Below are 62,207 nucleotides of genomic sequence, written 5' to 3' on the forward strand. Positions count from 1 at the left end.
CTAGACTCAGCCTAGACCTCTGTTGTAACACTCCACAGCACTGCTGGCCCAATCTCTCTCCCCTCTAACCTGGTCTCAGTCTCAGGCACTGAACCATACAAAATATTTTCCGGCACACTGCAGAGTGACATTACAGCGCAATGTTAAAGTGGAACTATGGTTTTAGACAGTCGCCATTAAGTGGACTCAAGAGCTCGATTCCATCTGCTCAGCTCAGAGATGAGAGTGCTTTCATTTGAGACACAGCTGAAACCCACAGCTGAAAGAAAGGTGGCAAAAGGCAGATTCTCTTCGTATCCAAATCGGCAAGGATGCCCTGGTCAACTTCACCCGAAGCAATGCATCAGTCACTTTTCTCACTCGTGTTTTTTAGTTAGTTTCTGCACACAGGTTGGTTACCAGATTCCCTCAACAATTACATTTCAAAACGTAAAACATTTTGGAGCTTTCAAAAATCTATAAAAGTTTGTTTTCTATCTAAAAGACCTCACTTCCTACAGAAGTCAGTCTGAAGAAGGGTCTCGACCCGAAACGTCACCCATTCCTTCTCTCCCGAGATGCTGCCTGACCTGCTGAGTTACTCCAGCATTTTGTGAATAAATCACTTCCTAAAGCATTCCTCCCCTCAGTCAAACTGCCCAATATAACTGGTCTGTGCAGGGACTCAGAGACAGAACGGCGATATGCATGAGCAGGGAGTGGCCAATACCAACAGCATCATGTTCCACCTCTTCTGGAGAGCAAAGGAATGTAACAAAACTGAAGACATTATACAGGTATATCTCCTAGTCACTGCATTGCACACAATTAGGTTGGAGTTAAGTGTAATTGAAATCCGACATTAATCCTGAAAAGACCCATTTTCAATGATTGCAAAGTACTGGTGTTCCAGAAAGCAGGAAGAATCCGTACAAAAACATCATTTAAATTACCTTTGGTAATATTTGCCAAAGAAGCACTTATATCCATTTTAATAACTATTACCCTTTTTGTTTTAATTAGTTTAACATTTCCATTAAAAATAAAACTAAGAGATCAAATAATTTTTAAATATGACAATTGTATTTCCTACCAAAGAACATAAAGGTTACAAATTTAAATGTCTCAAAAAGTTATTTCCCAAAATGTTCTTTTTGTTTTAAGGCTATAACTATCAGTAGTAATGTGAATGAATTACCTGCTTAAGTACACGCTAAGTTTCAGTCCTTGCAAAGTAACTGGTTTATCTCCTTCCTTTATCGTGGCTAAAACCACAGTGTGTATTTTCTCCAGAGACTGCATCAGATTGTTTGTCATTAGAATCTTCTAATGAAAGGGAAGAAATCATTATTTTTTCTGTTTCTTTAGGACATTGTTCGTCTTCATTTCATTTATATTCCTCAATATGAAAGAGTCAGTTAGAAAATTATTTCTCTCCCTAATGCCTATAACAATGATATTACAGAAGCAAACTCTTTTAAGAAAATATGGGATAGTAAATGTGTAACGGGTAGAGTGGGAGAAGAACTTCTTGGATGTATCTAGGAGAACTATTTCCATCAGCACATTCGCAGGCTGACTCAGACATATGCACTACTGGCGGGAAGGAAGTGCAGACGTTGGTTTACACCAAGATAGCCACAAAATGCCGGAGTAAATCAGCGGGACAGGCAGCATCTCTGGAGAGAAGGAATGGGTGACGTTTCGGGTCGAGACCCTTCTTCAAACTTTCTCCTCCAGAGATCCTACTCTGCAGAGATGCTGCCTGTTCCGCTGAGTTGAGTTACTCCAGCATTTTGTGTTTATCTTCGGTTTAAACCAGCATCTGCAGTCCCTTCCCACCACTAATCACTTACATGCAGCAGGCAGTGAAGAAAGCGAATGGTATGTTGGCATTCATAGCAAGAGGATTTGAGTTTAGGAGCAGGGAGGTTCTGCTGCAGTTTTACAGGGCCTTGGTGAGACCGCACCTGGAGTATTGTGTGCAGTTTTGGTCTCCTAACCTGAGGAAAGATGTTCTTGCCTTAGAGGGAGTACAGAGAAGGTTCACCAGATTGATCCCTGGGATGGCGGGACTTTCATATGAAGAAAGACTGGATAGACAAGGCTTGTACTCGATGGAATTTAGAAGACTGAGGGGGGATCTTATAGAAACATATAAAATTCTTAAGGGGTTGGAGAGGCTAGATGCGGGAAGATTGTTCCCGATGTTGGGGGAGTCCAGAACCAGGGGTCACAGCTTAAGGATAAGGGGGAAGTCTTTTAGGACCGAGATGAGAAAACATTTCTTCACACAGAGAGTGGTGAGTCTGTGGAATTCTCTGCCACAGAAGGTAGTTGAGGCCAGTTCATTGGCTATATTTAAGAGGGAGTTAGATGTGGCCCTTTTTGCTAAAGGGATCAGGGGGTATGGAGAGAAGGCAGGTACAGGCTACTGAGCTGGATGATCAGCCATGATCATATTGAATGGCGGTGCAGGCTCGAAGGGCCGAATGGCCTACTCCTGCACCTATTTTCTATGTTTCTATGTTTCTATCCTATTTCCACAGCTGCATGCAGCTAACTGTACACAAAGTCAGACAGAATTTCAATAAATGCATCTGAACATTTTACCAATTTTATAAATGCATCCAAACTTTGTTTACCCCCACGTCATTATGGTTCCTATCACTCTCCATTTAACAGAATAATATTTGAAGAAATTATAATTCTTTGAGAAGCCACAGACTAAAGTGCTGATAGACACAAAATGCTGGAGAAGCTAATGGGTGGCGGTCGAGGCCCTTCTTCAGGCTCCATTATTGGGTCAGGTTCTGATGAAAGAGGAAGGCCAAGTGAAGTATGTACCAGTGGGGGAACATTCGGGGAACAGTCTTCATAGTATCCTGGAATGTAGAATAATCATGGAAAGGATCAAGGAGCAATTTAGAGTAAGAATCTATATTAAAAAGAATCATAATATCAATGGGTTGAAAATGGAACCAACCAGGGTGCAACCAGAGTCTAAGATTGAGAGACAAGACTCTGCCTCACTAATGAATGACAGGCTAAACTCTGAAGAATCAAGAGTCAAGAGTGTGTTATCGTCATACTGTACGTCCCAGACAGAACAATGAAATTCTTACTTGCAGCAGCACAACAGAATATGTAAACATAGTAGTACTCTGTAAAAGATATAATGGCTGTAGGGAAGAAACTGTGTCTAAACCTGAATGTTAAGAGTTCTGCACGCTCTTTCAGAAGTGGAATGAGAGCGTGACCAGGGTGGTGGGGGTCTCTGATGATGCCGGCTGCCATTTTGAGGCAGCGACTCCTGCAAATCCCTTCGATGAAGGGGAGGTCAGAACCCGTGATGAACAGGACAGTGTTCACTCTCCACACACATCCCGGTACATCCCTATGAGGGAAGGGAAGCACAAGCAAAGCCAGATATTCCAATCCACCCCAGTTACTGTGGACATTGCTGTGGAGGATTGCAAATTTCACACCTCGTTTGAAAAATTACTTTAAAAATAAACCCATTATACTTCAACGAGAAGCATTAACCCAATTTCTCTTTCCATAGATGCTTCCTGCCCTCCTGAGTGGTTTCCAGTATTTTTCTACTTTTATTTCTGATTTCCAGCATCTCCAGTTTCTCGCATTCAATTGAATCTCATCAAAGGGGATCCAGCAAGAAATGATAATCGGGGAGACATTATTATTCACTGATTTGTTAATGGCAATTTATGTGCGACTAACTTGATCTGAGAAGGTTCATGAGGACAAGTAAGTGATGTCTAGGTGAACATTCAAAAGGTGTTTGGTAATGTGATAATAAACTTCTGTGGAAAAGTAAAGTTCAATGGAGAGGCACTGACAACATGGCTCCAAAATTAACTAAAGAACAGAGCAATTGTACCATAGCTATGGTTACATTTTGGGCTGGATGAAGAAGATATATAGTGGTATTTAGCCAAAGATTATTATGAGGATTGTTGCTTTTCTTTGCATGATTAGATGAATATTGGGTTCTGTATAAAAATGAAACGGTGTTAAGCCACAAAATGATTATTGAGCAACAGGTAGTATTTATAAAGATTACCTCAGCCAATCTACTCAACAACAATAATTTTATTCTGCATATTACACTTTATCTTGTAGTTAAGATACTGAACATTTGTAATGCTTTTTAAATAATCAATTTGTTGACATCATAAATAAAATAGATATTTTTAGCTCTTGCATTTTCACAAATATTGGTCTCTGCTTTTCAAAAATAGTTCACACTGTTAATCATTCTGAGACATTTCAATGTGAAACAAAAGCACTGTAAAATGAATGTTACATCTTCATGTATTCCACTTTCAAATCTTCTGGTCTAAGTTATACACAGTATGATAATTTACCATGTCCCTTGTGGAGGTGTTTATTGCAGGTTCCAGCTCCATTGTTGCAAACAATTGGTCCACTGCATGAAACAAAGAATTGGCAACTAAGTCTATTTTTTCAAGAGAGTTATTGGCGTTATCTTGTAGGTGCAGCAACTGCGTACTCAGGGACAGAAGCACTTCACTGGCTTTAACCTACAATGGAAGTTGAAGAGTTCAAATGGAATCAGAAAAGGGCATGCTACAGTAAGCACATATTTCGATCATGCTCTCCTTTTATTTTCCAAATTAATGGTTGACATTTTGGAACTTGACTCAATCTGGGAGGAGGGGGAGCAAAGAACAGAACTATGGGACACAGAGGAGACACAGGTGGGGTGGGGGTCTACCTAGAGCAGCAAGCGACAAACCACATTTACTAAAGAAAAAGGACATCTTGGATGTCTTAGAATGGAAAGCCTCATCTTGGGGCCAGGTGCGGTGGAGACAGAGGGGTTGAGAGTAAGGGTCAGGGTGGGAGGAGGAGCCCAGATCACTGTGGGAGTCAGTGGATTTGTAGCAGATATCAGTCAATAGTCTGTCCCCTGTGTTGGAGACAGGGAGATTAAGAAAAGGGAGAGAGGTGTCGGAGATAGTCCTAGTGAATTTGAGTGGAGGGTGGAAGTCGGTGGTTAGTTAATGACATCAGTGGGTTCTGCATGGGTGCAGGGGGCAGTCCTGATGCAGTCGTCGATGTGGCGGGGAGAGAGTTGGGGGATGGTGCCACTGTATGCCTGGAACAAGGCCTATTCAATGTGACCAACAAAAGGGCAGGCACAGCTGGGGACCATGCACCTTTAACTTGGAGAAAGCGAGAGAAATCAAAAGAGAAGTTGTTGAGGGTGAAGACAAATTCTGCCAGACGTAGGAGAGTTGTTATAAGGTCAAAAGGGATAGGAGAATTATGCCATTCGGCCCATCAAGTCTATTCCGCCATTAAATCATGGCTGATCTATCTCTCCCTTCTAACCCCATTCTCCTGCCTTCTCCCCATAACCCTTGACACCCGTACTAATCAAGAATCTATTGATCTCTGCCTTCAAAATATCCAAAGAATTCCACAGATTCATCACCCTTATCTCTCTAAACCTGTCCTATCCATGTACCTGTCTAAATGTTTCTTAAACGTTGCGATAGTACCTGCCTCAACTACCTCCCCTGGCAGCCCGTTCCATACACCTACCACCTTTTGCGTGAAAAAGTTAAGCCTCAGATTCTTATTAAATCTTTCCCCCCCTCACCTTGAACCTATGTCCTCTGGTTCTCGATTCCCCTACTCAGGGCAAGACACTGTGCATCTGCCCGATCTACTCCTCTAATGAGAGTGGTAGTAGAGGTCTCTGTTTGCGGAAGAACCAGAGGGCCTTGCAACCTCCCAGGTGGGGGATGGTGACGTACAAGGACTGGACGTCCATGGTAAAGATGGGGCAACGGGGGCCTAGAATAGACATTAGACAACAGGCAATAGGTGCAGGAGGAGGCCATTCGGCCTTTCGAGCCAGCACCGCCATTCATAGAAACATAGAAACATAGAAAATAGGTGCAGGAGTAGGCCATTCGGCCCTTCGAGCCTGCACCGCCATTCAATATGATCATGGCTGATCAGCCAGCTCAGTAGCCTGTACCTGCCTTCTCTCCATACCCCCTGATCCCTTTAGCAAAAAGGGCCACATCTAACTCCCTCTTAAATATAGCCAATGAACTGGCCTCAACTACCTTCTGTGGCAGAGAATTCCACAGACTCACCACTCTCTGTGTGAAGAAATTCAATGTGATCATGGCTGATCATTCTCAATCAGTACCCCGTTCCTGACTTCTCCCCATACCCCCTGACTCCGCTATCTTTAAGAGCTCTATCTAGCTCTCTCTTGAATGCATTCAGAGAATTGGCCTCCACTGCCTTCTGAGGCAGAGAATTCCACAGATTTACAACTCTCTGACGGAAAAAGTTTTTCCTCATCTCAGTTCTAAATGGCCTACCCGTTATTCTTAAACTGTGGCCCCTTGTTCTGGACTCCCCCAACATTGGGAACATGTTTCCTGCCTCTAACGTGTCCAACCCCTTAATAATCTTATACGTTTCGATAAGATCCCCTCTCATCCTTCAAAATTCCAGTGTATACAAGCCTAGTCGATCCAGTCTTTCAACATATGACAGTCCCGCCATTCCGGGAATTAACCTAGTAAGCCTACGCTGCACGCCCTCAATAGCAAGAAAACTTATTGATGAGTTGAAGGACTTGTGACATTTCACGATGTTTGCAGGATTTTCTATTACATCCATTTTGTCCACAAGCTTATACAAAGTGCATGATTTACGGGAGGCACAAGGTGCCTTTACTTCAGATACACACATACAAGAGCACAGCACCGGGCAGCCCCTTCGACCCATAATGTCAATGCCGACCATGGCACCAAGTTACCCAAATCTCCTCTACTTGCATAATATTCATATCCATAACCCACCACAAGGGCGGCATGGTGGCACATCAGTAGGGTTGCTGCCTTGCAGCGCTTGCAGTGCCAGGGACCCAGGGTCAATCTCGAATACAGTGCTGTCTGTACGGAGTTTGTACGTTCTCCCCGTGACCGTGTGGGTTTTCTCCGAGATCTACGATTTCCTCCCACAATCCAAAGACGTACAAGTTTGTGGGTAAATTGGCTTGGTATGTATAAATTGTTCCCAGAGTGTGTAAGAATAGTGTTACTGTGCGGGAATCGCTGGTCGGTGCGAACTCAGTGGGCCGAAGGGCCCGTTTTCCCGACGGTATCTCTAAACTAAACTAAACATTCTCTGCTTATCCATGTGCCTTTCAAAAACCTCTTAACTGCCCCTATTGTTTCTGCCTCCACCACCATCCCTGGAAGCATTTTCCTGGTACACTCTGCTCACTGTGAAAAAGACTTACCCGAAACTTCCCTTTTAAGCTTTGCCCCTCTCAACTTAAAGCTGTGTCCTCTAATCTTTGGCATTTCCAAGACTGGGAAAGAATATTCTGAATAAAACATAATATGTTTCTACTTAAATTCTATGAGTTACAACAAACAAATGCTCTGCGTCCTTACTTGTGCTGTTGACGTCAGATTGCTGCCGGTTTTGATCAAGCCATCTAGAAATGCTGATGCCTCTTCTACCTTGATCAAGTTATCCGCACTTCTCATTAGGCAGTGGAAATACAGCCTTTTCTCTTCTGCCGTCTTGCCAAGATCCAGGCGAGTGTAGGAGAAACAACAGATTCATGAGAAATCATGTCATCTTACCCAGATTTCTACCATTTCTCCACATCCCTTGTTCTGTATTTGGAGGTGGTGTGTGCAAATGCGATTCTCCTACCGGCTCTATCAGTGGCCCTTGTCATCAGGTGTGTGAAGCTTCGAATGTCCTTCTCCGTGGCAGTGCCAGCAACTCCGTGTCGATTTAAGAGACAGAATCCATCACAACTGATGTTGAGATTTGTATGTTATGCAGTTCACTAGTTTTGATACGGAAATCCCAATTTAGAAGCAACGTTACAAAATAAAATCTATGCATGGGCTTGCACCTAAATTATTGCTGAATTCTCATTTAGGTATTATTTTCCGTTTGCTACCTATTCCAATCTGGTAAGGGGGAAGAGAGGTTCGACCTAGACACAAAATGCTGGAGTAACTCAGTGGGACAGGCAGCATCTCTGGAGAGAAGGAATGGGTGACGTTTCGGGTCGAGACCCTTCTTCAGACTGATGTCAGGGGAGGGGGCGGGACACAGATAGAATGTAGTTGGAGACAGGAAGACTGATGGGAGAACTGGGAAGGGGGAGGGGATAGAGAGGGAAAGCAGGGTCTATCTGAAGTTAGAGAAGTCAATGTTCATACCGCTGGGGTGTAAACTACCCAAGGTTTGACCGAGCCAGCTGAGAACGCAGGAGGGGGCAGGGACATCTCTTGCTGGGACAATGTTTTTGCAAACCATGGGCAGTCCTGCTTCCACACATGTTCATGAAATGAACGCTGAAGAGGGTCTATTTATTGCCTCTACCAAATCTCAATTTATGAGATTATCTGACAACTTATCAGGTCATAAGGTCATAAGTGATCGGATCAGCATTAAGCCCATTCGGCCCATCAAGTCTACTCCGCCATTCAATCGTGGCTGATCCATCTCTCCCCCCTAACCCCATTCTCCCGCCTTCTCCCCATAACCACTGACACCCGTACTAATCAAAAATCTATCTCTCTCTACCTTAAAAATATCCATTGAGTTGTGCGGTTGTGATGAATTCTGTCTCTTAAATCAACATCGAGTTGCTTGCACAGCCAAGGACGGGGACACTTGCAGCTTCATGGATCTGTTGCTTCTGCCACTTTCCGGTTTCATTTGCCAGATTTGGGGATAATGCTCGTGGCTGATTTTGTGACTTCAGTCTATTAAATGCACAGCAGGATTTGGATTCCCCTTCAAACATATGCAGCAATGAGTGAAGCCATTTACTGTGACAAATTTACTGAACCCCACTTCCATACAGCACTGCTTAATCTGTCCAAATAGGAATGGCTGTGTGGAGATTTGTGGAACATAGTCCCATTGGTTGAGGCGCTATAAGCAGACAACGATTGGCTAACTGAGGAAATCAGCCATGATATCTGATGGATACACACAAAAAGCTGGAGTAACTCAGCGGGACAGGCAGCGTCTCTGGAGAAAAGGAATGGGTGACATTTCGGGTTGAGATCCTTTTTCAGACAGAGAGTCAGCGGAATGGGAAAGGAGAGATATATAGTCGGTGATATAGACAAATGTTTATCATTTATATATGCACCCCTCAATAGCAAACAATAGATCAACTTAAATGAACAAAATTGTCATTTAAAATTTGATCTTCCCAACTAGGGTTTTGTGAGGGCTAGCTAAATTAGCAAGTATTTAGCTTCTGAAACACTTGAGTCTTCTAAAGCCCTTTAGACAATATATTGTTTGTTTTCAGATTTACTTTAAATATTGTCTTATTAAATCTTTGTTGGGGAAAATCTGTAATTGGAACACTTGGTTTAACTCTCCATATCCTAGTCTGATGGATAAAGCCAGAAAGGAGTTTAATCTTCCTAACTAAGTGTGGTCGTGGTGGTGGCTGGGTGGTTAAGGTGGCTAAGGTGATGGACTAGAAATCCATTAGGGATTCACCGCGCAAGTTCGAATCCAGCTGACTACAAGAACAGCAGCTCTGGAGGGGATTTTTCAGAAGGCTTTTGATAAGGTGCCACATGTGTGGCTGCTAAAGAAGATGCGAGCCCATGGTGGAAGAGGGCAGATACGAGCATGGATAGCAAGTCAAGTCAAGTTTATTTGTCACATGCACATACACGATGTGCAGTGCAAAAAAAGAATTACAGTTACAGCATATAAATTAAAATTAATACAGAAAAGAAAAATTTAGTCCCATGAGTTATAATAGTTAACAGTCCTGATGGCCTGTGGGAAGAAACTCCGTCTCATCCTCTCTGTTTTCACAGCGTGACAGCGGAGGCTTTTGCCTGACCGTAGCAGCTGGATCAGTCCGTTGCTGGGGTGGTAGGGGTCCCCCATGATCTTGCTTGCTCTCGATCTACACCTCCTGATGTATAGGTCCTGCAGGGGGGCGAGTGTAGTTCCCATAATGCGTTCTGCCGAACGCACTACTCTCTGCAGGGCCTTCCTGTCCTGGGCAGAGCTGTTCCCAAACCAGACTGTGATGTTGCCAGACAGGATGCTCTCTACAGCCCCAGAGTAGAAGCAATGAAGGATCCTCAGAGAGACTCTGAATTTCCTCAGCTGTCTAAGGTGGTAAAGGCGCTGCTTTGCCTTACCCACCAGTGCGGCAATGTGTGTTGTCCATGTCAGATCCTCTTTGATGTGGACTCCCAGGTATTTAAAGCTGCTCACCCTATCCACAGTAGACCCATTTATTTCCAGGTTGGCTGAATGGCAGAAGGCAACGAGTGGTAATAAAGGGGGCTTTTTCTGGTTGCCTGCCAGTGCCTAGCGGTGATCTGCAGGGGTCGGTGCTGGGGCCGCTACTCTTCACGTTGCATATCAAAGATGTGTTCAAGGGAATTGAAGGCTTTGTGGCCAAGTTTGCAGATGGTACAACGATAGGTGGAGTGGCAAGTAGTGTAGTCAAAGCATAGACTCTGCAGAAGGACTTGGACAGGTTGGGAGAGTGGCCAAGAGGTTTCAGATGGAATACTGCATGGCAAAGTGTGGAGTGGTGCATTCTGGAAGTAGGAATAAAGGCGCAGACTACTTTCTATATGGGGAGAGAATTCAGAAATTGGAGGTGGAAAGAGTCCTGCACAGGATTCCCAAAAAGTTAACTTACAAGTCGAATCGGTAGCAAGGAAGGCTAATGCAATGCTAACATTTATTTCAAGAGGATCAGAATATTTAAAAATATGAATGTAATGTTGAGGCTTTCTAAGGCACTGGTCAGACTGCATTTGGAGTATTGTGAGCAGTTTTGGGCCCCATATCTGAGGGAGGACGTGGTGGCATTGGAGAGGGTCCAGAGGAGGGGGTTTACGAGACTGATCCCAGGAATGATTGGGTTATCATATGATGAGCGTTTGACAGCACTGGGATTGCACTCGCTGGAGTTCAGAAGGATGAGGGGGACCTCACTGAAAATTATCTTCTTAATAGTGAAAGGCTTGGACAGAGTGGGTGTGGAGAGGATGTTTCCACTTGTGGAAGAGTATAGGACCACAGGCCATATCCTCAGAATAAAAGGACATACCTTTAGAAAAGGTGATGAGGGGGAATTTCTTTAGTTAGAGGGTGATAATTCTGTGGAAATGGCTGTGGAGACCAAGTCAATTGCTATTTTAAAGGCAGAGATTCTCCACTGGTAAGAGTACCAGGGGTTATAGGGAGATGGCTGGAGAATGGGGTTGTGAGGGAAAGATAGATCAGCCATGATTGAATGGTGGAGTGGAGACGTGATGGACAGAATGGCCCAATTCTGCTCCTATCACTTATGAGCATATGAACCTTCCCTTTTCCATGATCAGTAAGGGTACCACTCTGTCAGAGTTGGCAAGCACACAAGACACATTACACAGCTTCAGTAACCAAATTGTAATTCAGCCATTAACACTGCCTCCAAAGGAAATGGCGCATGGCATGAATTAAAACATCTTACCATATTTGGACTTTGCTCCCTTATGGTTGGATCTGTAAAAGTAAATGGAAGCATTGAAAAACAGTGTCAAAATATATATCTTTCAAAAAAAGAACGATCTTGTTGTTTTCATTCATTTACACAACACGGATTTCATTGGCAAGCCCAGCATTCGTGGCCAATCTGAAGTTAACTTCTGCACCTTCTTGAATAGCTACAGTCTAATGCAGATAATTTCACAACGTTATTGGGCAGGATTTACCTGTGCGTCCAGCTACAACACAAGACTGATAATAAATGACCAGATCATTGTGAGCTCGGCTGGTGGTATTCCCAAATGCCAGTTGTCTTATCCTTCTGAGTGATAAATGTTTGCAGGTTTGGAAGGTGCTATCAGAGTAGCCCAAGAAAGTTAATGTAGTGCATTTTATGGATGGTGTATACTACATCCATGGTACAATGATGGTGTCAGGAATGAATATTTGGGTTAGTAGATAGGGTGCCAAACAAACATTTGACAGCACTGGGCATCTACTCGCTGGTGTTCAGAAGGTTGAGGGGGAACCTCATTGAAACCTACAGAATAATGAAAGGCATAGATAGAGTGGATGTGGAAAGGATGTTTCCACTGGTGGGAGAGTCTAGTACCAGAGGCCATAGCCTCAGAATTAAAGGGCGCTCTTTCAGAAAAGAGGTGAGGAGGAACTTCTTTAGTCAGAGGGTAGTTAATCTGTGGAACCCATTGCCACAGATAGCTGTGGATATTTGTAAGGCAGAGATTTAGAAAAATTATTGATTTGAACGGGTGTCAAGGGCTATGGGGAGAAGGCAGGAAAATAGGATTAGGAGGCAGAGATCAGCCATGATTGAATGGCGGAGTAGACTCGATGGGCCGAATGGCCTTATTCTACTCCTGTAACTTGTGAGAGCTCTGTGGGGGGAGGACCACATTGCATGTAATTTTTATTCTGAATAAAGTTCACCTTAAAAATATAAAGAAAATCAACAACAGTGCTGACCCTTTCAGCCAGACTGTTTCCGTGCTGTGAAGTTATTAGAGCTTAACAGAGCCAGTATGCCTCCATATTGGAAAGTATCACAAAAAGCTGGAGTAACTCAGCGGGTCAGGCAGCACCTCAGGAGAGAAGGAATGGGTGACGTTTCTTCAGACTGAAGAAGGGTCTCGACCCGAAACGTCACCCATTCCTTCTCTCCTGAGATGTTGCCTGACCCGCTGAGTTACTCCAGCTTTTTGTATAAGAAAATAACTGCAGATGCTGGTACAAATCGAAGGTATTTATTCACAAAATGCTGGAGTAACTCAGCGGGTCAGGCAGCATCTCAGGATAGAAGGAATGGGTGATGTTTCGGGTCGAGACCCTTCCTCAGTCTAGACCCGAAACGTCACCCAGCTTTTTGTGATACCTTCGGTTTGTACCAGCATCTGCAGTTATTTTCCTACACTCCTATCCATATTGGAAAGGTTGTATATCGCTGAAAATATCAAGAAAACTAACCAATTAAATATGAAAAATAAAAATCTGACTATTCCAATGATTTGTTGACCTTTAGATTTAGAACTTAGGCCTTCTGCAGCGAGGAGCAAAACAGCAGCTACCTTCAGGGAACCTGCTGCTTCACTGCTCCGCAGTTCACCTGTGGACTTTGCCTATGTGGATCACTTTCACAATGGGTGAAACAGATGGTGCTCTCAAGGGAAAAATAGCTGGCTAAATGTTTAATTGTGACAAACATCTGTAAACAATGGTGCAGGAGAACAGCTGTTCTTAATAAAGCCCTTTTGTAGTATCAATTTGTAAAATAGCTTTTTTAACTAAGGCTGTTACCTCAAATGAATAGGTAGGAAAGTATGTGAACAACATACGATTGAATGCTTAATCAAACAGGAGATTCTCCAGTTACCATTCTCAAAGAATACATTATGTGTTTAATGCTTCTGTTCTTTTGTAAGTGGCATTGAATTGTGCCGTCAGTCAATTTCCATTTAATTTAGGAAATATACGTTGTCATTATTAACAATGAATCATTTATATACATCTTAGTGGCCAGACAAAGTGAAGATTTATTTGTAAATCATAATATTAAATGTGTGCTTTATCAAGTTCCTGAAAAGTGAAGTGGAGTGTGTTTTGTTCCATGCCGCGTTATTTAACCCATTTACTTTTTAGTGGCCTGATTATTTAAACAATTTGCACAATACTGTGCAATAAAGTGAAGGAAAATTAATGATATTGATGCATTTTTCATTAGCTTGGACTGCTCTGATACTAATCTCTTCATTGATCATGGGCGGCACTGTGGTGCAGCGGTAGAGTTGATGCCTTACAGTGCCAGAGGCTCGGGTTCGATCCTGACCACGGGCGCCATCTGTATGGAGTTTGTATGTTCTCCCCGTGACCTGTGTGGGTTTTCTCCGGGTGTTCCAGTTTCCTCCCACGCTCCAATGATGTGCAGATTTCTTGGTTAATTGGCTTTGGTAAAATTGTTAATTTCCCTAGAGTGTGCTGGATAGCGTTAGTGTACGGGGATCCCTGGTCAGCACGGACTCGGTGAGCCAAATGGCCTGTTTCCGCGCTGTATCTCAGTCAGGGGGTATGGGGAGAAGACAGGAACGGGGTACTGATTGAGAATGATCAGCCATGATCACATTGAATGGCGGTGCTAGCTCGAAGGGCCGAATGGCCTCCTCCTGCACCTATTGTCTATTGTCTATCTCCTAAAACTAAACTAAAATTGCAATGGTCTTGCTTTAGTTGTCAAAGCAAGCGATGTCCCATTGCAGCCACATCTTAAACCTGGAAAAATGTTCTGTCAATGGACTTTGGAGATGGTGACACGCAGTTTGATGCAATTGAGCTCCACTGTTCTGTTCTCTTGAGGATAGGGTTGCCAACTGTCCCATATTGGCCGGGACATCCCGTATTTTGGGCTAAATTGGTTTGTCCCGTACGGGATCGCCCTTGCCCTGTATTAGGCCCGGGGAGCGCTGTCGGCCCGGATGCTGTAGGCCCGGACGCTGTAGGCCCGGACGCTGTAGGCCCGGATGCTACAGGTCCCGCCAGTGTAGGTCCCGACAATGTAGGCTAAACTAACTGAGATTTCTGAATGGTGCTTCTTCCTGCATCAGAATAATACGCCATTCCCTTTTCTAAAAAATCCATACAAAATGTTTTTTTAATTGAAACTATAGTCAGTGCCTTATGTAAACTGAATATAAAATGTCAGTGATATGAAAGTGTTCTATTGAAGCTTGATTTTGAATAATAATATCTTTCCACTCCCCCACTCAGATTATAATCAATGGGTAAAATCTGTTGTGTGTCTGCTCAGGTACTACACCACCTCACCACAACACCTTGCCCCTACCCCCTCCGCTGCCCCCTGCCATCCCTCCTCTAGTCTGACCTAGGTCCACCTTGCACAACCTCCCTGCCCAGCAAACACTTTCTGGAGAATATTCTTTCCTTGTTAACAAAAATATATTTAACAAATCATTCTTTTCAAAGGCAAATAGGAAACAGGATTACCCTCTGGGACCAGTGCTGAGTCCACTATTGTTCTCAGCAAATATTGATGAGTTATTTTTGGACTTTGGGTCAAAAACTTCAAATTCGACTGAAAATGTCAGTGTAAATTGATTATCCAATAGTAGCTGGGATGAGAATATCTTGGGGCAGTGTGTGAAATTATTGGACTAGCCATGTGTTGCAACAAACTGGGTCTTGGTGCCGAGTAAAGTCTTGCACCAATGGGCACAGGGTGCTGTGTTACGAAATACTTGCTCTGAGTAGCTTTGCAATTCCACAAGTAGGGTTGCCAACTATCTCACTCCCAAATAAGGGACAAGGTGACTTCACCACCCCGCGCCCCACGTGACCTCACCTAGCCAGCGGCCACGTGCTCCCGCTCCACCAATGGCGGCCGCCCGGGCTGGGAGGCGTGTTGCCACGCAACCTCCATTAGGTGGCGCCCGAGCCTCCGAGCCTACACTGTCGGGACCTACACTGTCGGGACCTACATCGTCTGGGCCTACAGCATCCGGGCCTATAGCGCCCCCCGGGCCTAATATGGGACAAGGGCGGTCCCATATGGGACAAACCAATTTAGCCCAAAATACGGGATGTCCCGGCTAATACGGGACAGTTGGCAACCCTATCCTCAAGAGACCAGAACAGTGGAGCTCAATTGCATCAAACTGCAGTACCAGTACTATGGCTGGAAATAAGATTTGGTGAAAGTGTACAATGTTTCTAAAATATCTCAATATCAGTTCATAGTAAAACATAGGCTTTGAGGAAATGCACAGCAGAATATTCCTACTGCTCAATAAGGCCCTGAAAAAGACCCAGAGGAACATTCCTTAATGAGAACCCACAAGGTTATGGAGAAACAGGCCTCACAAATGGTGTGCTGGTCGACATCTCTACAAAAAAGCAGTCAATGGCAGAGGCCATTCAAGTATGAATGGAAATCTCAGATTAGTTTCTAACTGGGAGCTGCTTGTCATTTGACACTTCTGTGCAGGCCTATTTTCCTCCATTTATCTGTATAAAAGACTGAAAGACTAAGGAAAGTCTCAGACTTTGTGCAACTTGCAGTCCATTCCCATTTTTCCATTAAATCTTACTTCTTACTGAAATTAACTGTGGAGCATCAAAAGCATCTTGCTGGATGACTATTTCAAGGCAGATCAATTTAAGTATTTTGAGACTGTGGCCGTTTTCGTTTAAGAACCTCAACCAACTAGTTGTATCTCATGTTAATATTAATGATCTGCAAACATAAAACCCATGCCCCTCTGACTACCAAGATCTTTAAAACTTTCACCACTTAAAAAGTACTCCATATTTCAATTTGACATCACATATTTAAGACCCTGTATTCCATCGGCCATGTCCTTCTCATTCACTTCACTGCTTGTGCCTTTCTTTAAATCCTCCTCATAACTCCTGTCTCTACCTAGTCTTACATCATGGAATGTTGGCCTTCATAACAAGAGGAGTTGAGTATAGGAGCAAAGAGGTCCTTCTGCAGTTGTACAGGGCCCTAGTGAGACCGCACCTGGAGTAGTGTGTGCAGTTTTGGTCTCCAAATTTGAGGAAGGATATTCTTGCTATTGAGGGCGTGCAGCGTAGGTTTACTAGGTTAATTCCCGGAATGGCGGGACTGTCATAGGTTGAAAGACTGGAGCGACTAGGCTTATATACACTGGAATTTAGAAGGATGAGAGGAGATCTTATCGAAACGTATAAGATTATTAAGGGGTTGGACACGTTAGAGGCAGGAAACATGTTCCCAATGTTGTGGGAGTCCAGAACAAGGGGCCACAGTTTAAGAATAAGGGGTAGGCCATTTAGAACTGAGATGAGGAAAAACTTTTTCAGTCAGAGAGTTATGAATCTGTGGAATTCTCTGCCTCAGAAGGCAGTGGAGGCCAATTATCTGAATGCATTCAAGAGAGAGCTAGATAGAGCTCTTAAGGATAGCGGAGTCAGAGGGGATGGGGAGAAGTCAGGAACGGGGTACTGATTGAGAATGATCAGCCATGATCACATTGAATGGCGGTGCTGGCTCGAAAGGCCGAATGGCCTACTCCTGCACCTATTGTCTATCATGTTATGTACTATACGTGATCCCCGCATCCAAATCATTGATGTAGATGAGGGGCACCCAAGACCCTGGTTTTAGTCCTTCCAGCACCCACTGATCACAACCTTCCAATTTGTGTAAGAAAATAACTGCAGATGCTGGTACAAATCGAAGGTATTTATTCACAAAATGCTGGAGTAACTCAGCAAGGTCAGGCAGCATCTCAGGAGAGAAGGAATGGGCGACGTCTCCCGAAACGTCACCCATTCCCTCTCTCCTGAGATGCTGCCTGACCTGCTGAGTTACTCCAGCATTTTGTGAATAAACAACCTTCCAATTTGATAATTCATTGATTACATGTCTCTATTTTCTATCCATTAAACAATCCTTCATCTAAGACAGTGCACTGATAATAATACAATATGCTTCAATATTATTCAACAACCTCTTGTTAGCATCATATCAAAGACTTTCTGAAAGTCAGCTAGTCAATCCTTATCTATCCAGCTGGTTACAACCTAGGCAAACTACAACAGATTTGTTAAAGACCTGCGTGGGTTTTCTCCGAGATCTTCGGTTTCCTCCCACACTCCAAAGACGTACAGGTATGTAGGCTAATTGGCTGGGTAAATGTAAAAAATGTCCCTAGTGGGTGTAGGATAGTGTAAATGTGCGGGGATCACTGGGCGGCACGGACTTGGAGGGCCGAAAAGGCCTGTTTCCGGCTGTATATATATATATATGATATATATGATATATGATATGATTTCCCTCTGATAATTCCACCTTGACTCTGTCCAGTTGTTTTGTTCTTAGTGTCCCGTTCCCACTTTCTCATGAATGGATTCTGGCAATATCCCCAACTACTGATATTAGGCTACTGGCATAATTTTAAACTCTGCTACTTCTAGACTTATTTACTCGGATATTTATTAAAGTAACCTCAAAGGAGTCTTACTGAGATTCTAAACCTTAACAGAACAAAATAATGTTACAAACCTGTCATTATTTCATAAAGCACAACGACCTTAGGACCCTAAAAGCTTATAAATGTTTGTGTTTGTGCAAAAGGTCTTTGGGCTAAAAACAACATTGCATGATTCAGATATGTTTCTAAATAAAGGAATGAACTAGCACTCCTTTGCGGTTTTATTGCATTTTGAAATTTACCATTTGTTCCTGAATCCCCGAATTACTTCATCTATTTTTATTGACGACATGCTCAAAAACATTTACTATTATGCATTTCTTAAGATATTTTCATTTTGGGAGGAAAGTGTTTCTTACCAAATTGACAGATAGAGAAAAGTTTCCTGCTGCATCTGGTCGCAGCCGACTGCTGATGGCCTTTCTTCCGTGAAATGTATTTACACTTGGATGATTGATCTGTGTCCCGTGTAGAATCCTCATCACTCTGTGTTTGTTCCAATCCATCCGGGCTGGATTCCGCTGAGAGTAGAAATGATAGTATCGTACAGTTCCAAGATACTCGCATTCAGCCGTGCAAACCTCAGCTAATAATCGATGACCCAGAAACTACTGTACTACATTTTAGGGGCATTGAATGATATTTGTAAAATCTCCATGCACTGTGCAATCCTCTATTGCAATATTCCCTGAACAATGGTGTTAGATTTTGCCGCACTGGATCAGATTCAACATATGAAAGCGTTTTGATCTGTTGCAATTTCTTGAAGCTGCTGGCATTTAACTATGCAGTATGCCAACCAATAAAAACAGCAGTCTTCAGGTTATCTATATACTAAAACTCTCGTTTGTTTGTTTGTTTGTTCCTGAACTACAGCCAAAACGGTACACGATGGAGCGACATTTTTAGGCCCAACTTACTCACCGTCGTCCCTTTGGTGCTAATGGAAGAAGTTTCATTGAAATCGGTGTTATATTTTTTAAGTTATTCACATTTTAAAGTTTAAATCTATCTCCTAGAGAGGGAGGAGGGAGGGAGGGAGGGAGGAGGGGGAGGGGGAGGGGGGAGGGAGGGGGTGGAAGGAGGGGGGAGGAGGGAGGGAGGAGGATAAGGGGGGTTGAGGGGGATGGAGTGGGGGAGGGGAAGGGGGTGAGGGGAAGGCGGGAGGGGGAGGGGAAGGCAGGAGGGGGAGGGGAGGGGGGAGGAGAGGGGGAGGGGAGGAGGAGGGGGTGGAAGGGGGAGAGTGGGAGAGGGGGAGGGAGAGGGGAGGGAGGGGGTAGGTAGGGAGGGAGGTAGGGAGGGGGAGAGGAGAGGGTGCTGCACCAATGCAAGAGAGGTTTGGGCCCAACGGGTCCACTTGGTCTAGTCTGGAACTATTACTGCACAATGAAGGGAAACTACAATGACGAGAGGGTGCTCCCAGATGACAGGGGTTTATGATGACCATCCATTGTTAGAACTGAATGATCCTAACAGTAGAAATATCTTAGCAAGAAGTAATATCACTTGAGTGCAGTCCACGAATATCTGCACCTTATGAAAGACAGATCCACAGGTCCTCTCCATCTGCTCCGATAGATTAAGTCTTCCCCCCTTGATTATGAAGCTTGGGCAACTCCCCCAATGGAGCAAGCCAAATGATATTGCAGAGATCTGAATTAGCAACCTTGAACTTTCCAGAAAATCACTGCAATTGAAGCTTTCTTTGATTGCCGCTAGAACAAGAGGCATTCGTGTGAGCTTGTAGCTGAGATCACAGGAGCTCACCGATCGAAGTGAGGACAAAGCTTGCATGTTGTTATTTTAACTAGCAAGCTTTAAGGGCAAACAAGGTTGGTAAAACCAGGTTGTCCTGTGGGTTAATAAGAACTTTTGGACCAGTGAGATTGAAGATCAGAAGACAGAGGGTGGTGGTGGAGGAGTGTTTGCTCGGCTGGAGGTTTATGATCAGTGGTCTTCCACAAGGGCGGGTCCCGCCCCCTCCCCTGACATCAATCGAAGAAGGGTCTCGACCCGAAACGTCACCCATTCCTTCTCTCCTGAGATGCTGCCTGACCCGCTGAGTTACTCCAGCATTTTGTATCTACCTTCTATTCTGGATGAAAACCTGGTGTGATAAGTACGTTTGCAGATAGCACAGGGGTTGATGGAGTTGTGGATGGTGAGGAAGGTCGCCAAAGGATAGAGTGGGATATAGACCAGTTGGAAATTTGACCAGAGAAAGGGGCAGGTGGAGTTTAATTCAGACAAGTGTGAGATGATGCTTTTTTGGAGGCCAAGTGCAAGATGAACGTATAAAGTAAATGACGGGATTCTTCGAGGCATTGATGCACAGAGGGATCTTGGGATGTGAGCCCATTGTTCAGTGAAAGTAACAACACAAGTGACGGGTAGTAAAGAAGGTGTATGGCATGCTTGCCTTCATTGGACTGGGCACTAAGTGTAAAAGTCAGGAAGTCATGTTCCAGCTGTTAAAAAACAAAATGAATATGACCACATTTGGAGTATTGTGTGCAGTTCTGGCCACCATATACCTACTGGAAGGATGTGGAGAGGGTTTGGAGAAATGTCCACCAGGACCTTGCCTGGATTGGAGAGCAAACCTCCCAACATTTGATTTTACAAATTCAGAATTTTGATTTTACAAATTCAGAATTTTGATGTCCAAAATTCAGAATTTTACATCAAAATTTAGAATTTTACATCAAAATTCATAATATGGCACATAATGCAACTTTTCAGCAAAAAAAGTATGCACGCCAAATGTGCGTACGCGTTGCGCTACATTCATGTGTGAAAAACGACTATTATTTCCAACAGTCTGTAGTTCTTGAACTACATGTACAATGTCAGGTCTATCATGAGTATATTCTGCTATTTATAGAAAGGTTATTGAACAGAAATACTTTTTACAACACAAAGAAAAAGTTGTTTAGTTTTGTTTTCTCTATTTTGCTTTTTCCTTACACAAAAATATATGACTAAGTTATGAAGAAAGGGTTTCATTTAAAAATGCACATACCTAAATTTTTCATTGAAGACATACTTGCTCCAGTGGTCTTCAACAGCAAATCACAACACTCCATGTCCCCCCCACTCCTCCCCACCACCCTCCCCCCCACCCCCCCCCCCCACTCTACCCCCACCCCCGACTCCCCCTACTCCCCTCCCCCCCACTCCTGACTCCCGCCCCCCACTCCCGCCTACCCCCCTACTCCCCTCCCCCCCCCACTCCTGACTCCCGCCCCCTACTCCCTTCTCCCCCCACTCCCGCCCTCCCCTCCCCACCTTTCCCCACACCTCCACTCCCCCTCCCCCCTTCCCCCTCCCCCCTTCCCCCTCCCCCACCCCCCTCCCACCCCCACTTCCCTCCTACCCCCACTCCTCCCTCCCTTCCTCCACCCTCCCACCCCCCTCCCATCCCCCCCCTCCCTCCTTCCTTCCTCCAACCCCCCAACCCCCACTCCCCCTCCCCTGCCCCCCTCCCCCGCCCTCCTCCTCCGCACCCCATCCCCTCTCAACATCAACGGGCCTCGCACTACGCAGCAAGGCGAGGCCAGTGGCGAGGTGAGTCGAGGCCAGCGGCGAGTCGGGGCCAGTGGCGAGAGGAGGCCAGTGGCAAGGTGAGTCAAGGCCAGTGGCAAGATGAGGCAAGCCCAGTGGTGAGTCGGGGCCGGGCCAACGGCGAGGCGAGGCCGGGCCAGCGGCGAGGCGAGGCCGGGCCAGCGGCGAGTCGAGTCGGGACCAGCGGCGTGAGGCGAGCAGAGGGGCGGGGCGAGAGGCAGGGCGAGCGGCGAGGTATGTGTTTTGCACAAAAATGTGAGTTGAAATCGGAATCGCGGAAATGAAATAAGAAAGCGGAAACTTTCCACCAAATTCGGAAGGGTTGGGAGGTCTGGGAGAGTATCGGCTATAAGGAGAGGTTAGTGGGCTTGGATTGTTGTCTCTGGCATATTGGAGGCTGAGGGAGACACGTGATAGAAATATATAAAATGATGAGAGGCATAGATAGGATAGATAGTCTTTATCCAAGGGTGGAAATGTCAAATACTAGAGGACACAGGTCGTGAGTGAGGGAAAATTTAGAGGACAATTGAGAGGCAGGTTTTTATAGCGTAGAGTGGTAGGTGCCCGGATCACAATGTCAGGAGAGGTCACAGGACCAGATCCAACAGAAACGACGTTTAAGAGGCATTTAGTCAGACATATGAACAGACAGGGCTTTGAGAAGTACTGGTCTTGTGCAGGCAGATGGGGTTAGTTAGTTTGTCACCAAGGTCAATGCAGACACGATGGGCTGAAAGGCCTGTTCCTGGGTTCTAATGTTCTTTTAAAATATCTGACTCAGTCCCACCTAAAAGTCAGTGGTCAAACTGTTTTAACTAGTGAAACTAGTGAAACTTAAAATATGTTAATCCCTAAAATGCAAAGAACATGGTTAACTCACAGGAATACATAATGAGTAAATACAATTGGTGGTAAAAAACAATGCCAACTTGTAGTTTTGTGGTCTGGAAAGCAATAAATAAGACTTTTAAGGTAATATATAAAACAGATTGCTCGAGGAACTCAGCAAGGCAGGCAGCGGCTGTGGAGGGAAATGAACAGATGATTTCAGGTCAGGACCTTTCTTCACCCTAGCAGCATTCACAGTCTCTTGTGCCTCCATTGACCTGCTCAGTTCCTCCAGCATTCTGTTTTTGCTCAAGGTTCCATCGCCTGCTGTCTCTTGTGTCTCTGAATAAGAATTGTAATTTTAATTTACTCAAATGAAACTTATTTACAAAATACGCTCATTTCACAGTCCAGAGGATCGCATTTCATTCTTTAGCTTGTCCTGGTGTCAAATAGATGAGAGAAAAGTACTTTTGTTTCACATGTGACATTCCCTCTTCCGTATCTTAAAAAATGGCTACTGCCTTCTGGCTGTCGTTCGTTCTCAAGCTGAACAGAACCTGATCTCAAATAAGGCTTGTTCTTCAAACAGAAGATAGACACAAAAACTGGAGTCAGACAGTGTCTATGGAGAGAAGGAACAGGTGACATTTCGAGTCGAGACCCTTCTTCAGACTGAGAGTCAGGAGAAAGGAGAATGAGAGATATATACACTACTTAGGAGTTCCTCCAAACATGTCCTCTCACTGCTTATCATGTTGATCTCTCTCAAGCTGAACATAACCGAAGGGCGGCACGGTGGCGCAGCGGTAGAGTTGCTGCCTTACAGTGAATGCAGCGCCGTCGACTCAGGTTCTATCCTGACTATGGGTGCTGTCTGTACGGAGTTTGTACGTTCTCCCCGTGACCTGCGTGGGTTTTCTCCGAGATCTTCGGTTTCCTCCCACACTCCAAAGACGTACAGGTTTGTAGGTTAATTGGCTGGGCAAATGTAAAAATTGTCCCTAGTGGGTGCAGGATAGTGTAAATGTGCGGGGATCACTGGGCGGCGCGGACCCGGTGGGCCGAAGGGCCTGTTTCTGCGCTGTATCTCTAAATCTAAAAAAAAATATCTAACCTAATCTCAATTAAGACTCGATCTTCAAACAGTTCCTCTAAACATGTCTCCTCACTGCTTATCAAGTTGATCTCTTACCTGAGGCATCTTGTCTCTGACTTGATTTCACTTCAGATAAAATGAGGCCAATCCACCACTTCTTATCGTTTGGCATCTGTTTCTGCAGAAGGTGGAACATTTTCTCATTCTGGATAATGGCAAGATGTCCCCCCGCTCGCTCACACTGCCTCTGAGCATTCTCAAAGCTCATCCGCTCTTCCACAAACTCATAGCACAAATCCTGGGATTCCTTCTGTTGCTGCAAGCGCAGTGTTGCCTCAATATGACATAGAGAACAAAACATAAGAATTAATTGTAGACTCATTTTAAGGCACCTAAGAGCAGATCCTGATTTGGTTCATCTGACATCTACTGAACCCAACACTGAACGATTTAGAGTAGGAAGCGATTTTTATAACGTGTGGTCATCAGTTTGCAATAGATCAAATTTCAACATCAAAACAGATAGGATTGCAAGACTATATTAGTCCTTAATTGATTTTTGTGAGGAATAATAGAATCCTCAGGAATAATTATATCTAGGAGACATCTCATGTTTCATTGAAATTTTAAAAATGCGAGGTAAAGATGAATTGGTTAAAATTAATGAGAATTTAACAATTATAATGACTATTCATTTTGCAGTGTGCTTGTCTGTTTTTGTAACTTTTGTAGCTGCACAAAGAATGGTGGAGGAAAGCAAGGATGAAGAAGGAACAAAACTGAGGAACAAAAAAACATTCCTATTGTATACTAGTCCCATGTATTAATTAATTGGCAAATCTCAGTAATTCCATGGTTATTATGACAGAAATGTTCTAAAGTAGCCAGCTTTTATATTCCCTCTATGAAATATCCTCTTATCACACATATAATTGGTTATAGATAGAAACTTGGCTTCATGGAAGGAAGCAGAGGGTGATCATGGGAGGTTGCTTCTCGGACTGGAGGCCTGTGACTAGTGGTGTGCCTCAGGGTTTGGTGCTGGGCCCGTTACTGTTTGTCATCTATATCAATGATTTGGATGAGAACATACATGGCAAGATTAACAAGTTTGCGGATAATACAAAAGTGGGTAGTTTCTTAGATAGTGAAGAAGATTGTGAAAAATTGCAGCAGGATCTTGATCGATTTGCCAGGTGGGCTGAGGAATGGCTGATGGGATTTAATACAGAGAAATGTGAGGTGTTGCATTTTGGGAAGTCTAACATGGGCAGGACTTACACAGTGAATGGAAGGGGTCTGGGGAGTGTGTAGGAGTACAGGTGCACAGTGAATGGAAGGGGTCTGGGGAGGGGTCTAGGAGTACAGGTGCATGATTCCTTGAAGGTGGAGTCACAGGTAGATAGGGTGGTCAAAAAGGTTTTTGGCATATTGGCCTTCATCAGTCAGAGTACTGAGGATAGAAGTTGGGAGGTCATGTTGCATTTATATAAGACGTTGGTGAGGCCGCATTTAGAGTATTGTGATCAGTTCTGAGCACCATGTTATAGGAAAGATGTTGTCAAGTTGGAAAGGGTGCAGAGAAGATTTACGAGGATGTTGCCAGGATAGAGAGTCTGGGCTATAGGGAGAGGTTGAGTAGGCTGGGACTCTCTTTCTTAGAGAGCAGGAGGATGAGGGATGATCTTTCTTGAGGTGCAAAAAAACATGAGAGGAATAGATTGGGTAGATGCACAGTCTATTGCCCAGCGTAGGTGAATCGAGGACAAGAGAGCATAGGTTTATGGTGAAGGGGAAAAGATTTAACAGGAATCTGAGGGGAAACTTTTTCACATAAAGGGTGGTGGGTGTATGTAACAAGCTGCCAGAGGAAGTAGTTGAGGCTGGGACTATCCCAACGTTTAAGAAACAGTTAGGACAAGGATAGGACAGGTTTGGAGGGATATGGGCCAAACACGGGCAGGTGGGACTAGTGTAGCTGGGACATGTGGGCAAGTGTACCACACTGTATCACTCTATGACTCCAATAACCATAAAAAGAAAATAACTTTGACTTGGGGCAAAAGCAGGAAAGGTACTTTACAGATATTGTAAAAATAGCAGCTGGTTTATCAGAAATAATTTGTGGCAAAACTCAAAACATAATAGGGTGTCATAGTGGCATAGCAGTAAACCTGCTGCCTCACAGCGCCAGAGACTCGGGTTCAATCCTGACTATGAGTGCTGTCTGTGTGGAGTTTTTACGTTCTCCCTGTGACCGCGTGGGTTTTCTCCAGAAGCGCAGGTTTCCTCCCACACTCCAAAGATGTGCAGGCTTTTAGGTTAATTGGTTTCTGTAAATGGTCCCCAGTGTTTAGGATAGAACTAGTTACAGGATAACAGGATTACAGGACCAGTAACAGCTGGTCAGCGTTTACTCAGTGGGTCGAAAGGCCTGTTTCCACACTGTATCTCCAAACAAAACATAACGGTTGCAGCTACTCTCCAAAGCTGTCCAGTCATCTCAAGCTCATCTGCACCAAGTTGGTTACAATTATTAGCAAGAGAAAAGAATGCCTTGGAAGGTTTCTTGCAAGAAATAAATTTATGTTTGCTCATAGATCACTGTTGAGCTGACAAAAGAGGTGAGAAATCAATGGTTCTTTTCTAAGATGTGCAGGCTTGTAGATTAATCGCCTTCTGTATATTGTCCATAGTGTGTTGGATAGAACTAACGCATGGTGATTGCTGGTCGGTGTGGACTTGATAGGCTGAGGGACCTGTTTCCACGCTGTATCTCTAAACTAAACTACACTAAACTAAACTAAATTAAGCCAAATAGAGTACACTGTTTCTCGTGGTACTGTCTCATGGAGAAGAGGAATGCTGATTCACCCATTAATATTTTAAAGGGAAAAAATAGACACTTTGGTCATTGTCTTCTTTGGGAAACTCGAGACGCACAGAATGGCTAGGAAGGTTCTGATATTACTAGCACCTCGGTATCTCCGTCTCAGCTTTTCCCTAAAAGACTAAACAAGAGTTGGCGCTTCAAACTAATGGAAGGGGTACTTTATTGAATAAAGAAAAGCTTCCAATGTCAGGAAACAATTTTAATGTGACTTTCTCCATGGAAACAAACAATATCTGGCTTTCCCACCGCTGATTAGGCAGGGATTGCAACATTTTATACACTTCATTTGCTACAAAATCCATTGAAGGTATGAAACTGTTGTCAACTTGTTTTTTTTAAACAGTGACCCAACCTCTGTTTACCAAATCAGCTCTGGGGCTAAATAATGAATGTTGTGTTCAATGCTCTGTGAAAACAGCAACAGATGAGCCTGTGAAGAAGCATTGAAGCATTGCCAGCAGCTGTCTTACTGCACTTGTACAGGAAAAAAATCACAAGGACATTGCCTGGACCAGAGGGGTTGAGTTGTAAGGGACGATTAGATCGGCTGGGACTGTTACACTGGGAGCAAAGAAGACCAAGGGATGACCTGACAGAGGTTTATAAAATCATGAGGCGCATAAATAGGATAAACTCACAGTCTTTTCCCCAGGGTGGGGGAGTCTATGCATGCAGGTACAGCAGGCAGTGAAGAAAGCCAATGGAATGTTGGCCTTCATAACAAGAGGAGTTGAGTATAGGAGCAAAGAGGTCCTTCTGCAGTTGTGCAGGGCCCTAGTGAGACCGCACCTGGAGTACTGTGTGCAGTTTTGGTCTCCAAATTTGAGGAAGGATATTCTTGCTATTGAGGGTGTGCAGCATAGGTTTACCAGGTTAATTCCCGGAATGGTGGGGCTGTCGTATGTTGAAAGATTGGAGCGGCTACACTGGAATTTAGAAGATGAGAAGGGATCTTATCGAAACATATAAGATTATTAAGGGGTTGGACACGTTAGAGGCAGGAAACATGTTCCCAATGTTGGGGGAGTCCAGAACAAGGGGCCACAGTTTAAGAATAAGGGGTAGGCCATTTAGAACTGAGATGAGGAAAAACGTTTTCAGTCAGAGAGTTGTAAATCTGTGGAATTCTCTGCCTCAGAAGGCAGTGGAGGCCAATTCTCTGAATGCATTCAAGAGAGAGCTTGATAGAGCTCTTAAGGATAGCGGAGTCAGGGGGTATGGGGAGAAGGCAGGAACGGGGTACTGATTGAGAATGATCAGCCATGATCATATTGAATGGTGGTGCTGGCTCATAGGGCCGAATGGCCTACTCCTGCACCTATTGTCTATTGTCTAAATCTAGAGGGCATAGGTTTAATGTCAGAGGGGAAAAACTTAAGGTGGACCTGATGGGGAAGCACTTCATGGTGGGTATATTGGAATGAACTACCAGATGAAGTGGAGGAGGCAGTTGCAATAACAACAGTTAATGGATTTTTAGACAGGGACATGGATAGAAAAAGCTTGAGAGGGATAAGGGCTAAATGCAGGCTAATTGAATTCAGGACATCTTGATTGGTAAGGACAAGTTGGGCTGAAGCTCTGTTTTTGTGCTACACAATTCTATGACTATAATCATATCCACTTTCAAGAAAGGAGCCAAATCTGACCAAAGTAACTAGAGGCATTTCTCCATGATGTCTGCCACTGGGAAAATAATCACCAGGATCCTCTTTGAGTACCTCCTTCCTGTGGCCATGTCGATGGCTTCCTTCCATCCCGTGGCTCGGATGGACATGATCTTCACCGCACAACAACTGCCAACGAAATGCAGGAGATAGCACCAACTATTACATGACTTATTTCCGACCTCACTAAGGCCTTTGACTCTGTCAGCTGGGGGAGAAAGTGGAACCGTCCTCAAGTCCATCTTACTGTTGCATTATGAAGGCAGGCAGGTGGGCGTTGGAGTTGCTGCCGTACAACGCCAGACACCCGGATTCGATCCTGACTACGGGTGCTTGTCTGTACGGAGTTTGTACGTTCTCCCCATGACCTACCCGGGTTTTCTCCAGGATCTCCAGTTTCTTCCCACACTCCAAAGACGTACAGGTTTGTAGATTGATTGGCTTGATATAATTGTAATTGTCCCTAGTATGTGTAGGTTAGTGTAAGTGTACAGGGATCGTTGGTCTGCGCAGACTCGTGGGCTGAAGGGCCTGTTTCCGCGCTGTATCCCTAAGCTAAACTAAGACATAATCCTAACCAATAGGCCCACCATAGTCCCAATGCTGACCGCTGTCAAGCATGCCTCCATTGCCACAAACTCACCACATTGCTGCCCTTCACCAGTCTTCATTCTGGAGTGCAATCTCCTCTTCGCAATGAAAGAAAACTGCTGACCATGTCACTTCTGCTCAAAACTAAAGTTACCCCAATTTGAGCTACTGTGCACACATGAAGTTTTGCACACGCTCAGAAGCAGATCTTCAAGCCATATCCAAACTCCATCACCGAAGCACATGAGAGGATGAGTTTTGCGTTCAACATTCAACAAAGGTCTTCTACCAATTCACAAGATTAATTAATGGTTATAAGGAGAAACAGGAAAAAGCACAACATTTCTCCAATCTCAGGTACCACATCCCAAGAGCCAATACTGAGAAAAAGATTGTTTAAATTTAAAGACACGGCACAAAACTCGAGGCCTACTGAGCAGCAGTGATGCCTGCCCAATAATAATGTCTGCTTCTGAAATTTGAACTGCCTTCAGTAGTCACCTCAAGATAATGGGGAGATACCACCAACAATCTTTCTGCAAAACCTCCAAATGCACTGCAGAATAAGTCAGCTTACAGCAGCGTCCTCTCCCAGGCCAGGAACCTACGCCAAGTGACTGGAAGGGATCCTAGAGGGTGGTGCTCGCAAAGATCCAATTTAGGTGACGAGCAATAGATAATAGACAATAGGTGCAGGAGGAGGCCATTCGGCCCTTCGAGCCAGCACCGCCATTCAATGTGATCATGGCTGATCATTCTCAATCAGTACCCCGTTCCTGCCTTCTCCCCATACCCCCTGACTCCGCTATCCTTAAGAGCTCTATCCAGCTCTCTCTTGAATGCATTCAGAGAATTGGCCTCCACTGCCTTCTGATGCAGAGAATTCCACAGATTCACAACTCTCTGACTGAAAAAGTTTTTCCTCATCTCAGTTCTAAATGGCCTACCCCTTATTCTTAAACTGTGGCCCCTTGTTCTGGACTCCCCCAACATTGGGAACATGTTTCCTGCCTCTAACGTGTCGAACCCCTTAATAATCTTATACGTTTCGATAAGATAGAGCTCTTAAGGATAGCGGAGTCAGAGGGTATGGGGAGAAGGCAGGAACGGGGTACTGATTGAGAATGATCAGCCATGATCACAACTTGCCCACATGTCCCATCTACACTAGTCCCACCTGCTGCGTTTGGCCCATATCCCTCTAAACCTGTCCTACCCATGTATCTGTCTACATTTTTCTGAAACCTTGCGATAATACCTGCCTCAACTATCTCCTCTGGCAGCTCGTTCCATACACCCACCACTCTTTGTGTGAGCAGGGTAGGACAAGCTGGGGAATGCGGGCAGGGTGGGGAGTGCGGGCAGGGTGGGCAATGTGGGGAGTGCGGGACAATGTGGGCAGGATTGGCAATGTGGGCAGGGTGGGCAATGTGGGGAGTGTGGGGCAATGTGGGGAGTGTGGGGCAGTGTGGGGCAATGTGGGGAGTGTGGGTCAATGTGGGGAGTGTGGGGCAATGTGGGGAGTGTGGGACAATGTGGGGCAATGTGGGGAGTGTGGGACAATGTGGGGCAATGTGGGACAATGTGGGGCAATGTGGGACAATGTGGGGCAATGTGGGGAGTGTGGGACAATGTGGGGAGTGTGGGGCAATGTGGGGAGTGTGGGGCAATGTGGGACAATGTGGGGAGTGTGGGGCAATGTGGGGAGTGTGGGGCAATGTGGGGAGTGTGGGGCAATGTGGGACAATGTGGGGAGTGTGGGGCAATGTGGGGAGTGTGGGGCAATGTGGGGAGTGTGGGGCAATGTGGGGAGTGTGGGGCAATGTGGGACAATGTGGGGAGTGTGGGGCAATGTTGGGAGTGTGGGGCAATGTGGGGAGTGTGGGGCAATGTGGGGAGTGTGGGGCAATGTGGGGAGTGTGGGGCAATGTGGGGAGTGTGGGACAATGTGGGGCAATGTGGGGAGTGTGGGACAATGTGGGGCAATGTGGGGAGTGTGGGACAATGTGGGGCAATGTGGGGAGTGTGGGGCAATGTGGGGAGTGTGGGGCAATGTGGGGAGTGTGGGACAATGTGGGGCAATGTGGGGAGTGTGGGGCAATGTGGGGAGTGTGGGGCAATGTGGGGAGTGTGGGGCAATGTGGGGAGTGTGGGACAATGTGGGGAGTGTGGGGCAATGTGGGGAGTGTGGGACAATGTGGGGAGTGTGGGGCAATGTGGGGAGTGTGGGGCAATGTGGGGAGTGTGGGGCAATGTGGGGAGTGTGGGACAATGTGGGGCAATGTGGGGAGTGTGGGGCAATGTGGGGAGTGTGGGGCAATGTGGGGAGTGTGGGACAATGTGGGGCAATGTGGGGAGTGTGGGACAGTGTGGGGAGTGTGGGACAGTGTGGGGAGTGTGGGACAGTGTGGGGAGTGTGGGACAATGGGGGCAATGTGGGGCAGTGTGGGATAACCTGGGGAGGGTGGGCAATGTGGGTGGGCCGGACTAACTCAGCCTGTGCGCCATGTCCTGGGCGTGTGATAGTGCGAGCCCGCCCGTTCCGGGGCTGCAGGAAGCCTTGCCTTGGTGCCTTTGCCTTGGGGGCGGTGGGATGGCTGGAAGCGCGTTGAAGGTGAGTGAGGGGGAGGGGGGGGGGGGGGTGGGAGCACTGCCCGACACTGCCCTGTGTACCCCCACCCACCCCGGGCCGCTGCCACGTTACTGGCCGGCCGGGGCCGAACAACGCGTTGGTGCCGCGGACTCCCGGGAGTCTCGACCTCTGTGAGGGTTTGAACACAAAGTTTCAAGGTGCTCCCCGCCTTACGATGCTCCGACTTACGATATCTCGACGTTGCAATGGTACAGACGGCGGCGGCGGCGCGTACATGATCGCGCCTACTCGATACACTCGCACTTACGATATGTTCGGCTTGCGATGGGTTTCTCGGGACGGACCCCCATCGTAAGTTGAGGAGCACCTGGGGCCAGCGGAGGTGTAACATTTTTCACAGGAGCTTTGAAACAATTGCCTGGCGCGAATGTGTGAAAGGATCGTGGAGTTAACACGGGTGTCTTTGCGAATGTTTTGCACTGCATGACACATGATGATCTCGTCCGCTTTCCAAACACTGGGGGTGGTGAATCTTGCTGTGTCTGTGGTTGGGGCTTCTGCACCTCCTGGACCAGGGCTTCCCAACCAATTACCCCAGGCAACCTTTCCAAAGTAAATTTACCCCCACCCTGTTTTGTTCAGCCATTTGAGTTTACACTTCTACCAATGTGCAAGGTACATCTTCTGGATGCACTGGGACGCATCCTCAGTGATGGGACCTGGGGTCATGGGGTGTTTCGGGTCTCACAACATCAGACCCCCTCGCCCAGGTGACCCAGCCGGGGTTGATCAGTCCCCAACTTGCATCCCAGCAGCAACTGCCCACGGATCAGCCCTCTTAATCCAAAGCCATCTAGTGGCTTTCTCTGCGGCTTCGCTTGCGGATTGAATGGCCCTCTTCTTTGCCAGCCCCGTAATGCCCAGTTGGTTGAGGACTTTGCAGAGTGAACGTCCTGCAAAGCCTCTACCGCCCACCTCTATGGGTTCATAGCATGTCATCCAGCCTCTGTGCCGGCACACCTCCACCAGCTCCTGGTACTTTGCACGTTTCCTCTCATTTGCTTCTTCCATACGTTCTTCCCAGGGTAATAAAGCGACCGACAAAGGGGAAATTTTAAAATAGTTTTAAAACATTATTATTGTAAGTTCACAAATGGCAATAATGGTAGGCAAAATGTACCACCTGGGGGTAATTTACCCCAGGTTGGGAACCCTTGCCCTAGACCGTAAAGTATTCAGGAAAAAGAGATGGAGCTGGTGTTGCAAAAATAACGTTTTTAAATTGTATCAATGATACCTTGAAAAAAATGCAGTTGACACAGCATGTCAGGCAGCATCTCTGGAGAAGGTGATGTTTCAACCTTTCTCAGACTAGTGCTGGGTGGGGGGTGAGGAAGGAAGCTGGAAGAGAGAGTTAGGGGAGGGACAAAGCCTGGAAAGTAATAGATGAACATAGACATAACTCAGCGGGACAGGCAGCATCTCTGGAGAGAAGGAATGGGTGATGTTTTGGGTCGAGGCCCTTTTTCAGACTGAGAGTCCGGGGAGAGGGATACTAGTGATATGGAAGGGTACAAACTCTCAGTCTGAAGAAGGGTATCGACGTGAAATGCCCCCTATTCCTTCTCTCCAGAGATGCTGCCTGTTTCGCTGAGTTGCTCCAACATTTTGTGACTATCTTTGGTGTAAACCAGCATCAGCAGTTCCGCCCTACACAAGTAAGAGATGAATACCAAAATGCTCACCGACTTAAACTGGGACTCCCTTGAAAGCAGACAGCAGATGCTCAGATTGACTGCCCTTCACAAGATCATCAACAAGGACATCCACGTCCACGATGACTTGCACGTCAAAGAGAAAACAACAAGATCCAAAAGAAGCCACAACAAGTAACTTGTAGAACACACATCACACATCTATTCCCTACATCCAGTCTTTATTCCCTGAAGCAATTTCCCTCTGGAATGCCCTCCCACAATCCTCTGTTGACATGCCCAGCTACGCAACCTTCAAGACCTCCATCCAGGCCCGCAGACGGCAAAGCCCCCGCAAGACCAGACCCACTCTCACCAACGTCCAGTATAGTCCCTGGTAGACGCTTCGGAGGTGATGACTACAAGATACAAGAGAGAGGGTGTGGGGGAGAAGGGGGGTACTGATAGCCAGTGGTTGGACAAAGGCCAGAGATGAGACAAAGAGTGTGAGTTAGGAGAGAAGAGTTGCAAATAGTGAAGCCAGAGAAAGGAATGTAGGTGTATGGGGTCGGGGAGTGGGGGAAAACAATCACATTTGACTGTAGGGTTTACCATTCGCCAATTGTTTTGTAGAAGTAGGCAGTAAATAATAGATCCCTCTATTGTTAACTTTATCTAGTTAGCCTTTGATTTATGCCAAGAGAGGTGAAATGAGTGTTGAAAGATCAACATGGAGATTAATTTTGACAATGTATTGTAATCACTTTTAAGGCCCCTACAGCATCTCACGATCTCCATCCCTTCAAAGACTGGTGTGGATTTTGTAGAGAAATGCTGGTGAAACTGCCAGCATTCATCACTATTCTGGTTTCTGAATTTCCGTGGATGCGTGAGCGTTCTGACCCTGGAAGTTAACACGGAAAAATAAATAAGCCAATTGCTGGACAGTCATGAAATGAACATGTCTGAATATATCTGCTGGGTTCTGTGGATTTGAATGTGAGTGTCTCAGGCCCAAAGAGAAGTTTGGTCATTTAAAAATTAAATTACCAAGCTCTCTTTTCAGATATGTCATTAGATCTAATGATATATCCGAAAAGAGTTTTCAGAAATGTCTCTTTTAGATCTTTCTAAGTTTTATTTAAATCTCTAATCACTATTAAATTTTAATTAATTTTTTTAAAGTGTACATGTCGTTGAGAACCATTTTGGATTTTTCTTCACATTTTGAGTTCATTTGCAACTTAAGATTGTAATGTTTGTTTTTAGAAGCATTCAAGGTGTTATAAGATTCAGGTTCTGGCTAAGTGGGGCTGTGACTTAGCTGACAATAATATTTTTCTCTTCTGGGCAAGGGTTGTGGTTGTGCTGTACGATGTTCCTTTGCAATTTCAGGCCTTTACAACCTAAGATCCTGTCAGCTCTTTATCTAAGTTTGTGCTGGAAGACTGGTAAAAGTTCAAGGTTGTATTTATGCCAAGCTGAACCATGCTAAATTCTTCTCTTTCTGCTTAATTTTAGTGTCTTCACTTTGTGAAGTTCTCTGCAATATTCATCCATGTGCTGTGTAAATGTAGGGCGTGTGCAGAAACTGGAGGCATACTCTGTTACTAGCATACTCTTTTGTCACCAGCTTTCGTTTTAATTTCGATTTTTGTTATCCTGCAGAGACGTTTGCGAGAGGCTGTTCGGGTGCTGGGCAGTGGTACTTGTCTGTTTTTTGCCTATTGCACTGCAGTTGGGGATGAGAAGTTTTATGCTAACCACCTGATGCCTACACTGCAGAGATTTCTGGATCCAGAAGTGGCACATACGTTTGCTGTGCGTTTTATTTCCTGGGGAGTAATCCCTCGTTCAGAACGCAAGGATTCTTCAGTCCTGGTAAGCGCCCCCAGGAAACCACGAAACGGCAATCTGTGCAATATGTGAAGCGCAGCCGTGGCTTTGCAAAAGCCATTTAAAGTTTACTAAATATGGTTTTGTTGTGGCGTCCATTTTGTTGTGGTAATCCAATAAAATATCATGAAATAAGTGGGGAAAATGCAAATGCTCCGAAAGTCAACTGTGACTCGAAGGGCCAAATGGACCCGTAATTTGTTAGAAAAAAAACATAGGGAATTACAGCACTGCTTTTTATCCAGTTCATTGCTGCATTATTAGAACTCGCAGGTAATCTGGGGGAACATTTCTTTTTATGGGGAAAATGTGTTCTTGATTGATCTCACAGGCTTGCATCTGAGGGTATTTTGTTGAGAGAACTATGCTGTTTAAGGAATAGGAAGTTAGACTGCTGAGCAAGTGCACACATTTTTCTGAAAATTCTGCGTTATTGCCTGTTACAGGAGCTGACAATGAGTGGTGGTAGAACAAGGGGGACAGAGTGAGAATCAGTGCCCTTGGATGTATCTAAACCAGAAGCAATGATTGCTACAGGTTATTGGTGAGGGCATCCTACCTATAATCCCAGGGAAAATAACAATGGAGAGCTGCCAAGTGTTGTTTGCAATACTAGAGAGTTTCATCACTTTATCTCCACCCTAACCACCACTTTGTTTTCACAGCTCCGTTAGGTTTATAACTGCATTCAAGAGAGAGCTAGATAGAGCTCTTAAGGATAGCGGAGTCAGGGGGTATGGGGAGAAGGCAGGAACGGGGTATTGATTGAGAATGATCAGCCATGATTACATTGAATGGCGGTGCTGGCTCGAAGGGCTGAATGGCCTCCTTCTGCACCTATTGTCTATTGTCTGACTAATAAGTTGAAGAGTTTCTAGAACATGCAGAGAAAAACTCTGTTTATTTTAATGCCCCAGCAGCAGCTTTCAGAAGAAAAGTTTTTGAAGAGGTTACCAGGGAAATTGATAAGGGCAAGGCTGTGGATGTTGTCTATATGGACTTCAGTAGTCAAGTCAAGTCAAATTTATTTGTCACATACACATACACGATGTGCAGTGAAATGAAAGTGGCAATGCCTGCGGATTGTGCACAAAAAAGAATTACAGTTACAGCATATAAATAAAGTTAATAAGTTACTATAGTGACAAAAATTTAGTCTCTGGGGTTATAAAAGTTGACAGTCCTGATGGCCTGTGGGAAGAAACTCCGTCTCATTCTCTCCGTTTTCACAGCGTGACAGCGGAGGCGTTTGCCTGATCGTAGCATCTGGAACAGTCCGTTAATGGGGTGGTAGGGGTCCCTCATGATCTTGCTTGCTCTGGATCTGCACCTCCTGATGAATAGGTCCTGCAGGGGGACGAGTGTAGTTCCCATGGTGCGTTCTGCCGAACGCACTACTCTCTGCAGGGCCATCCTGTCCTGGGCAGTGCTGTTCCCAAACCAGACTGTAATGTTGCCGGACAGGATGCTCTCTACAGCCTCAGAGTAGAAGCAATGAAGGATCCTCAGAGACACTCTGAATTTCCTCAGTTGTCTAAGGTGGTAAAAGCGCTGCTTTGCCTTACCCACCAGTGCGGCAATGTGCATTGCCCACGTCAGATCCTCTGTGATGCGGACTCCCAAGTATTTAAAACTGTTCACCCTATCCACAGTAGACCCATTTATCTCCAGTGGCGTGTACGTCCTTGGATGTTTAGCCCTTCTGAAGTCCACAATCAGCTCCTTCGTTTTAGTGACATTCAAGAGGAGGCTATTGTCCTGACACCAGAGTGCCAGATCAGCCACCTCCTCCTGGTAGGCCTTCTCATTGTTGTTGGAGATCCGGCCCACCACCACAGTGTCATCAGCAAACTTGATGATGGAGTTTGAGCTGAACCTGGCCCCACAGTCATGTGTGTACAGGGAGTACAGTAGGGGGCTAAGGACGCAACCCTGGGGGGATCCTATGTTCAGGGTGAGGGAGCTAGATGTGTGTTCCCCCATCCTGACCACTTGGGGCCTGGCCGTGAGAAAGTCCAGGACCCAGGCACACAGAGGGGTGCTAAGCCCCAGTTCCATCAGCTTCTCAACCAGTCTGCTGGGGACTATTGTATTGAAAGCTGAACTAAAGTCAATGAACAGCATCCTCACATAGCCCCCCTTCTGGCTGTCCAGATGAGAGAGAGCGGTGTGCAGAACCTGGGAGACCGCATAATCCGTGGACCTGTTCGGACGGTATGCGAACTGTAGTGGGTCCATGTTGCGAGGAAGGAGGGCGCAGATGTGCTTCTTGATTAGCCTCTCGAAGCATTTCATGACAACCGAGGTGAGGACCACCGGTCGGTAGTCATTTAAACACGCTGGAGAGGCATTCTTTGGCACCGGTACAATAATGGATCTTTTGAAGCATGCAGGGACCACGGACTTGGCCAAGGAGAGGTTGAATATTGTGGTGAGCACTGGAGCAAGCTGAGTAGCACAAGACTTTAGTACTCGCCCAGATATACCATCTGGGCCTCCAGCTTTCCAGTAAGGCATTTGACAAGGTTCCACATGGAAGATTGATTAAAAAGGTTAAATCGTTGGGTATTAATAGTGAGGTTGCAAGATGGATTCAACAATGGCTGAATGGGAGATACCAGAGGGTAATGGTTGACAACTGTATGTCAGGTTGGAGGCAAGTGTCTAGTGGAGTACCCCAAGGATCTGTGTTGGGTCTACTGTTGTTTGTCATTTACATTAATGATCTGGATGATGGTGTGGCAAATTGGATTAGTAAGTATGCAGATGATACTAAAATAAGTGGTGTAGTTAATAATGAAGTAGATTTTCAAAGTCTACAGAGAGACTTGGGCCTTTTGGAAGGGTGGGCTGAAAGATGGCAGATGGAGTTTAATGCTGATAAGTGTGAGGTGCTGCATTTTGGTAGGACAAATCAAAATAGGACGTACAGGGTAAATGGTAGGGAATTGAGGAATGCAGTGGAACAGAGGGATCTGGGAATAACTGTGCATTGTTCCCTGAAGGTGGAATCTCATGTGGATAGGGTGGTGAAGAAGGCGTTTGGTATGCTTGCCTTTATAAATCAGAGCATCGAATATAGAAGTTGGGATGTAATGTTGAAATTGTATAGGGCATTGGTGAGGCCGAATCTGGAGTATGGTGTGCAGTTCTGGTCGCCAAATTATAGGAAGGATGTCGACAAAATGGAGAGGGTACAGAGGAGATTTACTAGAATGTTACCTGGGTTTCAGCACTTAAGCTACAGAGAGAGGTTGAACAGGTTGGGTCTTTATTCTTTGGAGCGTAGAAGGTTGAGGGGGGACTTGATAGAGGTTTTTAAAATTTTAAGAGGGACGGACAGAGTTGACGTGGGTAGGCTTTTCCCTTTGAGAGTGGGGAAGATTCCAACAAGGGGACATGACTTCAGAATTAAGGGACAAAAGTTTAGGGGTAACATGAGGGGTAACTTCTTTACTCAGAGGGTGGTGGCTGTGTGGAATGAGCTTCCGGTGGAAGTGGTGGAGGCAGGCTCGATTTTATTATTTAAGAGTAAATTGGATAGGTATATGGATGGGAGGGGATTGGAGGGTTATGGTCTGAGAGCAGGTAGATGAGACTAGGTCAGAGAAAGTGGTCGGCGTGGACTGGTAGGGCCGAACGGGCCTGTTTCCGTGCTGTAATTGTTATATGGTTATATGGTTAAGTTCTGGATTCTCCAGGACAACTCTGGAGAATTGCAAACCTTGCTGACTGTAGAGTTTGCCCCATTCGCCAGGGATCACTGACTGTTGGTTTGTTTCAGGAGGTAAATGTATTTGGCAGAAAATTCAAGAACCCGGTGGGACTTGCGGCAGGGTTTGACAAACATGGGGAGGCGGTGGATGGCCTTTACAAGATGGGCTTCGGATTTGTGGAGGTGGGAACTGTCACGCCACAACCCCAGGATGGTAATCCCAGACCCAGGGTGTTCAGACTGGCTCCCGATCGGGCTATCATCAACAGGTACTACTCGACTACAATACTTCTGTCATAGTTGGTAGAAGATGTGTATTTGTGCTGGGGCAGGTATGAATGACTGCAGGTTGGATGTGATTACATGGAAAATAGGTGCAAGAGGAGGCCATTCGGCCCTTCGAGCCAGCACCACCATTCAATATGCTCATGGCTGATCATCCAAAATCAGAACCCCGTTCCTGCTTTTCCCCCAAATCCCTAGATTCCGATAATTTAAGGTGAATTAATTGCCAGAGACCACCGACACCGAAGTGAAAGCTCCAATGAATTCATGGACATTGTGGGAGCCATTTTGCGTTTATTAGTTATTTTGCATATTATGATATTACTTTGTATCCTGCTGTATTTTTGGACACTACGAGGTTACTATTATGCTTGCGTAGCCATGGGTGGGACCAGATCGTTAGTCTAACCTGCCTAACACTTACGTAATGCTTTAGTGTGTGTGTACGCGCCAAGCCACTGACATTAAGGTCGGCAGGAAGAATCTTAATTACAGAAGCCTGCTGAAATATTAAGATTTTAGTAAGTCATAGGTCACGTAGGAACGACGATAGGATATTAGAGTTGTGGAGATCTCTCTGTTGTTATTTGCGTAAGGAAGGTATCTGCTCCCGTTTCTACGTCACACGGTAAGCTTTGGAGCTTTATAAGGGAGACGAGAAGCTAGCCGTTACAGACATCATCTACCTCCCATTTATTGCATGTAAAATGGTTGCTAATGGCGGTGATTGCTATCCCTCCATAGTCATCCCACAACAACTCTGGTGAGGGAAATGAAGACAGCAGGGTCAACCACTTCACCCGGCATTGTTTTGTACCTTGGACTTCATCAGTCAGAAAGAACACTAAAGTACCTTCCTCCACTTTGGCTGCCCATTGAAATTCATCTCCATCTTACCTTTGCTCCATTATGGCTTGAAGGTCAAGGTTCCAGCCCACAGCTACATAACAGATCTCATCACAAGCAAGGCTGCCTCGCTATCCTGTCAACTTGTCCAATCTTTCTCGCTACAATACTGCTGTTCACCTCCAGCAAGCTGACATGAAGTGGTGTTACAGGACAGGTGAGAAAATGTTCAAACGACAGCCCTCCACTCCAGAACTAAGGTGAGGCGGCATCTGGTTAAGCTGCAGTGTGCAAATGATGCTGTTCCAGGTCATCATCGACTTGTTGACTGAAGCACGTGAGGGACTGGACAAAATAAACATTCCCTACTCGCCTGCTCCCACTATACAGCACTGCCGTCTGACTAGAAAAGTCCTCTCCCCTGGAAAACATTCAGCACTTCCCATATCTCAGAAGGCAGACATTGATGATTTAGATTTAGAGATACAGCGCAGAAACAGGCCCTTCGGCCCACCGGGTCCGTGCCGCCCAGCGATCCCCGCACACTATCCTACACCCACCAGGGACAATTTTTAAAAAACATTTTGCCCAGCCAATTAAGCTACATACCTGTACGTCTTTGGAGTGAAATTCCCAACCCACTTCAACACACCTGCAGAATGTTTGGTCATCTGAGGAAAGTGGATCAGAAGATCAAGGCCTCAGGTCTCTGGGCAGAAATGATGCTTAGTTACCTTCAATGTTCTGAGACTTGAAGCATTACAGTTGGTATCTCAACATCGGAGAGATACCTTCCAGTACTATCTCTGCAAAAGCCTCTGGCAGGATATACAAATCAATGGTAACGTCCTCTGCCAACATCACTGTCATTAATAACATTTAGTTGGCACAATTGTACTGGTCATCTTACTCGTATGCGATAACAGTCTCCTGAAACAGTCAATTCTGAACTCTGCCATGCAAAACAATTGCCAGGTGGGCAGAGGAAGCTATTGAAGGATGTGCTCAAAGCCAACATGTAAAATTGCTCTTGGGAATCCATGGCCGGTGAACATGAAGAGAAAGCATTTGGGATGGTGCTCCAATCCATGCATGGGGATCACACACATGCCCAGAGTAAACAGTGGAAGAAACACACTGCACCCCACCTACTTGCCCGCAAGTCCAGCCGAGATACGGTCTTTCTTTGCAATACTGAAGCTCAAGATGAATTGTTCGTGCATGGGTTGGGAATCTCGCCCAGTGCTGGCAGAGGACATTAGTTTAACTTAGCATCATGGTTGCCACAGGCATTGCGGGCATTGTATTCCTGTGCTATCCTGCTCCATGTTCTATCTACTCCTGGGTACATTCCCCAAGGACTGTTACGTGGAGATTTCATCATATGTAGTTTGCAGGTGGCCACCAATGACCAGTCCTGGTATGCATCCTCTGTGTCAGTGAGAGGTGTCCGTGTCTGTGAGTGTAAATCTCTTTAATATGTGTTTCTCTTTAATATGTGTTAGATGGGTCCAGACACTTTGGATGCAGTGAATCAGGAAACATTCCTTGGGAATTTCAGAGCCTTGCAGTTTTCTTTACTGACTTATTTTAGAAAATGTCTGTAATTATCTTCTTATCCAGATATGGCTTTAACAGTCATGGGCTTGCTGTTGTACAAAGGAGGCTTCAAGCTCGGTCAGAAATACAAGCGCAGCTTACAAAAGGTAAGAGTGAAAATAGTTGGATCACAGGAGCTAATTTGTATTTATCAAATATACCTTGCTTTTGTTTTTTGTTTTATTTAATTTTAAAAATCTTCCCTGGCCTGATTCTGAACCCTGTTTTTAGCTTTATTTTTCACGTGAGCCTGTGCAGAATTTGTCAGTTCAGCATGTGGATTGTGAAATTTGATCTACAATCAAATGATAAATACACCACATGGAGTACAATTCATTTTCTAGCCACAGGGTGGCAGCAAACTGACAGATGAAATAATAACGAAAGGCTGCGGGTTTTAAGCAAGGAACTCAGAATGCCTGAAATCTTCAGTTGGTCAAAACCCATCTGCGGAAAGTATGGATTCATCTTTTATGTGTGTACGTCAGGGATTTAAAAGATAATTGGGCTGAAATTCTGATAGCTAATCCCCAGTGTTGGCGTTTTGTCCATTAGACCAACAAAAAATAACCTGCCTCACTTTTCATCTTGTTGAGTGAGACAGCTAATTAACTAGCTCTCCATCTGGGTACCAAATGGAAAGGCCCTACAGGACAGACCGAAGAGAAGAGGTTTACCCTGGCTTCCTTTCATCACTGCTGCTGTGAGAGAGTGGGGGTGGGGGAAGAGGGGCTGGGGAGGAGGGCAGGGTGGGGTGGGGAGGAAGAAATAGTGGGGGAAAGTGGGGGGGGGAGGAGGGAATAGTGGGATGGGGGGAGAGTGGGGTGTGGGCAGGGAGAGTGGGGGAGGGAGGAATGGGGGTGGAGGCAGGGCTGGGGGGAGTGGGGGTGGGGGTAGGGGAGGGGCAAGTGGTTAGGGGGGGATGGAGTGGGTCAGTAGGGGGAGGAGGGGGGGATAATGGGGATTGAGTGGGGGGGTTGAGGTGCTACACCAATACCGGAGAGGCGTTGGGTCCAGGGCTCCTCAGTCATACCCTCTCCCCTTCCCTGTTCCCCCTCTACGAGGAATGGACCCAATGGGACCACTTGGTCTAGTGTCCTTTAAATGCTGTTATATTACCTGCCTCAACTACCTCCTTGGCAGCTCATTCCATATCCCCACCATCTTCTGAGTGAAAAAGTTGTCCCTCAGGTTCCTATTAAATCTTGCCCCTCTCAGCTTACACCTATGTGCTCTGATTTTTGATTTCCCTACCCTGGGTTAAAAAAAAACTGTGCATACTCTATTCTCCTCATGATTTTAAGCACTTCTGTAAGAATACCCCTCAGCATCCTTTGCTCCAAGATATAATGTCCTAACCTACCCAACCTCTACCTATAGCTCAGCCACTCGAGCCCTGGCAACATCATCATAAATCTTCTCTACTCTTTCCAGCTTAATGTCACCCTTCTTCTAGCAGGGTGATCAAAACTAAACACAGTACTTCAAAGGTGGCCTCACCAATCTCTTGTACAACTGTGACATAACGTTCTAACTCTGATACTCAATACCTGACTGGTGAAGGCCAATGCACCAAAAGTCTTCTTTGTTACTCTATCTACCAGTGATGCCACTTTGAGGAAACTATATATCTGTAGACAATACACAATAGGTGCAGGAGGAGGCCATTCAGCCCTTTGAGCCAGCACCGCCATTCAATGCGATCATGGCTGATCACTCTCAATCAGTACCCCGTTCCTGCCTTCTCCCCATACCCCTGACTCCGCTATCCTTAAGAGCTCTATCTAGCTCTCTCTTGAATGCATTCAGAGAATCGGCCTCCACTGCCTTCTGAGGCAGAGAATTCCACACCTTCACCACTCTCTGACTGAAAAAGTTCTTCCTCATCTCCGTTCTAAATGGCCTACCCCTTATTCTTAAACTGTGGCCCCTTGTTCTGGACTCCCCCAACATTGGGAACATGTTTCCTGCCTCTAATGTGTCCAATCCCCTAATTATCTTATATGTTTCAATAAGATCCCCCCTCATCCTTCTAAATTCCAGTGTATACAAGCCTAATTCTTCCAGCCTTTCAACATACGACAGTCCCGCCATTCCGGGAATTAACCTAGTGAACCTACGCTGCACGCCCTCAATAGCAAGAATATCCTTCCTCAAATTTGGAGACCAAAACTGCACACAGTACTCCAGGTGCGGTCTCACCAGTACAATTGTAGAAGGACCTCTTTGCTCCTATACTCAACTCCTCTTGTTATGAAGGCCAACATTCCATTGGCTTTCTTCACTGCCTGCTGTACCTGCATGCTTCCTTTCATTGACTGATGCACTAGGACACCCAGATCTCGTTGAACTCCCCCTCCTTCTAACTTGACACCATTCAGATAATAATCTGCCTTTCTATTCTTACTTCCAAAGTGAATAACCTCACACTTATCTGCCATGTATCCGCCCACTCACACAACCTGTCCAAGTCACCCTGCAGCCTTATTGCATCTTCCTCACAATTCACACTACCCCCCAGCTTAGTATCATCTGCAAATTTGCTAATGGTACTTTTAATCCCTTCGCCTAAGTCATTAATGTATATCGTAAATAGCTGGGGTCCCAGCACCGAACCTTGCGGTACCCCACTGGTCACTGCCTGCCATTCCGAAAGGGACCCATTTATCCCCACTCTTTGCTTTCTGTCTGTCAACCAATTTTCTATCCATGTCAGTACCCTACCCCCAATACATGTGCCCTAATTTTGCCCACTAATCTCCTATGTGGGACCTTGTCGAAGGCTTTCTGAAAGTTGAGGTACACCACATCCACTGACTCTCCCCTGTCAATTTTCCTAGTTACATCCTCAAAAAATTCCAGTAGATTTGTCAAGCATGATTTCCCCTTCGTAAATCCATGCTGACTCGGAATGATCCTGTTACTGCTATCCAAATGCTCAGCAATTTCGTCTTTTATAATTGACTCCAGCATCTTCCCCACCACTGATGTCAGACTAACTGGTCTATAATTACCCGTTTTCTCTCTCCCTCCTTTCTTAAAAAGTGGGATAACATTTGCTATCCTCCAATCCACAGGAACTGATCCTGAATCTATAGAACATTGAAAAATGATCTCCAATGCTTCCACTATTTCTAGAGCCACCTCCTTAAGTACCCTGGGATGCAGACCATCAGGCCCTGGGGATTTATCAGCCTTCAGTCCCATCAGTCTACCCAAAACCATTTCCTGCCTAATGTGGATTTCCTTCAGTTCCTCCATCACCCTAGGTTCTCTGGCCCCTAGAACATTTGGGAGATTGTGTGTATCTTCCTCAGTGAAGACAGATCCAAAGTAACGGTTTAACTCATGATTCATTTGTCTCAGCCTTGCATCCTGCAAGTTCTTCTCTACCTTCTCACACTTCCCCAGATATATCTGTTCAGGCCCGGGAGATTTATCAACCTTCATACACCCAGGATGTCCAGTGCCTCCTTGACTAATATGGACTGTCCTCAAGATATCTCCTTTAACTGTCCCAAGTTCACTGGTCATCGTGTGTTTTTCTCCGTGCCATGCTCCCGCCTACCCTATCCACTCAACACACTTCTATCGCCTTCTTGCACGTCATGACTTGCAGCCTCTTATCTGCCTCACTCCTGCATTGGATCCCGTCTTACTGCCAATCTCCTGTCAACCCACCCTTGTTGCACTAGCAAGCCTCCTGCCAGAATACTGAGGTGCAACCCATCCCTCTTTTACAGGTAATCTCTGCCCCAGAAGAGATCCCAATGGTACAAAGATCTGGATCGCTGCACCAACTCCTCAAGCCACAAATTCACCAGTCCTGTCTTCCTGATCTTACCCTCACTGGCACATGGTCCAGAGAGCATTCTGGAGGTTACTACCCGTGTGGTCCAGCTTTTTAATATTTTGCCTCGCACTCTGTTTTCACTACACCCCTTTCTTACCGCTGCCATTTGTGCCAACGTGCACTACGACTTCCGACCGCTCTCCCTTCCCCCTTGAGAACGCTGCGGACGCGGACGAATCTCCTGAACCCTGGCTCCAGGGAGGCCACACGCCATCCTGGAGTCTTGTTGCAGTCTGAGGTCACAAAGCACATTTCTCCTCCTCTGTGCTAATGTATGAATTTCAATAACTTGTTGAATTCCAAGGCTTCGTAAATAATGTATGATTGCCAACAGCGTGCACATGATGTTTCAGCTTCCTGTCCTAGCGTTCAAAATTAAAACTCTTCTCAACAATTTTAAAGATATACCTCATTACAGAAACAGTAATTGACTGAATGATTTTTGTTTTGAAGGGGGAAGACCTCTGGGCATAAATCTGGGGAAGAACAAGCTCTCTAGCGATGCTGCAGCCGACTATGTGGAAGGAGTCCGTGAGTTTGGCCCATTAGCTGACTATCTGGTTGTGAATGTGTCCAGTCCCAATACTCCAGGATTAAGAACTCTTCAGGGCAAAGAAAAGCTCCGCAGTCTGTTAGAAAAGGTCGGCAAAGCTTTCTTATCGTTTGTTTGTTTCACCATGTAACTAAATCCAAAGCACCCCTATCTTGTCATCAGCTAAGGCACAGTAGTGGGACACTTGAATGTATTAGTCAGAATTTATAGGGGGAAAAAAACTGCAGATGCTGGTATAATCCAAGGTAGACACAAAATGCTGGAGTAACTCAGCAGGTCAGGCAGCACCTTGGGAGAGAAGGATTGGGTGACGTTTCGGGTCGAGACCCTTCTTCGGACTTTGAGTTTGAAGAAGGGTCTCGACCCGAAACGTCACCCGTACCCTCTCTCCCGAGATGCTGCCTGACCCGCCGAGTTAGTCAGAATTTATAATTATTCATCTCTGCCCAACAGTGGATTGTATTCACTGTCATGTGGGGTCCCTGATCTCAACAGCAGTAGTCTTTTGGTGCTTTTAATATACTCAGCCTCCACCATTTTAATAATTTAACAGAATTGGCTGTGATTTCTGTATCAATTTTTAAATTTTTTTTTAGGTAATGAAAGAAAGGGAATATCTGAAAGTCGATCGGAAACCTGCTATACTTCTGAAGATTGCTCCAGACCTCACAGCTGAAGATAAAAAAGATATAGCCAGTGTGGTAACTGAGGTGAGCATAACATGATAGGGGACGATTTAATATGAACATTGTACACAACACAAAAATTTGGGCCAATAGCTGTGGAAGAAACTCCACCATAAGCTTCTGTCCTGATGTAGTTGGTGTAAATGTAAGAAAATAACTGCAGATGCTGGTACAAATCGAAGGTATTTATTCATAAAATGCTGGAGTAACTCAGCAGGTCAGGCAGCATCTCAGGAAAGAAGGAATGGGCGACGTTTCGGGTCGAGACCCTTCTTCAGACTAAAGAAGGGTCTCGACCCGAAACGTCGCCCATTCCTTGTCTCCTGAGATGCTGCCTGACCTGCTGAGTTACTCCAGCAATTTGCAAATAAATACCTAGTTGGTGTAAATGTTACACTTTACAAATCAGAGGGTTTGAAGCTAAATATTATTTTTCTTCCTTGCATCTGTGTGTTTTGTAAAATGTGGTGAAGCATTGGATGGATTGGGTCTGCCGTGCCATGCTCCAGTGTGTAACTTTCCCATCGGTGTACTCTGTTCCACTCTCTAGCTTGGGGTTGATGGTCTTATCGTGACGAATACAACAGTCAGCAGACCAAAGACTCTTCAGGATCCATTGCAGACTCAGGGTGGTGGTTTAAGTGGAACGCCACTCCGAGAAATGTCTACAAAAACTGTGAATGAGATGTACTCTCTAACCAAAGGTATTTCTCAGCCGACTTAGTATAATGACCAGGTGTTCAGTCTTGGTAATGAATTTAAAGTTCAGAACCAGTTCATTATGTTGGAGTGCACTGGGTCTGAAGAAGGGTCTCGACCCGAAACATCACCTATTCCTTCTCCCTAGAGATGCTGCCTGTCCCGCTGAATTACTCCAGCCTTTTGTGTCTATCTTCGGTTTAAACCAGCATCTGCAGTTCCTTCCTACACTGAATAAATCATCATTATCTCAGCAATCAGCACAGTGGTTTCATCGGCAAAGGATGGAATGATGTTCACTGTAGATTGAAAAGTTCTCTGAAATGAGTGTATCTTAAGATGTAAGCACCTGCCCCTCCTTAGGCATGAAGATGCGTACTTATGGATTTTCTCAGGTTGTGTACAATGTTCATATTAAATCGTCTTTTTGTTTTCTGGAGTGCAGAGTGAGACATTTGCTCTTCCATCTCCAAAGGGGTTCATATTTAGGGTAATTAACAACGACCCTCAAAAGGGTAGTTGGTAATTTCCTGAAATGACATGGAAAGCCTTGCTCAATATTCTCACCAATTGAATATAATCCAGTAATCTCTAACCAGCCGCTGAGGATGTGGAGATTGGGAGTGGGTCATTGAACACGATGCCATTTTGTTCTGGTTTGACCATTTCTCTCACTCCCCACTGCAGATAATTTCATGAAGTTTTACAGATACTAATTGTTTTACTGTACTTAAACTATCCATTGCTCAGGTGGGATCCATGACAACATGATCTCAGCAGATGTGGTTGTGAGGGCACCTGAAGTGGTCCTGATCCACCATCCACACATTTGAGCTTCCAGCAACCTGTGGTATAATGAAGAAGAGTGATACATTCCCTTACCAAATCTGGGACATGGACCCAATTCTAACACTTCTTCATTCTCACAAACAACATCAGCTAAAATGATGCAAAGATGATTGTATGCTTACTGGTCTATGTGTCTAGCTACTCAATAGGTGGATCTCTGATTGTTCTTTTATTTATAGAAGACAAAATAATGTTTTTGATGGTTGGTTGAGTATTTGAGAAAAGTATATTTGTCCCAGTCCCTTTGAATTTATATTCATTATATTGTAAAGACTCAACGCGTGTACAATGCAATGTTTTATTAACAGTTACCGCTATTGCAAAACATGCGCGTTTGATAGACACTAAGGTAAAGTTCCTCAAGTCAAGTCAAGTCAAGTTTATTTGTCACATACACATACACGATGTGCAGTGAAATGAAATAAATTCCTGTTCTTGTTTGGGAGCACACTGAGGCAAAGTTCCTGTTGCTGCTGTGGAACACACTGCTCGACTGATGTCTTCTCTCGCTCTCTGCTCCCCGCCAAAATCCCAATCACGTGATGGTTCCAGCTGTACTGGCGAGGGTTCGATCAATAAGTGGCTTGACCACCAGATGGCGCCACAATATATGACCTCTGCTTGTTGCAGTGATGGAGAATTCTCAGTGCAGTCACTACAATGTATGATGTCAAGTTAGCATCCTGTCATGTGCATATCAGATGTGATGGACCTTATTGCTGATATGTTTTGTTTTCTAGGAAGAGTTCCCATTATTGGGGTGGGTGGAATTAGTAGTGGAGCTGATGTCCTTGAGAAGATCCGGGCAGGAGCCACGTTGATCCAGTTGTACACGGCCATTACATTCCAAGGGCCTCCTTTGGTACACAAAATCAAATGTGAATTAGAACAACTGTTAAAGTAAGTTTTCTCCACTGGTCCAATGTCATGCATCTTTTAATGATATGAAATGTTACTGATCATTTGACAAACTTGATTTTTTTTTTAAAATTGTTTGCTGGAGGATCATCAACTCAGTCATGGTCCATTTTGGTTTGCCCAGAACCTGCAGGTCTTCCAGTGCAAGAAATGTTCTGTGACCACTTGTTGCAGAACAGCACATTTCAGGGTGTGGGACTGCATGCTGAGGCACGAACTGAAGCTCACTTCAACCACCGTAAATGGGGAAAGGCCAAAACTCAGAATTGTCCCATTACTGGAGGGATACGGACCAAATCCGGGCAGGTGGGACTAGCTGGGACATCTTGGTCAGTGTGGGCAAGTTGGGCCGAAGGGCCATCGCTGTATCACTCTATGACTCCACTACACATTTGAGGAGCAGGGACTTGAATAAAAGCCTTTCAGACTCGTCAACCATGAAATGTATGTTAGAGAAAAACCCTGTTGACAAAATGTAATTTTTTTAAGCCAATGTAATGCTACATGCACTAAATGTATGCCCCATATTTAATATTTACAAGGGAGACATAAAAGACTGCAAATGCTAAAATCTAGAGCAAAACCCAAACTGCTGGAGGAACTCAGAGGGCCAGCAGTATTGTATGGAGGGAAATGGGCAGTCAACATTTTGGGTCAGGGTTTTTTCATTTGGACTGAAAGGGTAAAGAGGAGATAACCAGGATACAGGTGTGAGGGGCAGAGGCAGGACAAGAGCTGGATCCAAGTGAGGAGGAATTGATTGGCAATTGGAGTGAGGTGGAGATAGCCACAGAGGCTGGGTGTTGCACAGGGCTGCAGATTGAGGAATCTGATGCCAATAAAGGAGGGCCGGGCAGATGGGAACAGTGGTGGGGGGAGTGGACCCAAAGGGAGGACAATTCAATGTTCACGTCCTTGGGTTGGAGGCTACCCAGGTGGAATATCAAAGAAAGAGCAACCAAGTTGCTGTTCGTAAACCTACTTAAAGGTCCTTCTATGTTTTGCCTATTTAAATGTCTGACTAAATGTTCCTTAAACACAGTGATTGTATCTGAGTACCAGCTCATCTGGTGAATTACAGATATCAACTGCTCTCCATATTTGTAAAAAAAAAAAATATATCATTACTGCATTAATGTTCCTCTCTCTTACCTTAAGCCGATGTCAACGTTTTGATACCCCTGCAATGAGAAAAAGATTTTTAATACCTGCTTTACATGTGCCTCTTATGTTTCACTATCGGATAGAGATGCTTCATGTGGCATCCAACACTTTTTAATACTGACCTCCAGATTTTTTGAACTCGCTGACATCCCAACATCCATTCCCTTGGTTAATACAGATGAGAAGCATTCATTTAGGACCTTGCCCACATCACCTGGCACCTCACATAGATTGCCCCTTGTTCTTGGGCACTTGTTCTTTCCTTGTTATCCTCGTGCTCCAGATATACTTGGAGAATGTTTTGGGGGTCTCCTTAATAGACAATAGACAATAGGTGCAGGAGGAGGCCATTCGGCCCTTCGAGCCAGCACCGCCGTTCAATGTGATCATGGCTGATCATTCTCAATCAGTACCCCGTTCCTGCCTTCTCCCCATACCCCCTGACTCCGCTATCATTAAGAGCTCTATACAGCCCTCTCTTGAATGCATTCAGAAAGTTGGCCTCCACTGCCTTCTGAGGCAGAGAATTCCACAGATTCACAACTCTCTGACTGAAAATGTTTTTCCTCATCTCAGTTCTAAATGGTCTACCCCTTATTCTTAAACTGTGGCCCCTTGTTCTGGACTCCCCCAACATTGGGAACATGTTTCCTGCCTCTAACGTGTCCAACCCCTTAATAATCTTATACGTTTCGATAAGATCTCCTCTCATCCTTCTAAATTCCAGTGTATACAAGCCTAGTCGCTCCAGTCTTTCAACATATGATAGTCCCGCCATTCCGGGATCTTATTTGCCATGGATATTTAGTGGCCTATTTTTTGCCTTCCTAATCTCCTGTTTTTTTAAAGTTCTCTCCTACAAACCCTATATTTCTCCCAGCCCTTGATCCCAGTTGCCGATACCTGCCCAACGTTATGCAGATGCAACGAACTGCAGATGCTGATTTGAAAAAAAAGAGGCTCAATACTGTGCTGGAGTAACTCAGCGGGTCAGGCAGCATCTCTGGAGAAGGTGGATAGGTGGTATTTTGGGTTAGTGCTCTTCTTCAATCTGAAGAACAACACATTTAACAAATTCCCCCCATCTAGCCTCCTGCAGTAAGGCATTCCCACTCAATATTGGCAATGTCAAAATCCTGCACGTCTACAACTCTATTGCTCCTGCACGTTTCTGTGATTTGGTTGGATATCTGTTCCTCAATTCCCACTGAGTATTGGGTGGCCCACAATATAACCCAGGCAAAGTGAAACTGCGACTTATTCTGAAGTTCTGCCCATTTGGACTCAATGGCTGATCCTCCTGGATATCTGCTAACAGTACTGCAGTTATATTCTTCCTCATTATGAAGATAGACAGATCTCCTGGGCCTGATCAGATATATCCGAGGACACAGTGGGAAGCTAGACAGAAAATTGCAGGAGTCCTGGCTGAGATTTACAAGTCTGCAAGCAAGGTGCCAGACGACTGGAGGGTGGCAAATGGTGTGCCTCTATTCAAGAAGGGCTGCATGGGAAAGGCTGGGACTACAGGCCAGTGAGCCTCACATATGTAGTCGGGAAGTGGCTAGCGATTATTCTGAGGGATAGGATAGACATGCATTTAGATTAAGGATGGTCAGCACGGTTTTGTACATGAAGGCCGTGTCTCACGGATCTGCGTTTTTTGACGATGTGATCAAAGAGGTTAATGAAGGTCGAGCTGTGGACCTTATAGACATGGATTTCAGTTAGGCACCCAACAAGGTTCCGCATGATAGGCTGCTCTGGATGGTTAGATCCCATGGGATCCAAGGCGAAATAGCTGAATGGGTAGAAGATTGGATTTACGGAAGGAAGCAGAGGGTGATGGTGGAAGTTGTTTTCATACGAGAGGGCTGTGACTAGTGGTGTGCCTCAGAGTTTGGTGCTGGGCCTATTGCTATTTGTCATCTATATCAATGATTTGGATGAAAACATTCATGGCATTATTATCAAGTTTGCAGATGGCACAAAAGTGAGTGGTGTTGTAGATAGTGAAGATGTTTGTTACAAACTGCAGCAGATCAGTCAGAGAGTTATGAATCTGTGGAATTCTCTGCCTCAGAAGGCAGTGGAGGCCAATTCTCTGAATGCATTCAAGAGAGAGCTAGATAGAGCTCTTAAGGATAGCGGAGTCAGGGGGTATGGGGAGAAGGCAGGAACGGGGTACTGATTGAGAATGATCAGCCATGATCACATTGAATGGCGGTGCTGGCTCGAAGGGCCGAATGGCCTCCTCCTGCACCTATTGTCTATTAAGATCATGTTGCAGTTATATAAGATGTTGGTGAGGCTGCATTTAAGGGCCTGTCCCACTTAGGCGATTTTTCAGGCGACTGCTGGCGACTAGTCTGTCACTGGGTGTTTGCCGGGGTGTCGCGGGCATGATCGTGAGGAGTCTTCAATGAATCGTAGTGGATCTCGGCGCGTCGCAGAAAAATGTTCCAGATAGAAATTTCTCGGCGACAGCTGGCTTGTCGCCAGGTATCGTAGCTTATTGCGGGCGCTGTCGCATGCTGTCCCCAGGTCTGCTAGGTTGTCGCAGATGCATTTAGAAGCACGTAATATTAAATTAAGAAAAGGCATTTGAAGATACCAGACAATAGTTTTGTTTAACCAATTTATTTACCGTCAGGACATTTGACAGGTAGATTGGAGGCGACAGTTTGACGGTCAGGTGAGCGTGGGAATTTTGCGATGTTTCCGAAGACAGTGCTAGTCCCTTAGCCAGGTGCTAGTTTCACAAAAAAAGTAACTTGTATCGACCTAACTCGGCATTGTCGTAGGGTAAAAGAAAATTTTGGCGATCTGCTACGACTTTGACAGTCGCCTTAAAAATCGCGTAACTGGGACAGGTCCTTTAGAATATTGTGTTCAGTCCTGGGCAACATGTTATAGGAAAGATCTTGTTAAACTGGAAAGGGTGCAGCGAAGATTTAAGAGGATGTTGCCAGGACTTTAGGGTCTGAGCTATAGGGAAAGGTTGAGCAGGCTAGGACTCTCTTCCTCGGAGTGCAAAAGGAAGAGGGGTGATCTTGCAGAGGTGTAAAAAATCATGAGAGGAATAGATCGGGTTGATACACACAGTTTCCTGTCCAGAGATGGGACATGTTGGTCGGCGTGGGCAAGTTGGACTATAGGGCCTGTTTCCACACTGTGTGACTCGATGACTCTAATCAGTGGTGTGACTCCCCCTGAAATACATTTCCTACTTCACAGGTACAGCAGTCAGTGAAGAAAGCAAATGGCATGTTGGCCTTCATAGCGAGAGGATTTGAGTTTAGGAGCAAGGAGGTCCTACTGCAATTGTACAAGGCTCTGGTGAGACCACACCTGGAGTATTGTGTGCAGTGCAGTTTTGGTCTAATTTGAGGAAGGATATTCTTGCTATTGAGCGAGGGCAGCATAGGTTCACTAGGTTAATTCCTGGGATGGCGGGATTGATATATGATGAAAGAATGGATCGACTGAGCTTGTATACTCTGGAATTTAGAAGGATGAGATGGGATCTTATAGAAACATATAAATTTATTAGGAAATTGGACAGGCTAGATGCAGGAAAAATGTTCCCGATGTTGGGGGAGTCCTGAACCAGGGGTCACAGTTTAGGAATAAGGGGTAGGCCATTTAGGACTGAGATGAGGAAAAACTTTTTCACCCAAAGAGTTGTGAATCTGTGGAATTCTCTGGCACAGAAGGCAGTGGAGGCCAATTCACTGGATGTTTTCAAGAGAGAGTTGGATTTAGCTCTTAGGGCTAATGGAATCAAGGGATATGGGGGGAAAAAGCAGGAACAGGGTACTGATTTTGGATGATCAGCTCAAAGGGCCGAATGGCCTACTTCTGCACCTATTTTCTATGTTTACCATCACACGTGAAACTACTGCAGCCTGGAATCTTAAGCTGCGAAGTTTCCCTTCCCTCTACTCAGATTACTTAGATATCATTTCACTTGCACCTCCTCCAATCTCATCTACCGTATTTCACTTGCACCTCCAACCTCATCTACTGTATCCGCTCTTCCAGGTCTCAGCTTCTCCACATCGGCGAGACCAAGTGCAGGCTTGGCGATCGTTTCGCTGAACACCTCCGCTCAGTCCGTCTTAACCAACCTGATCTCCCGGTGGCTCAGCACTTCAACACTCCCTCCCATTCCCAATCTGACCTTTCTGTCCTGGGCCTCTTCCACTATCAGAGTGAGGGCCAATGCAAATTGGAGGAACTGCACCTCATATTTCGCTTGGGTAGTTTACACCCCAGCGATATGAACATTGACTTCTCCAATTTCAGATACTGTTTGCTTTCTCTCCCCATCCCCTCCCCCTACCCAGTTCTCCCACCAGTCTTACTGTCTCCGACTACTTTCTATCTTTGTCCCGCCCCCTCTGCTGACATCAGTCTGAAGAAGGAAAACCGAAACGAACCGAAACGTCACCCATTCCTTCTCTCCAAAGACGTACAGGTATGTAGGTTAATTGGCTGGGTAAATGTAAAAATTGTCCCTAGTGGGTGTAGGATAGTGTTAATGTACGGGGATCGTTGGGCGGCACGGACTTGGTGGGCCGAAAAAAGGCCTGTTTCCGGCTGTATATATATGATATGATATGCTGCCTGACCCGCTGAGTTACTCCAGCATTTTGTGTCTACCTTCGGTTTAAACCAGCATCTGCTGTTCTTTCCTACACATCCCTCCCCTGCTATTATTTTTCAAGTATTAACTGAAATATAAAGAATAAATGCGATCCATTAGATCCCTTTTGGCTTCATGGATCAAAGTCCAAAGGCACAATTTGTTTCCACGCAAGCATGTTATGACTTTGCAGCCTCAGGCTGATTTACAAGTTAATCCTTATTTTCTCACCAGAAATGAATTGTATTTGTTTTTGAAGGGAACAAGGATTTTCCAGCGTTGCTGAGGCAGTGGGTGCCGATCACAGGCCCGGGGTGACACAGACGCCTGCACTCTCAAAGGATAACATTCAAGGTGCTCCCATCACTGCCGTCAGAGCAACCTCTGTGTCGCAGCCCTCGACAGAATGGAGGCAGGGGGGCGTCCACAGCGATTAGTTGCCTCGACAACTGGTGACAAGTTGTTGGACAATCAGAATGAGATGACCTAACGATATCTCATCAACATCAAGGTGCACTTTTGATGAACCCTGAGAACAAGATGATCGGCGCACGGATTGATCAATGTACAAGTAGATCTGTTTTTCAAAAACATATTGACTCCATAATATATTTCTGTTGCCCAGCAGAGGTGCTGAAGACATCTGTGCTCTCTTTTGTACCATAATTGCATCAATAAATTAATGTGGTTATATCCTGCTGCAGTTACTTACGTAAGTGTATCAGAATAACGTCAGAGGTTGGTGAAGTTGAGGGAGGCTGACGGAATGGACTTGGGTTGAAGGACTTGTGTCCGTGCTCTACAACTCTGACCCTGGCACCAGGGTGGGGCACAGGAAAGAGGGGAAAAAGGTAGGGGTGTTACCTATAATTGAAGAATTCAATGTTGGGTTGTGAACACCAACGCTGTGGTACATTTGCAAGACTTAATCACTTGGGAATCAACTCTCAGTTTGATTCCTTTCCCTACAGCGTGCTCCAATTTAAAACCTTGCTCCATTTTGGTCATTTCCATTGTGTCCATAAATCTGTAGGTGTTCAATTCGGCTCCTGCTCTATCAGTTACATTTCACAGGAATCTTGTGAAAAATGCAGCAACTCAGTTATCACAGGCGACTGCATTTCTGCAGCCCTGCAGCTGGTCTTGTTGGGAATTGTCTGTCCAGCTGCCCTTTACTGAGTGCTGTGGCTCCATGAAAGGGGATATCCCATTCAGACTGGACGCTGAAAATGGGGTCAGATATGGCTGCTCCAGGAAGATTTTCCTATCAACATTGATCATTTATTAATCGTAGAAGATTGCACAGGTTGCACATGTCCCACTTGTGCTGTTCAAAGTAATCACCAATTACTCGCTGATTAGTTGCTGGTTGGACGATTGCCACTGTTCTGCAAAGTTCCTGCATAAACCTTGTGCACAAAAACGGGGTGAGCAAAGGGCAATGACAGGTTAAGGCATGGTCTGTTACTCTGTGTCATTTTAGTTTAGAGATACAGCACGGAAACAGGCCCTTCGGCCCACCGACCAGCGATCCCCGCACATCAACACTACCCTATACGCACACTAGGGACAATTTTTTACATTTTACGCCAAGCCAATTAACCGACCAAACCTGTACATCTTGTGGAGTGTGGGAGGAAACCGAAGATCTCAGAGGGAACCCACGCAGGTCACGGGGAGAACGTACGAACTCCGTAAAAGCAAGCAGCCGTGGTCAGGATCGAACCTGGGTCTCTGGTGCTGTAAGGCAGTAGCTCTACCGCTACGCAACCTTGCTGCCGTGTTATTAGGTGTTACTGGGTTTTCGGTGTCTTTGAGATGGCAGGGAGGATAGTAGAATGCTCCTCCTGCTGGATGTTGAAAGTCAAGGGCATTTCCAGTGCCTCTCAACACTACACCCACCCCAAGCGCATTCACTTCCCTTCTCTTTAAGTCTCTGTAAACCAAGCATTAGGATCACTCAATAATTTTGAAACAATAGGATTTGGTAACATTGTAAATCAAAGTCTGGCATTTCCAAACCGCTCTCTTAGAAGCATTGAAACACATTTGATTAATTCTGAGAAACCCACTGGTAAATCTGAATCCCAACAATTAGAATTCAGTTAAAGTTGTAAAGCAGTGTTTTAAAATTAATGATGAAAAGCTACATGGATCAAATTACCAGGCTTTTACCAAGTCCCTGTATCTGGAGAGAGGGCTGGTAAATGATTTCAACTAAATAATGCTGCCAAACGCTTGAAAACATCAGTCATAACTCCCAGCATTTGAAGTAAAGAAACCAGTATTCATTTGTTTTGTACAATTCTGGACAGAAACGAGGCTGGTAATACATTTTAGTAAATCAGCGAGGCAGGCAGCATCTCTGGAGAGAGTTTCTCGAGCAGAAACGTCACCCATTCCTTCTCTCCAGAGATAGACAATAGACAATAGACAATAGGTGCAGGAGTAGGCCATTCAGCCCTTCGAGCCAGCACCGCCATTCAATGCGATCATGGCTGATCACTATCAATCAGTACCCCGTTCCTGCCTTCTCCCCATACCCCCTCACTCCGCTATCCTTAAGAGCTCTATCCAGCTCTCTCTTGAAAGCATCCAACGAACTGGCCTCCACTGCCTTCTGAGGCAGAGAATTCCACACCTTCACCACCCTCTGACTGAAAAAGTTCTTCCTCATCTCCGTTCTAAATGGCCTACCCCTTATTCTCAAACTGTGGCCCCTTGTTCTGGACTCCCCCAACATTGGGAACATGTTATCTGCCTCTAATGTGTCCAATCCCCTAATTATCTTATATGTTTCAATAAGATCCCCCCTCATCCTTCTAAATTCCAGTGTATACAAGCCCAATCGCTCCAGCCTTTCAACATACGACAGTCCCGCCATTCCGGGAATTAATCTAGTGAACCTACGCTGCACGCCCTCCATAGCAAGAATATCCTTCCTCAAATTTGGAGACCAAAACTGCACACAGTACTCCAGGTGCGGTCTCACCAGGGCCCGGTACAACTGTAGAAGGACCTCTTTGCTCCTATACTCAACTCCTCTTGTTACGAAGGCCAACATTCCATTGGCTTTCTTCACTGCCTGCTGAACCTGCATGCTTCCTTTCATTGACTGATGCACTAGGACACCCAGATCTCGTTGAACTCCCCCTCCTCCTAACTTGACACCATTCAGATAATAATCTGCCTTTCTATTCTTACTTCCAAAGTGAATAACCTCACACTTATCTACATTAAACTGCATCTGCCATGTATCCGCCCACTCACACAACCTGTCCAGGTCACCCTGCAGCCTTATTGCATCTTCCTGTCCCGCTGAGTTACTCCAGCATTTGGAGTCTATTTTCAGCAGTTCCTTCCTGCACAACACATTTTAGTATTTGTACCTTCATATATGAGTGGGGGGAAATCAGCAGATTGTTTATAGTTAAAACAAAGTGTCCTTTATGTAACTGTCCCGACCATGAATGTTGCTGGGTGATTAAAGGGCCTGTCCCAGTTCGGCCATTTTTAAGGTGACTGCCGGCGACTGTCAAATTCGTAGCAGATCGCCGAAAAACCGGCGACTGGACTCCCCCTACAACAACGTCTATGACAACGTCTACGACAACCTACCACCTAGTAGACGGCAAGCTGCCGACAACCGGCGACCCAGTCGTCGCGACTTAGGACGTTCACCTACGACAGGGACTACGACAAGCTACGACAACCGAAGTCAACCTACCTCCACCCTCGACAAGCTACGACCCTGTCGGTCACAACTGATGACAACTGTAGCCATTTCACGTAATATTGGTGCCAAAGGGGTGTGGGTGGGGTTTCCAATCATGCTGCATCATGACTGCCATGGAGCAACATATGATGGCATTGCTCTTACACGAACAAGCCCTGCTGCTTGCAGCGGCCCTCATGCATAAAATTCTGCAAGACAGAAGGACAAGAAGAATGGGGAAGAAGAAGCCCAAGAAGAGGTCTGTGTGGTTGAAGCCCTTGTCCCTGAAGAGACCCAATGCAGTGCAGTGTCAAAATAAATGAAAATAGTTCGCTTTTCAATGCAGTGCAATGTTTGTGTTTGTTTTATTGGTCAAAACAAATGAAATTAAAATATTTGAAAGAGATCCCATGAGAAACTACTCTGAAATACAATAACTTCAAACATCAATCTTTGGTCAAAATGTCCAAATATTTACTTTATTCAAACAAACAAAATTCTTATAAAAGGTGGATAACCGTCGCCATCACCGGCGACAACCTTAGTCACCTGGCGACAACCTGGCGACAACCTACGACAGCGCCCACGACAGGAGATGACAAGCTACGATCATTGGCGTCAAGCCAGCAGTCGCTGAAAATTTTCATGCCTGGAAAATGTTCGTGCCAGAAAAAAGCTACGACTTTTTGGAGACGACTCACGACCATGCCCGCGACACCCCGCGACACATCGACGACCGTGCGGCTACAACCTAGTCGCCTTCAAAATCGCCGGACTGGGACAGGCCCTTGAATAGCTGACAGGAAGAGGCCCGTTAACATGGCAAAGCTAGTGGATGATGGTGGAGTCCAGTGTACCAGTGCAAAGGCTAATGTTAAGCATTTGCAACCATCTTCAGCCAGAAGTGTTAAATTAGTAACCCGTTGAGGCAAATCTAATCATTCGAGGAATAGCTGACCTTACTGGATACAATGAAGGATATGGGCCATACTGTGTATCAGTGACACTGAAGACGTGCTGAGATCTGGCACCACGTTTAGCCACGCTCAAGATAGACACCGAGTGCTGGAGTAACTCTGCAGGTCAGGCAGAATCTCTGGAGAAAATGGATAGGTGATAGTTCGAGTCGGGACCCTTCAGACTGAAATTAAGGGGTGGGGGAGCGCTGAAAAGCATAAAGAAGGGACGTGAGAAAGGACCAAGACCACTCGGGGCCGGTCACAAATGACCTTGGGCAGCGTGGTGCCTTTAAGCCCATTGTTGGCTGGGGAAGGTGTGATCTCAAGAGGAAAACAATGTGGAGAAACTGGAACTGGTAAAACTATGAGGAAGGAGGCAAGAAGGGGAGGGGAGGGGAGGGGAGGGGAGGGGAGGGATGGGATGAAGTTACTTAAAGTTAGAGAATGCAATGTTCATTCCGCTGGGTTGTGAGCTACCTGAGCGAAATAGGAGGTGTTATTCTTCTAATTTGCATGTGACCTCACTCTGGCAATGGAGGCGGCCCAGGACAGAAAGGCCAATGTGGGAATGGAATGGGGAGTTGAAAGATTTGCAACCGGGAGATCCCATAGGCATAGATGGACTGAGTGTAAGTGTTCAGTGGAAGTCTACGCTGTGTCTCGCCGATGTTTCAGAGCCAAGATCGGGAGCACCAGATGCAGTCGATGACCTTAGAGGTTGTACTTGTCGACCTCTGTCTCACTTGAAAAGGCTGCCGGGGTCCCTGGATAGAGTTGAGGGGGGAGGTATAGGGACAGGTGTTGCATCTCCTGCGGTTGCAGAGGAAAGTACCTGGGGAGGGGGTGGTTTGGGTGGGAAGGGATGGGCGAGCCTCGGAGTCGCGGACGAAGCGGTCTCTGCGGAAGGCGTAAAGAGGTGGGGATGCAAACGTGTGATTGATGGTGGGATCCTTTAGGAGGTGATGGAAATGTCGGAGGATAATATGTTGAAAATGGAGGCTGGTGGGTGAAAGGTGAGAACCAGGGGAACTTTGCCCATGTTGCATCTGGGGGGAAGGAGGAGCGAGAGCAGAACTACGGGACACAGTTTGAGGGCCTCACCTGTGATGGATGAGGGGTGCCCACGCTTCCTGAAGAACGAGGATATCGCGCACGTCTAGTATGGAACACCTCATCTCAGGAGCAGATAGAGCGGAGGCAGACGAATTGAGAGTAGGGGGTAGCATCTTTGGGAAGAAGTGCAGTTCAGATAGCTGTGGGAGTTAGTATGTATGTTTGTAATAGATGTCATATCATATCATATCATATCATATCATATCATATACATACAGCCGGAAACAGGCCTTTTCGGCCCTCCAAGTCCGTGCCGTCCAGTGATCCCCGTACATTAACATTATCCTACACCCACTAGGGACAATTTTTACATTTACCCAGCCAATTAACCTACATACCTGTACGTCTTTGGAGTGTGGGAGGAAACCGAAGATCTCGGAGTAAACCCACGCAGGTCACGGGGAGAACGTACAAACTCCTTACAGTGCAGCACCCGTAGTCAGGATCGAACCTGAGTCTCCGGCGCTGCATTCGCTGTAAAGCAGCAACTCTACCGCTGCGCTACCGTGCCATCGATGGTCTGTCATTTAGGCTGGAGACAGAGGCCGAGAAAGGGAAGAGAGGTGTCCAAGATAGTCCAGGTGAATTTAAGAGCAGGGTGGAAGTTAGCGGTGAAGTTAATAAAGTCCATGAGTTCTGCACGGGTCCAGGAGGCAGCCTGGATGCAGTCATCGATGTAGCAAAGAAAGAGTTGGGGGTGGTGCCAGTGTACGCCTGGGATAAGGACCGTTTGACGTTCCTGACAAAAAGGAAGGGATAGCAGGGGTGCCCATGCGAGTGCCCATGGCTACGCCTTTGAATGGGAGTTAGTGGGCGCAGTCAAAGGAGACGTAGGTGAAGGTGAGGACAAGTTCCACTGGGCGGAGGAGAGTGTTAGTGGAGGGAAATTGGTTGGGTCATTGTTCGAGGAAGAAGCAAAGGGACTGAAGGCTTACCTGAAGGGGGGGTGGAGATGTAGAGGGACTGAACGTCCAAGGTAAAGACGAGTGAACGGGGGCCTGGAAACCAAACGTTTCTTGCCCTGCTGAGTTATGACATCACTTTGTGTTTTCCTTTGGTATAAACTAGCATCTGCCATCGTCGGCCTCATCACGGGCGACGAGGACAGGGCGTACAGAGAACTGATCAAGGAGTTTGTGGAACTGCCTCCGGATCAACACGGGGAAAACCAGGGAGATGGTGGTAGATTTCCACACGCGTAGCCAGGTCCCCCCCGACACCGGTGAACATCCAGGGAATGGACATCGAGCGGGTGGATTCTTATGTACCCGGGTGTCTACCTCAACAATAAACTGGACTGGACTGAAAACACCGATGCGCTATACAGAAAGGGCCAGAGCAGACTTTATCTGCTAAGGAGGCTCAGGTCCTTTGGAGTGCAGGGGGCACTCCTAAGGACCTTCTACAACACGGTGGTGGCATCAGCCATTTTCTATGGAGTGGTCTGCTGGAGCAGCAGCATCTCAGCGGCGGAAGGGAAGAGACTCGACAAGCTGATCAGGAAGGCCAGCTCTGTCCTGGGTTGCCCCTTCGACTCAGTGCAGGCGGTGGGAGAGAGGAGGATGATGGCAAAGTTAACATCGCTGCTGGACAACGACTCCCACCCCATGCAGGACACTGTCACTACACTGAGTAGACAATAGACAATAGGTGCAGGAGGAGGCCATTTGGGCCTTCGAGCCAGCACCGCCATTCAATGTGATCATGGCTGATCATTC

The 62,207-nt window shown here is 45.7% G+C and overlaps 1 protein-coding gene across 1 annotated transcript; it reads left to right on the top strand.

Annotated features, from left to right (window-relative positions):
* Positions 1 to 31,245: 31,245 nt before the first annotated feature.
* dhodh (dihydroorotate dehydrogenase) lies at positions 31,246 to 55,385 on the top strand. The gene is made up of 9 exons (XM_078401781.1): positions 31,246 to 31,318; positions 34,660 to 34,872; positions 38,672 to 38,871; positions 41,357 to 41,439; positions 45,639 to 45,826; positions 46,335 to 46,448; positions 46,975 to 47,128; positions 48,713 to 48,872; positions 54,962 to 55,385. Exons 1-9 carry the CDS (start codon positions 31,298 to 31,300, stop codon positions 55,137 to 55,139), a joined length of 1,311 nt encoding a protein of 436 aa, XP_078257907.1. The 5' UTR covers positions 31,246 to 31,297; the 3' UTR covers positions 55,140 to 55,385.
* The last annotated feature ends 6,822 nt before the right edge of the window (positions 55,386 to 62,207 follow it).

The sequence above is a fragment of the Rhinoraja longicauda genome, chromosome 6 (assembly GCF_053455715.1).
Source record: "Rhinoraja longicauda isolate Sanriku21f chromosome 6, sRhiLon1.1, whole genome shotgun sequence".
In the NCBI taxonomy this organism is placed as follows: domain Eukaryota; kingdom Metazoa; phylum Chordata; class Chondrichthyes; order Rajiformes; family Arhynchobatidae; genus Rhinoraja; species Rhinoraja longicauda.

Excerpts from the sequence above, each read along its gene's own strand:
- dhodh (XM_078401781.1), top strand. The coding sequence starts at position 31,298 with ATGGCTGGAAGCGCGTTGAAG. Across the intron at positions 31,319-34,659 it reads TGGCTGGAAGCGCGTTGAAG|AGACGTTTGCGAGAGGCTGT; the intron begins GTGAGTGAGGGG and ends GTTATCCTGCAG. Across the intron at positions 48,873-54,961 it reads GAATTAGAACAACTGTTAAA|GGAACAAGGATTTTCCAGCG; the intron begins GTAAGTTTTCTC and ends TTGTTTTTGAAG.